The sequence below is a fragment of the Bombina bombina genome, chromosome 2 (assembly GCF_027579735.1).
Source record: "Bombina bombina isolate aBomBom1 chromosome 2, aBomBom1.pri, whole genome shotgun sequence".
In the NCBI taxonomy this organism is placed as follows: Eukaryota; Metazoa; Chordata; class Amphibia; order Anura; family Bombinatoridae; genus Bombina; species Bombina bombina.
The window spans coordinates 268,603,258-268,675,346 of NC_069500.1; positions in this window are offsets into that span (position 1 = coordinate 268,603,258).

A 72,089-nucleotide genomic window follows, 5' to 3' on the forward strand; every position below is an offset into this window, starting at 1 on the left:
AGAATAGTTTGCTGGCAAAGGTGATACTTATATCCTGCAATTCCAGGGTTTCCCAGACTGGATTGCTGAAGTTTAGTTTTCGGCGGCCTCCACGGAGGGAATCTCTCAGCACCGGGTATAAGGAGATATTTTCCTAATCTCCATTCTCCTTTACATCATCTACACAATTGAGCATGGAGGATTTACTCGAGGCTATACAAGGCTGGATGTCTGATTTTGACCACATAATACAAGCTAGATGTGACCGCCTTCAGTCACACATGGCCCTCACTCGCGCCGGGATGGACCCACTTGGAAAGGGGAGAGGGGCGAACACGGAGCTCTACAAGCCAGATGGAGATACATTAAACCCCATAGACACGCACATCGCTACAAATACTCAGGGGTGTGCGCAGTCGGGAGCTTGTGAGACCCCCCCCGCCTGACTTGGTTCCTAACCGGGGAGATGCGGCCGGCTCTCTGAGACGGGACCGAAGCGGGGTGCGAGCTGGGCGGATGGCTAGAGAAACTCTGTGCTCTGGAACCCAGCTATTAACATTGGGAATCTTCTGCCTGCCTGATACAGGACTACTACTGCCGATAGAAGGAGTCTGTGGGATTTTGGGGCCTCTGCCCGTTGCCTCATTGACATTTGAAGGAGCTGCCTTTTGGTGGAACATACAGAGTCCGTGTACCTATGTGAAGAGTGCCTTCCGGACCGGCATGGGGTAATGGACATGAGTGGACTTGCGGGGAGTGTGAGATCTTGACCCTGAACATAGTACCTACTTAAGATCACTCAGTTGGGTTTTATTATATTCATTCCCACTCGCTCCCCCAAGCTAAAATATTTGTGTGTGCGGGTACAAATCTGTTCCATCTGAATAGTGGATATCATGGCTCCGGAACTCTTTATATCAATGATGCAAGATTGGTTCAAGCTCAGGACATTTGGGTGCTCCGTGCCTGGACCGTTGGGTGCGCTGCTGTTAAAAGAATGTTTGACGCTTAATTTAACCCAGACTAATGTTTAGACAACTTGTTAGAAATAGTTTGTTTTTTATTTACCTAGAAAAGGCCTAATGGCTTGTTCAGCTACGCATATAAATATATAGAGGCAGATTGGTTCACATGTGAACAGTTTAAAGTCACTCCGGGTTTATTAGTGGGACGCCACATAATTCACCCTAAGTGGGTGTGATTGGAGCTGCTCATCTGGCAGTATTATTTATTTATGCAGACATTTGATGTATCGCTATACTATATTCCACTATCACAACTGGAATAGTATACAACACTCCTCTGATATGTTAGGTACTATGGGGGCCCTATGGCTATTACCTCCTGTATAATGGGATACTACATAATTCCATCTAAGTGTGTGAGATTAGAGCTGCCCATCTGGCAGTGTTATTCATATAGCCAGACATTTACTGTATTGATATAATATATTCTGTCACTGCAACTGGACCTGTGTATAACACACCACTGATATGTTTGGTGCTATGGGGCCCCCTATAGCTATTAACCCCTATATGTACCCCATTACTACTCTAAGCACACATTGTTTGAAAAGTGGCCGCTGCCCCCTAACTGAGGTAGGTCCTCATTGCACGGTAACTGTGTATAACAATTTTAGTAGTTTTCCAATAGGCTTACTAGGGTCCTTCCTGACTAATACTGATGTGTATACTGAACCTCATTAATAAGCTGGTCCCTAGAGGGCACCTACGAATGTAATCTTTTACATATGGATGTATGTTAAATATATGTTATTGTACATTTTAGGGGGATTCTTCCTCCCCTTCCCTATGTTACATTAAGGAGGTGTACGTTCAGTAAGATATATTATGGACAGCTTTAGGCCTATTAACCTCTGAACAGAAATGTATTTATTGCAACTAGGCCACATAGTTATAGTCGCTTTGTATGCTTGATGTCCACTTGAAAATAGTGCACCATTTTGTTTTATTTTTTGTGTAATGGGCCCGAGAGTGGCCATATTAATATTTCCCCCCATTTTGCACCCCTCATTCTTATATGACACCAGTGGCCTGAAAGTGGCTACTACTTTTTGAGCTGGGGTGTTTCTTGTTTAAACCTAGTATATTAAAACTCTGGGGAGTTATCTGCTATATTATGTAAATGGAAAAGGAGGTGTGTTAAGCTGTTCGCACCGCCAATTGTAGGTCTTTTACTGCTGAGTTATATAGGGCACTACATCTTATAGTCTTCTTGGACTAGTCCTGTTATGTCCAAGAGTATAGATTTATATATGGATCAAGGATTGCAATGCAGTCCGCGGACCGCATTTTTTGCTAAGGGATGTGTCACTTCAATGGTCCAGATGTGACTAATTGAAATTTAATGTGCAGACCTACATAGATATGACGATCAGACTCATGAGTTGATATACCAATGTGTATAGTTATGCTTAAGTCTTTTTGTTTTGACTTATTGGATTTAGCATTCCCCCTATTTTGCACCCCTCATTTATATCCGATTACATGTTGGTTGACTATTTGCAACTGTTTTTATATTGATGAGCTTGTTTAACTGTTACATATACTATGTGCATACCCTACATGTGCCATTTTATTTAACTATGAGTTATGATGAATGTATTATGGACAAGTATAAGCCTGAGTATACTAAGAAATGACTACCGAAATCTAGGCTTAAAACTGGTTATTTGTTATACTACATGTTCAATGTCCGATAGAAAATGTACTTTTGTAAAAAAAGGTAATATTCATGGCTAGATAATTTTCTTCCATAAATAGGACATATAGTCTTGAGGACATGTCTGTTTTATTAGCTGTATAAACTTTACTGTATGTCATATGGGCATGTTGCCATGCTGTTTTCTCAAGAATCTGTTTATGTATGTTGTCTTACCTCAATAAAAATTATTTGGAAAAAAAAAATATTTTCTTAGGCCTAGATTTGGAGTTTTGCGTTAGAAGGGGTGCGTTAGCTACGCGTGCTTTTTTCTGGCCGCACCTTTTAAATACCGCTGGTATTTAGAGTTCACAGAATGGCTGCGTTAGGCTCCAAAAAAGGAGCGTAGAGCATAATTTACTGCCACTTCAACTCTCGATACCAGCGGTGCTTACGGACCCGGCCAGCTTCAAAAACATGCTCGTGCACGATTCCCCCATAGGAAACAATGGGGCAGTTTGAGCTGAAAAAAACCTAACACCTGCAAAAAAGCAGCGTTCAGCTCCTAACGCGGCCCCATTGTTTCCTATGGGGAAACACTTCCTAAGTCTGCACCTAACACCCTAACATGTACCCCGAGTCTAAACACCCCTAGCCTTACACTTATTAACCCCTAATCTGCCGCCCCCGCTATCGCTGACCCCTGCATTACACAATTAACCCCTAATCTGCCGCTCCGGACACCGCCGCAACCTACATTATCCCTATGTACCCCTAATCTGCTGCCCCTAACACCGCTGACCCCCATATTATATTTAGTAACCCCTAATCTGCCCCCCACAACGTCGCCGCAAGCTATCTACAATAATTAACCCCTAATCTGCCGATCGCACCTCACCGCTATTATAATAAAGTTATTAACCCCTAATCCGCCTCACTCCCGCCTCAATAACCCTATAAGAAATAGTATTAACCCCTAATCTGCCCTCCCTAACATCGCAGACACCTAACTTCAATTATTAACCCCTAATCTGCCGATCACACCTCACCGCTACTATAATAAATGGATTAACCCCTAAAGCTAAGTCTAACCCTAACACTAACACCCCCCTAAGTTAAATATAATTTAAATCTAACAAAAAAAAATAACTCTTATTAAATAAATTATTCCTATTTAAAGCTAAATACTTACCTGTAAAATAAACCCTAATATAGCTACAATATAACGAATAATTATATTGTAGCTATTTTAGGATTTATATTTATTTTACAGGCAACTTTGTATTTATTTTAACCAGGTACAATAGCTATTAAATAGTTAATAACTATTTAATAGCTAAAATAGTTAAAATAATTACAAAATTACCTGTAAAATAAATCCTAACCTAAGTTACAATTAAACCTAACACTACACTATCAATAAATTAATTAAATAAAATACCTACAATTATCTACAATTAAACCTAACACTACACTATCAACTAATTAATTAAATACAATACCTACAAATAACTACAATTAAATAAACTAACTAAAGTACAAAAAATAAAAAAGAACTAAGTTACAAAAAATAAAAAAATATTTACAAACATTAGAAAAATATTACAACAATTTTAAACTAATTACACCTACTCTAAGCCCCCTAAAAAAATAACAAAGACCCCCAAAATAAAAAAATGCCCTACCCTATTCTAAATTTAAAAAGTTCAAAGCTCTTTTACCTTACCAGCCCTGAAAAGGGCCATTTGCGGGGCATGCCCCAAATAATTCAGCTCTTTTGCCTGTAAAAAAAGAAATACAACCCCCCCCCCCCAACATTACAACCCACCACCCACATACCCCTAATCTAACCCAAACCCCCCTTAAATAAACCTAACACTAAGCCCCTGAAGATCTTCCTACCTTATCTTCACCATACCAGGTATCAGCCAATCAGATTGAGCTCGCATTCTATTGGCTGTTCCGATCAGCCAATAGAATGCGAGCTTAATCTGATTGGCTGATCCAATCAGCCAATCGGATTGAACTTGAATCTGATTGGCTGATTCCATCAGCCAATCAGAATTTTCCTACCTTAATTCCGATTGGCTGATAGAATCCTATTAGCCAATCGGAATTCGAGGGACGCCATCTTGGATGACGTCCCTTAAAGGAACCTTCATTCTTCAGTTGGACGTCGGAAGAAGAGGAGGGATCCGCGTCGGAGGTCTTCAACATGGAGCTGTTCGTCATCGCATGAAGATAGAAGATGCCGCTTGGATCAAGATGGTTGCCGGTCCGGATCTACTCTTCTTCCCGGATAGTATGAAGACTTTGGAGCCTCTTCTGGACCTCTTCAGCCGCCGCTTGATAGAAGACTTCAGCCGGATTATGGATCGCCAGCCCCCGCTTGGGCTTGGATGAAGATTTCGGAGGCTTGGATGAAGACTTCAGAGGACGGATCGGTGAACGTGGTATGGTGAAGATAAGGTAGGAAGATCTTCAGGGGCTTAGTGTTAGGTTTATTTAAGGGGGGTTTGGGTTAGATTAGGGGTATGTGGGTGGTGGGTTGTAATGTTGGGAGGGGGTTGTATTTCTTTTTTTACAGGCAAAAGAGCTGAATTATTTGGGGCATGCCCCGCAAATGGCCCTTTTCAGGGCTGGTAAGGTAAAAGAGCTTTGAACTTTTTTAATTTAGAATAGGGTAGGGCATTTTTTTTATTTTGGGGGTCTTTGTTATTTTATTAGGGGGCTTAGAGTAGGTGTAATTAGTTTAAAATTGTTGTAATATTTTTCTAATGTTTGTAAATATTTTTTTTATTTTTTGTAACTTAGTTCTTTTTTATTTTTTGTACTTTAGTTAGTTTATTTAATTGTAGTTATTTGTAGGTATTGTATTTAATTAATTTGTTGATAGTATAGTGTTAGGTTTAATTGTAGATAATTTTAGGTATTTTATTTAATTAATTTATTGATAGTGTAGTGTTAGGTTTAATTGTAACTTAGGTTAGGATTTATTTTACAGGTAATTTTGTAATTATTTTAACTATTTTAGCTATTAAATAGTTAATAACTATTTAATAGCTATTGTACCTGGTTAAAATAAATACAAAGTGGCCTGTAAAATAAATATTAATCCTAAAATAGCTACAATATAATTATTCGTTATATTGTAGCTATATTAGGGTTTATTTTACAGGTAAGTATGTATCTTTAAATAGGAATAATTTATTTAATAAGAGTTAATTTTTTTGTTAGATTTAAATTATATTTAATTTAGGGGGTGTTAGTGTTAGGGTTAGACTTAGCTTTAGGGGTTAATCCATTTATTATAGTAGCGGTGAGGTGCGATCGGCAGATTAGGGGTTAATAATTGAAGTTAGGTGTCGGCGATGTTAGGGAGGGCAGATTAGGGGTTAATACTATTTCTTATAGGGTTAGTGAGCCGGGAGTGAGGCGGATTAGGGGTTAATAACTTTATTATAGTAGCGGTGAGGTGCGGTTGGCAGATTAGGGGTTAATAATTGTAGGTAGGTGGCGGCGACGTTGGGGGGGCAGATTAGGGGTTAATAAATATAATATAGGGGTCAGCGGTGTTAGGGGCAGCAGATTAGGGGTTCATAGGGATATCGTAGATGGCGGCGGTATACGGAGCGGCAGATTAGGGGTTAAAAATTTTAATTGAGTGGCGGCGATGTGGGGGGACCTCGGTTTAGGGGTGCATAGGTAGTTTATGGGTGTTAGTGTACTTTAGACCACAGTAGTTAAGAGCTTAATGAACCGGCGTTAGCCCAAAAAGCTCTTAACTCCTGTTTTTTTCTGCGGCTGGAGTTTTGTCGTTAGATTTCTAACGCTCACTTCAGCCAAGACTCTAAATACCGGCGTTAGAAAGATCCCATTGAAAAGATAGGATACGCAAATGGCGTAGGGGGATCTGCGGTATGGAAAAGTCGCGGCTGGAAAGTGAGCGTTAGACCCTTTCCTGACTGACTCCAAATACCAGCGGGCGGTAAAAACCAGCGTTAGGACCCCCTAACGCTGGTTTTGACGGCTACCGCTCAACTCTAAATCTAGGCGTTAGTTTTTTTGTTGTTCTTTGTGGAAAAGCAGAAATGTAAGCTCAAGAGTATGCACATGTCTGCAGCACTATATAGCAGCAGTTTTGCAATAATGTTACACATTAGCAGGGGCACTAAATGGCAGCACTATTTCCTGTCATGTATTGATTCAGGCATGTGCACACTACCTACCTAGGTATCTCTTCAACAAAGAATAACATGATAATGAAAATAAATTGATGATAGAAGTAAATTGGAAACTTTTTAAAAATTGTGTCCTCTATCTGAATCATGAAAGAAATTTTTGGGTTTAATGTCCCTTTAAACAAACTATCTGGCCTAAAGAAAAAGAGACTACATTTGGCTTTCTTGCGATGTGGGCTCATTGTATTCCAACATCGACCATTCGTTAGGATTAGAGGCTGTCAATGCATTTTTAGAGAATGATTTACCTTCTGCTCAACAAGATTTTATCCTACAATTGATATAATGTATTTTGTCCCATAACTACTTTAAATTTTGGATGAGTTCTTTTTACAAATCAAAGGAACGGCTACGGGCACCAGGTTCGCCCCCAGATTTGCCAACTTATTTATGGGCATATACGAAGAAAAATACATCTATAATTCTAACTGGAGGGAGAACCTGGTATTCTATGGCCATTACATAGATGATCTTATTTTCATATGGGAAGGTTCCCTCGAATCTGTGCCCCAGTTCGTTAATATTCTTAATTGTGACGAGATGGGTTTGACCTTTACACATAACATACAAATGGATAAAATTAAATTTCTTGATGTGATCTTGGAGTGGGATGCAGATGGTGGTTTGTTGTCTTCCACCTATTTCAAGAGTGTGGATAGTAACAACTTCTTACATTTTTCCAGTAACCACCTTAATAGCTGGAAGACAAACATACCATATAGCCAATTTAGGCATATTAGAAGAAACTGTGGTACTGTGGAACTATATGATATTCAATCAACAATCTTAATAGATAGATTCAAAGAGAAAGGATATCCCAGCCAACTTATTCAAGATAGTTATTCAAAAGCGCGAAACATAGATAAAACATTGATTTTGCAACAGACTCCAAAACCTGAGAGAAACAATTAGGGCAACAATATACAAAGTCCAGCTTTTATCACCCAATTTAATTTGAAACATAACAACATTAGAAAAATATTCAATAAACATTGGCTGATTGTACTTAAGGATCGCTACCTCAAGGGTAACTTAAAATATAATCCTAGATTGGTTTTTAGACGGGCACCCACTTTGAAGCAGAAAATTGCCCCAGTAGAGTGGTAGTCTCTAAAACGAGCATACATACTGTACCTTCGAACAATGTGGTAAGCAATAAAGGGAAAACTGGATCATTTAGATGCAACAAATCCAGATGCCATATGTGTAAATTTGTTACCCATAGCAATAAATCGATCAGAAGTCATACCACGGGAGAGACCTTTGAAATCAGAACACATTTAGATTGTGGTGCAGAATATGTAATATATGTACTCACATGTGAATGTGGAGTACAGTATTTGGATCACACCTCTAGAAAGGTGCGTACGAGATGAAGTGAACATCTCAGAAATCTGAAAAGATGTTCACTAAAACATAGTGTATCGAGGCATAGTACTTTACAGCATAATAAAAATCATAACATATTCTCGATCACTCCATTGGAGTGCATTCCACGTTCAAATAGGTACAACAGGTATACTCGTTTACGCCAGAGGGAGACATATTGGATATATCAATTCCAGTCCCTGGCCTAAACAGAGTTTTGGATTTGGCTGCGTTCTGATTAGACCACTGAGGTTTCACATACCCTTTTATGAACATTTCTGAGATACTATTAATTGGGATACACATATACATATTTTCTACATTATCCCTAAATAATATGCATTGAAAAGTGCTATTAGCTGTTATCAGCTATTTAGATATGGGTATGTTTAGCAGATTGCACTTGATAGATATTTTTCGGGGAAAGGGTTTGCAAATTGTGTCCTATTTGGTATATTAATATTATGAGCTGGCCCTATGATTTAACTGGGATCATATTTATATGGTATCTTATGTAATTAGCTGTTATCAGCTATTTAGATATGGGTATGTTTAGCAGATTGCACTTGATAGATATTTTTCGGGGAAAGGGTTTGCAAATTGTGTCCTATTTGGTATATTAATATTATGAGCTGGCCCTATGATTTAACTGGGATCATATTTATATGGTATCTTATGTAATTGTCTGTAATGACATTTTTTTATATATATTTGTTATACTTTTTATATATATATATTTTATATATTTATTTCATATTTTTTTATTTTTTCTCTTATATGCATATTTTCCCAGTTCTTTTGCAAACATTATGCCTTCATCTTAGTCACCAATCACAAGATTCTACTAATTCTGTCAGATGCGGACTATCTTAATCACTATACTAATTTTAATCCCATCTTAGTCTACTTATTAGGTTAGTTTATTTTTATGCACAGTTTCACTACGTTAGAACTTTCATGTCATTTCACTATTATTTATTTGTATATATTATTGTATCACATCTATATGATGAAAGATCACTATATTGATCCGTACTTTTTAATATTTTTATTACACAAATCTCTTTTTAGTATGTACTAGTATTACATCTATATGATAAGAGATTATTACATTGATCCATATTTTCCTATTATTATTTTTATGACATTTTATCCCTTCTAGCATTCACTAGTCTCGATACCTATTTGCTAGAGATCATTATACACACCCTTTAGATTATTAGTATTATATTTATTATAGTTCAAATACGCTGGTAACATCTCACATATTCATAGTAGTACCATACACACACCCCTTTGTTCACTAGTCACTTTTCATCGAAGGTATGACACACACTCTGGTACTAAATTCTCATTGGTCACCCCTAATCACGTGGGGATGTCGTGATCACGTCATTGACAAATGATCACGCACGGAACACATTTGATGTGAATGCAAAAATAATAGCTTGTTATCTGCAGCGAGAAGCCAGCGAAAGGTATTGTTAACAAAGATACTATTAATAGGAGTGTCCTTTATATCTAGATTTATTCACAAGAGATCACCATTATTTCGATCCTAGTATAAGTCACACATCACGAACATAATAAGCTTGTCGACCACATGTTTACATTAATAGAGCGGTTCGCAAATAAATTGGGGATATAAGGCATAATTCTAATAAGTGGGACAAAGCCACTTGAAATATGCATGCATATATATAATACCAAATAGGATAGAAGGACCATCATTGGTCGTATTGTCTCATTTGAAATTGTAACATTGTATGAAAATGTTTCTTATAGAGATGATGTTCAGGTGTTTACCACCAAGTTATAAATGTTGTACATAGGTTATAACTTTTGTTTTGAGACATGTTTAATGTGCAATTCATATAGTCAGTTGTTTCTATTCACTAATTAATTATGGACTCTGGTGTGTTTACACGCTCACGGTTTGCGTTATCAACTTGCTAATTGGTCACACTGTGTTTTAAAATGGTGTGTTTGTAGTAAGGTGCTTTATGCTTGAGAAAACGGCTGGTATCAAAGCCGAGAAACTTGTCGCATAGAAAGGGGGTATTTTGGATATGCCCTCAATACCCACTACTTGTATGTTTTTAAAGTCTTTTTAATAAACCAATTTTATAACTACGAGCATAGTGGAAGCACTTTTTTATGATTGACCTATTACTACATTGAACCAGAGCACCTGGAGTCACCCACTTCTGCAGTGGTTTGACTACCGATTTGGCTTGAATATCCATACGCTCATATTTGATATACACATGAGGCTCCCCTCTGTCTTATGCTTTCTTCATAGTTCTACCCGGATGCGAAGGAGAGCAGCTATTTACACTTGTTTTCCTGTAGAATATCATGAACATTACACAGTATTGGATTTGTGTTGGGACTTTTTACTAATTCTAACCACCTTTGTACTTTTCACATCTATATTTGTATGAAATTATATTTACTTATAGGTTACATCTCTTATAGTGTGCACCCCCTCATTATTCTGTTTCAGGATGACAAAACACATCCTTGCAATGCAGAGGTGTCCTAAAGAAAATACAAAAAATACTTAAAGGAACATGATACCCAAATGTTGAAACACTTGAAAGTGATGCAGCATAGCTGTAAAAAGCTGACTAGAAAATATCACCTGAACATCTCTATGTAAAAAAGGATATTTTACCTCAAAATGTCCTAAGTATTCACACCCCATTGTAAAGGACTTTAAGCAGCAAATCAGTATGCCTGTCCCGGGACCTACAAGGGAGTGAGCCTCATGCACACTCGTGTTATTTCCCTGTTCAGTTTAAGGAAGTATACTATGGCCGCGTTCGGCAAGCGCTCCAAGCGAACTGAGAACTCGCTTGAAGCGTTCTGTGAAGACTTCAAAGTGAGGCACTGGGCGTTCGCTCAGTGCTCTGATGACGTAAGTCTCAGCGTTTCCAGCGTGCTGGTAATGCTGGGACTTTTCAAAGCAAGCTGAGGAGCTGATAAACATGGCAGCCCCCACAAGTGACTCTGTAGTTATATGTGTGGATGATCTGTAATTGTTGTTGGACGATTCTAACAACCAAATTACCAGTGAAAATAATATGTATTTATTTAAACATGCTACAGGTGGTGTTTTATTTGCATGTTCCCTTGAATTTTGTATTTTTTACATTAAACTAAATACTATAATTTTTACATGTATATATATTTATATTAATATAGCAGTGTATTATTAGTTAATATAAATATTATTATTTTTAAATATAATTACAAGGCTGAAGTTGGCTTTTTATTCGGCCAGCTTCTTATTTGCTAAAATTGGCTTCTTATTCAGACAGCTTATTATTGGACAACTGATTACAATCATAAAAAAAAAGATTTTTAAACAAAATATCAACTATTAATTTTATTTTAAATAAAATAATAGACTTTCCAAAAACCTAAAAAATTTTTTTTTTATAAACATACATGTAATATTGTTATAAACAGATGGTAAACATGGCACAATATTGGTTATGTTTTGAATAAGTAACTTGTATATCACTCATTTATGTGTGGATAAATACAGGGTGTGAGTCCCTTCATACAATTCCCATGATTTCTGACTGGCCCAACGGTTTCTATGACAAACAAACTGGTGCCAACCTTGCTACTTCATATATTTTACCTTTTCTGAATAAGTAACTGGTATTTTAAAAGTGTTTAAATAATTTTGGCCACTGATTTCTGTGTGGATATATAGAGCGTGAGCCCCTTTATACAAACCATGTTTTTTCAGACTAACCCAAAGATTTAGGGCGCGATCCGATATAGATCGCAGTTTGCGGCGCAAGCGAGGGAACCGGCGTCGCCCGCAGTTTCAGCTCGCAACTCGAGCTATCCCATATAAGTCGCCGTCAGATGCTAACGTGCCGTAAGTCTGACAAACCAGCGATGTCCAGAAATCTGCGTAAGTACAAATTTCTGGCGTCGCCAGTGACTTGCGGCACGTTAGAAACTGCCGGCGCCTATAAAACCTGACTAAAGTCTAAAACACCCGCACTGTCTAACACGCCTCCCTAACATAGCCCGACAAGTCTAACACGCCTCCCTAACATAGCCCGCACTGTCTAACCCTCTATCCGCTATACCACCTCACTATCCTAACAATAAAAAAGCTATTAACCCCTAAACCGCCGCTCCCGTACCCCGCCGCAACCTAATAAAGTTATTAACCCCTAAACCGCCGCTCCCGTACCCCGCCGCCAGCTATATTATATCTATAACCCCCTAAAGTGAGCCCCTAACACCGCCGCCATCTATATTAAAATTATTAACCCCCAATGTAAGCCCCTTACACCGCCGCCATCTCTATTAAAATGATTAACCCCTAATTTAATCTACCTACCCCGCCGCCAGCTATATTATCTATGTTAACCCTAAGTATATTATAGTTAATATAGGTATTACATTATATATATTAACTATATTAACCCTAATTATATTAGGGTTAATATAGTTAATATAGTTACTATAGTATTTATATTAACTATATTAACTCTATCTAACCCTAACACCCCTAACTAAATTTATATTAAATTAATCTAATTCATTTATAAACTAAAATATTCCTATTTAAATCTAAATACTTACCTATAAAATAAACCCTAAGATAGCTACAATATAATTAATAATTACATTGTAGCTATGTTAGGGTTAATATTTATTTTACAGGTAAATTGTTAATTATTTTAACTAGGTATAATAGCTATTAAATAGTTATTAACTATTTAATATCTACCTAGTTAAAATAATTACCCAATTACCTGTAAAATAAATCCTAACCTAAGTTACAAATACACCTACACTATCAATAAATTAAATAAACTACAAACATCTATCTAAAAATACAATTAAATTAACTAAACTAAATTACAAAAAAAAAAAAACACTAAATTACAAAAAATAAAAAAAGATTACAAGATTTTTAAGCTAATTACACCTATTCTAAGCCCCCTAATAAAATAATAAACCCCCAAAATAAAAAAAATTCCCTGCCCTATTCTAAATTAAACAAATTTCAAAGCTCTTTACCTTACCAGCCCTTAAAAGGGCCTTTTGTGGGGCATGCCCCAAAGAATTCAGCTCTTTTGCATACAAATACAATACCCCCCCCCCATTACAACCCACCACCCACATACCCCTATTCTAAAACCACCCAAACCCCCCTTAAAAAAGCCTAACACTACCCCCCTGAAGATCTCCCTACCTTGTCTTCACCACACCGGGCCGAACTCCTGATCCGATCCGGGCGATGTCTTCCTCCAAGCGGCAAAGAAGAATTCTTCCTCCGGCGATGTCTTCCTCCAAGCGGCAAAGAAGAATTCTTCCTCCGGCGACGTCTTCCTCCAAGCGGCAGCAAAGTCTTCATTCTTCCGGCGGCATCTTCAATCTTCTTTCTTCGCTCCGCCGCTGCGGAGCATCCATCCCGGCCGACTACTGAACTTGGAATGAGGTACCTTTAAATGACGTCATCCAAGATGGCGTCCGCCGAATTCCGATTGGCTGATAGGATTCTATCAGCCAATCGGAATTAAGTTAAAAAAATCTGATTGGCTGATTGAATCAGCCAATCAGATTCAAGTTCAATCCGATTGGCTGATCCAATCAGCCAATCAGATTGAGCTTGCATTCTCCGCTTGGAGGAAGACGTCGCCGGAGGAAGAATTCTTCTTTGCCGCTTGGAGGAAGACATCGCCGGAGGAAGAATTCTTCTTTGCCGCTTGGAGGAAGACATCGCCCGGATCGGATCAGGAGTTCGGCCCGGTGTGGTGAAGACAAGGTAGGGAGATCTTCAGGGGGGTAGTGTTAGGCTTTTTTAAGGGGGGTTTGAGTGGTTTTAGAATAGGGGTATGTGGGTGGTGGGTTGTAATGGGGGTGGGGGGGTATTGTATTTGTATGCAAAAGAGCTGAATTCTTTGGGGCATGCCCCACAAAAGGCCCTTTTAAGGGCTGGTAAGGTAAAGAGCTTTGAAATTTGTTTAATTTAGAATAGGGCAGGGAATTTTTTTTATTTTGGGGGTTTATTATTTTATTAGGGGGCTTAGAATAGGTGTAATTAGCTTAAAAATCTTGTAATCTTTTTTTATTTTTTGTAATTTAGTGTTTGTTTTTTTTTGTAATTTAGTTTAGTTTAGTTAATTTAATTGTATTTTTAGATAGATGTTTGTAGTTTATTTAATTTATTGATAGTGTAGGTGTATTTGTAACTTAGGTTAGGATTTATTTTACAGGTAATTGGGTAATTATTTTAACTAGGTATATATTAAATAGTTAATAACTATTTAATAGCTATTATACCTAGTTAAAATAATTAACAATTTACCTGTAAAATAAATATTAACCCTAACATAGCTACAATGTAATTATTAATTATATTGTAGCTATCTTAGGGCTTATTTTATAGGTAAGTATTTAGATTTAAATAGGAATATTTTAGTTTATAAATGAATTAGATTAATTTAATATAAATTTAGTTAGGGGTGTTAGGGTTAGATAGAGTTAATATAGTTAATATAAATACTATAGTAACTATATTAACTATATTAACCCTAATATAATTAGGGTTAATATAGTTAATATATATATAATGTAATACCTATATTAACTATAATATACTTAGGGTTAACATAGATAATATAGCTGGCGGCGGGGTAGGTAGATTAAATAAGGGGTTAATCATTTTAATAGAGATGGCGGCGGTGTAAGGGGCTTACATTAGGGGTTAATAATATTAATATAGCTGGCGGCGGTATAGGGGGATTAGATTAGGGGTTAATCATTTTTATATAGGTGGCGGCGGTGTAAGGGGTCAGATTAGGGGATAGATAAGGTAGATGACAGCGGTGTAAGGGGTTCTAATTAGGGGATAGATAAGGTAGATGGCGGCGGTTTTAGGGGCTCACAGTAGGGGGTTAGTTTATGTAGATGGCGGCGGGGTCCGGGAGCGGCGGTTTAGGGGTTAATAACTTTATTAGGGATTTCGGGGGGGGGGGATCGCGGTTGACAGGTAGATAGACATTGCGCATGCGTTAGGTGTTAGGTTTATTTTAGCAGATCGCGGTTGACAGGTAGATAGACATTGCGCATGCGTTAGGTGTTAGGTTTATTTTAGCAGATCGCGGTTGACAGGGAGATAGACATTGCGCATGCGTTAGGTGTTAGGTTTATTTTAGCTGCCAGTTTAGGGAGTTACGGGGCTCCAATAGTCAGCGTAAGGCTTCTTACGGCTGCTTTTTGTGGCGAGGTGAAAATGGAGTAAGTTTTCTCCATTTTCGCCACGTAAGTCCTTACGCTGCATATTGGATACCAAACTGCGCGGGTTTGGTATACCTGCCTATAGCCCAAAAAACTACGGGCGACGGCAGAAATATACGCGCGTAACTTCTAGGTTACGCCGTATATAGGATACCAAACCCGCGCAAATATTGGCGTCGCCGGCTTTTGCGGGCGACGATTTTTATCGGATGGACCCCTTATATGGCAAAGATACCCTTTCTAAATAACAGTTACTTATTTAGAAAAGGTAAATTATGTGATTTGACAAGGTTTGCACTAATTTGTTGTTTGTCCAAAAAAGCGTTGGTCCAATCTGAGAACATGTTGTGATTCACGCCCTGTACATATCCATACAGCAATAGGTGTCACAAAGGACTTAACCCTTTTAAAATACCAGTTACTTTTTAAGAAAACGTTAAAATAAAAGATGTAGCAAAGTTGGCACAAGTTAGTTTGCCAAAGAAATCGAAGTCATTACAAAAAACAAAAACTATTTATACCCTATATATATATATATCACTATCGAAATCAGTGGCCCAAAGGATTTTAACCCTTTCAAAATACAATTTACTTATTCAGAGAAGTTAAAATATATGAGATGGCAAGCTTGGCGCCAGTTTGTTTATTATAAAAAGCGTTGGGTCATGCTGAGAACATGTTTATCCTATGAAAGTGTTTGTGTCCTATATATAGCCACACACAAAATGAGTAGGCCAAAGGATTTTAACCCTTTCAAAATACCAGTTACTTATTCAGAAAATATAAAATATATGAAGTGGCAAAGTTGGCACCAGTTTGCCATAGTGTTGTGCAATTCTGAAAATATGTGGATTCTGTGAAGGGGCTCACACCCTGTATATATCCTTACATAAATCAGTGGCCCAAAGGATTTCAACCCTTTCAATATATAAGTTACTGATTAAAACATAACCAAAATTGTGCCATGTTTAGCATCTATTTATTGCAATATAGCATGTGTTTGTATAACGTGTAAGATTTTTAGGTTTTAGGAAAGTTTATTATTTTATTTAAATTAAAAATAATTGTAGATATTTTGTTTAAACAGCTTTTTTTGTCTAATTTTAATCGGTTGCCCAATAAGAAGCTGGCTAAATAAGAAGCTAACTTCAGCAAATAAGAAGCTGGCCGAATAAGAAGCCAACATCAGCCTTGTATATAATTAATATATTTTAATATAACAGACTATACAGGGAGTGCAGAATTATTAGGCAAATGAGTATTTTGACCACATCATCCTCTTTATGCATGTTGTCTTACTCCAAGCTGTATAGGCTCGAAAGCCTACTACCAATTAAGCATATTAGGTGATGTGCATCTCTGTAATGAGAAGGGGTGTGGTCTAATGACATCAACACCCTATATCAGGTGTGCATAATTATTAGGCAACTTCCTTTCCTTTCGCAAAATGGGTCAAAAGAAGGACTTGACAGGCTCAGAAAAGTCAAAAATAGTGAGATATCTTGCAGAGGGATGCAGCACTCTTAAAATTGCAAAGCTTCTGAAGCGTGATCATCGAACAATCAAGCGTTTCATTCAAAATAGTCAACAGGGTCGCAAGAAGCGTGTGGAAAAACCAAGGCGCAAAATAACTGCCCATGAACTGAGAAAAGTCAAGCGTGCAGCTGCCAAGATGCCACTTGCCACCAGTTTGGCCATATTTCAGAGCTGCAACATCACTGGAGTGCCCAAAAGCACAAGGTGTGCAATACTCAGAGACATGGCCAAGGTAAGAAAGGCTGAAAGACGACCACCACTGAACAAGACACACAAGCTGAAACGTCAAGACTGGGCCAAGAAATATCTCAAGACTGATTTTTCTAAGGTTTTATGGACTGATGAAATGAGAGTGAGTCTTGATGGGCCAGATGGATGGGCCCGTGGCTGGATTGGTAAAGGGCAGAGAGCTCCAGTCCGACTCAGACGCCAGCAAGGTGGAGGTGGAGTACTGGTTTGGGCTGGTATCATCAAAGATGAGCTTGTGGGGCCTTTTCGGGTTGAGGATGGAGTCAAGCTCAACTCCCAGTCCTACTGCCAGTTTCTGGAAGACACCTTCTTCAAGCAGTGGTACAGGAAGAAGTCTGCATCCTTCAAGAAAAACATGATTTTCATGCAGGACAATGCTCCATCACACGCGTCCAAGTACTCCACAGCGTGGCTGGCAAGAAAGGGTATAAAAGAAGAAAATCTAATGACATGGCCTCCTTGTTCACCTGATCTGAACCCCATTGAGAACCTGTGGTCCATCATCAAATGTGAGATTTACAAGGAGGGAAAACAGTACACCTCTCTGAACAGTGTCTGGGAGGCTGTGGTTGCTGCTGCACGCAATGTTGATGGTGAACAGATCAAAACACTGACAGAATCCATGGATGGCAGGCTTTTGAGTGTCCTTGCAAAGAAAGGTGGCTATATTGGTCACTGATTTGTTTTTGTTTTGTTTTTGAATGTCAGAAATGTATATTTGTGAATGTTGAGATGTTATATTGGTTTCACTGGTAAAAATAAATAATTGAAATGGGTATATATTTGTTTTTTGTTAAGTTGCCTAATAATTATGCACAGTAATAGTCAACTGCACACACAGATATCCCCCTAAAATAGCTATAACTAAAAACAAACTAAAAACTACTTCCAAAACTATTCAGCTTTGATATTAATGAGTTTTTTGGGTTCATTGAGAACATGGTTGTTGTTCAATAATAAAATTAATCCTCAAAAATACAACTTGCCTAATAATTCTGCACTCCCTGTATAAAAACAAAAAAAATATTATTCCAAACAGAGCTTATGATAAAAAAAATGTATCTACAGATGGATACATCTATGAATTAGAGAGTTCTTCAAAAGTGGAGCATTTGTTCCCTAGAACAAGTGAAAATGTGGATGAAGGACAAGATGGTAAGTAACATACATTCAGATCTGAACACATTGCAGTATGTATATAATTATAATGTCTAATATGTTGTGTTAAAGGGATAGTAAACCCCAAAATTGTATTTTATAATTCAGATAGAACATACAATTTAAAAAAAATATGATCTATTATCAAATTTGCTTCATTCTCTTGTTATCCTTTTACATCTTTAATTACCTTGTATCTAAGCTAATGCTGACTGCACCCTTATTTCAGTTATTTTCTCAGACTTGCATTTTAGCCAATCAGTGCTGACTCCTAGGTCACTTCACGTTCATGTGCTCAATGTTATCTATATGAAACATATCAACTAATTCCCTATATTTGTCAAAATGCAATCAGATTAGAGGCAGTCTTCAAGGTATAACAAATTAGCATTTGAACCACCTAGGTTTAGCTTTCAATTAAGAATAACAAGAGAACAAAGCCAAATTGGGGATATAAGTACATTGAGAATTTGTTTAATTACATGCCATATAAATATTATTTTTTCAGTTAAAATGTGTGCCTATTATGGAAAGTATACACCATTATTAGATTATGAATGATATTTTAATTCATTAAGGTTTGGAGACTCATAACAGAGCGGCTGAAGGAAGATTATTTTCCTGTCCGTATAGAGCAGGTTGAAAGTAAATGGAGTGGCTTTAAGAAAACATATAAATCAGTCAAGGACCACAATAACAAGTCTGGAAATTATTCCCGTTTTTGGGAGTTTCTAGATGCCACAGAGGAGGCGATTGGCAAGATGCCAGAAATAGCACCTGTTGCAACATACCGAAGCAACAACGTCAATGAAGCATTACCATCGTCTACCACATCCAGTCTGATAACATCATCTTCAACAACCTCTCCACTTGTTGCACTTACTCCTCTTTCAACACTGAGAAAAACAAATAAAAGGAGTGTTGAACTCATTTCAGATGTCCTTTCCGAATTTAGGGAAGATATACGGCTCAGAAGGGAGGAAAGGAGAGAGGAAAGAAAACATTATTTCTCTTTGTTAGAAAAATTAATAGAGAAATAGGGGGAATATACCTGATTTAATTAAATCTTAAGTGTGAAATAGTTTGACAAACTTTAAAGAAGTTATATTTAGTTTAGTTTTTTCAAAGTGCATAACTGAATTACATTGATGTATTTGTTCTTCATTAATAAGTTGGATTTTCTGTGTACTTAATTTCAAAAGATAACATGATTTTCTAATTCCAATCATAATTAATTATCCATATATATCAGTGACGGAGAACCTTGGCACAACATTTTTTTAAACTATGGTTACATTGTTGTTACACTTATGACATAATGTATATAATATGTTTTATTTATAATTTAGCCATCTTAAGTATAATTACACTTCAAGGATCAATCAAATAAAAAAAAATGTATTGTTTAAAAATATGTATAATCCCTTTATTACCCATTCCCCAGTTTTGACCATAAAACATGGATATATTAATATAAAATTTGTACAAATATTAAATAAAATAATGTGTGAAGCTGGTGAACTATACAGTCAGATAACTGGCTCTGTACTAATAATAAATAGCCGGCATCGCCATGACTTTAGAGTGGGTTGATGGAAAATCAGGTTGATGTGATGCCTGCAATTTGTTATTAATACAGAAAAAATAAAGATTTTTATTATTGGTAATTACTTTTAAAAAAATATTGGTGCTTGGAATCTGTCCTAAATAAGTGGTTATGGTGCATCCCTAATTAACACTAATAATAATTTTAACTGTAGAAGATTTTTAGGTACTCTGCTGAACACCTGTTTTGACGTCTGTGTGCAAATATAGCATTGGCAATTTGAAGACTTTTATTTTGACCTAGTTTCTTGGCTGTTCCATGTCATCCATGATCAAGTTCTGGACCAGGTTCCTGTTCCTCTATTCCAGGGATGATTTCTAACTGAACATTTGTGTTATCATCATAAAGAATACAGATGTTGTGCATATATTCAGACCAGCATAGTTCCATCAATTCACCAATAGCCTATAAGACTATTCCTATTTTAGGGCTAGGTTAAGCTACGTAAGATGAGTGTTAGAGGTATGTTTCTGTATATAGGATTCCCACATAAGGAGCATTTGGGCATAAAGGTCCATATTTTTATTTTTCATGTAAGAGTATTCCTCCAAGGAGATTGTGCGATGACACTCTGAATGCCATTGGGTGAGGGAGGGGATCTTATCTGACTTCCAATTCCTAGCTATCATAATTTTAAAAAGCCACAAACAAGGGTCGAGGGGAGTAGGTGTTCCAAGAATTTTACAGAATTCCTGAGCTATTTCAGACCAAATAGGAGTTATTTTACTATACTGCCACCAAATGTGAGACATATGACATTCTGTGGAACCACATCTCCAGCAGTGTGCCGATTTAAGTTTATATATTTTTTTTACACCTCTCTGGAGTTAGATACCATCTCTGTAAGATTTTCAAGTTGAGTTCTACAAACCTGCATGAAACTGAAGTTTTTTTGATATTAGAAAAAATCTGTAAAGCATCCGCGTAAGTGATATCTGTACCTAGCTCGGTGTTCCATCTATCTATATAGTATGGAAGGAATCCATGTGGTTGTTGTGATAAGATTGAATGAGTGATGGATAAGGCATGTCTAGTTGGAGTGCATTTATGACAAAGAGATGCGAAAGGTGTAATTGATCTGATCATATTTTTAGATTGAGGGTGAGATGAGATGTAAGAGTGACACTGTCTATAGAAAAGCGATTCTTTAAATACAAAAAAAACCTGTGGAAATTAGTTTGTCTAGATTTGGGGAGTAATGTTTGTTACAAGGTGGTGGATTTGCAAGGATCTAAGAGGGGTACCTACGAGTTTAGGGGTTATCGAAAGACCAGGCCGGAATTCATTGTTGTATGTTAGGGGTGTCAATGGAGAAAATTTGGATGATATGTTGGGGTATTCTATCAGGATCTTATCCCAGATTTTAAATGTTTCCGATATAGTTTGTGAGGAGAATTTTAAAAATTTGTCTCTGTCTTTTGGTGACCAACATAATTGGCCTAAGTGCTGGTTTTGAGTCATGTCGTGCTCTAATTGGACCCATGTTTTGTCATGTAGGTTTGAGAACCAGTCTATAATTCGCTGAAGGAAGGTAGCTTGTCTATACCGATGAAAATCCGGAACTCCGAGGCCTCCCATATCAATAGGGAGAAGTATTATATTTTTGCTGATTCTCGCTCTATTATTGAACCAGATAAAGTCTAGAATGTTTGACTGTAGTGTGTTTAAATAGTTTGAGGGGAGAGGTATGGGTAAGGTTTGAAAAAGATAAAGGAGTTTAGGGAGAATGTTCATCTTAATAACGTTAATTCTCCCTAGCCAGGAGATATGTTTTCTTTTCCAAGAGGAAAGGTCTGCAATTATCCTTGTAAGAAGAGGTTTATAGTTTTGGGTAAAAAGCTGTTCTGGTGTTGGCGTCAATTGGATTCCCAAATATTTAAGTGATTTTTGTTGCCAACGGAATGGACATATTTGTTTGATTAGATCTATATCTGCTAGTGGAACATTAATAATCATAATTTCCGATTTGCTTTTGTTAATTAAAAAATTGGACGCAAGCCCGAATTCATCTAACTGACGAAGAATGTGGGGGATAGTGGTTAAGGGATTTGTTATACAAAATAAAACATCATCAGCATATAACATAAGCTTGTGGTGCGAGTTTTGAATTTGTATACCCGATATGTGGGGGTGATTACGAATTTTATGGGCTAGGGCTTCTATTACACAGGCAAAAAGGAGAGGGGAGAGGGGGCAGCCCTGTCTAGTGCCGTTTGTGATGTTAAATGGAGCTGAAAGGGAACCGTTAATGTGGACTCTGGCAGTTGGGGTAGAATACATAGCAAATATCCGGTTTATGAATTCTTGTCCGATACCCATTTTTTGAAGTACCGCTTTCAGAAACTGCCAACCGACGCGGTCAAACATTTCTCCGCATCGGCTGATAGCACCAAGAGCGGAATGTTTTTATGTGCAGCATATTCTATTAGTTGGGTAACCCTGACCGTATTGTCCCTAGCCTCTCTGGTAGTGACAAATCCAACCTGGTCTTTTCCAATCAGCTGTGGCAAAATAGTATTTAATCGTACTGCAAGTATTTTGGCGTAAATTTTTAGATCTGTGTTTAAGAGGGAGATTGGCCTATAATTTTCTACATAGTCGGGGCTTTTTCCAGGTTTCGGTATAATAGAAATGTATGCTTCTAATATCTGTGTGGAGAAAGGGTTATCGGGGGTTATTGAATTAAAAAGAGTTAGGAGGTGTGGGGAAAGGAGGTCGATATGTTTTTTATAGTAATAAGTTGTGTAACCGTCTGGTCCTGGAGCTTTATATGGTAGGGAGGTCTTTTATGGTTTTTCGGACCTCAAGAAGGGTAATGGAGCTTTTAAGAAAAGTTTGTTGTTCTTCTGTTATTTAAGGGAAATGTATGTCTGACAAGAAGTGATTAATATGAGATGTGTTGTCTTCTGAAGTGTGTAAGTTTGGTTTTGCAAAATTTGTGGGTAGATTGTACAGTTGCTCATAGTAAGAGTGGAAAGATTCAGCAATAGATGAGGCATTGTAATGTGTCTTGTTTGAGGATTTTATCGTGAGAATGTAGGCACGGTTGGATTTGCGCTTCAATTTGCGAGCAAAAAGCTTACTACATTGTTATCTCCCTCATAGTAGGATTGTTTGAGTTTAAAAGCTAGCTTTTTACATTCTTTATCCAGAAGGTGGGTTGTAATCTGTTTTACATTCTGCAGTTCTTCGATTATCTGTTTATCGGTAGGTTTTTTTTGAGTTGGGTTTCTAAGTTGTTTAATTTATATAAGGAATCATGTAAGAGTTGTCTCTGTTGTTTTTTAAAGTGGGATTACATGCTCATGAGTTCGCCTCATATTGTCCCTTTATGTGCTTCCCAAATATTCTGGAATGAGGGGACAGAGCCAATGTTTAAGTCAAAGTATTCCTTTATAGCCTTTTGGATTTTGTCGGAGTATTGTGGGAGGTCTAAGAGCTCCTCATTAAGTTTCCATATATAAGTTGATGGGGAAGCTGTAGGCCAAGCTATTGTGCATGAGACTATAGAGTGGTCTGACCAAGATGAGGAGATGATAGATGACTTTGTGATTAATGAAAGAGTGGTGACATTGGTTAGAATGTAGTCTATTTGGGAGTAGCATGAGTGTGGGTGGGAGAAAAAGGTGAAATCGTCAGTCTCAGGGTGAAGAATTCTCCACACGTCGTCGACGGCTAGGTCTTTCAACCGTTGCTTTATAACAGATATTGCCCTATGTGATGTAGATGAGGTGTGATTCGAATTATCTCGTTAGGGATCTAATGAAACATTGAGGTCTCTGCCCATTATTAGCATACCTTTGGTGACTTCTAAAAAAATTTCTGAAAGGGAGGATATAAATTTATCTTAACCTACTAATTTGGTCGTCGTGTTATAAAGTTTCCCCACTAAAATAAGATATCTGCCTTCAGCATCTTTATATGAATAAAACAGTTGGAAGGGTATTCCCTTTTTGATTAGAATTCCAACTCCGTTGGTTTTGACACTGTTTGAGGAGTAATATGAAGGACTGAATTTGTAAAAAAAGTTTTGGGCTCTTGGCCCTTAAGAAAGTGGGACTCTTGCAAGAATATTAGGTCGCCCCCTTTGCTTTTAATATCCCTTATAACAATGTTCCTTTTATGCGGGTTGTTTAAGCCCTTAGTGCTAATTGTTAGAAAGGACAACTTTCCTTTAATGGTTGTGGGCTTATTCAGTTTTTTTTATTGTTAAGGGTATACGTTATGTAGAATGTGTGGGGACAAAATATGGCCAAATCTTGGACCGAGATAGCATGCAACTAAAGTTTTATAAGTGTGGAAAAGAGAGCATGTGCAGTGTACATCAATAAACAAAAACTGTATTAGTATTACAATATAAGTCATTGCGGATGAATAGTAACCATTATGGAAAATAACTGGGGGTAGGGGATGGTAAAAAACCATACAGTGGATTGAAATTCCTTTTATTTCAATCAGAGGTCCTACAACAGTAAGGACACAGATATTATATGATAAATTAACAGTGTAAACAAGTGTAAGGAGAGCTATTAAAATAAACCTTCACACATTGCTATAGGAACCCTTATGGGGTTGAGGTATAGGTAACAAATTGGCCAAAGCTTCATTTTTATCTAGTGCAACAAGTAAAGCATTGACTAGTTAGTGAACAGTGTTCTGACTAACAATAAAAACAGAAAATATACTTCAAACAATAAAGAAATATAGGTACGACAGTCTTTTTAGTTTAATGGATAGATCTCACCAATTATGGATGGTATATAGTGATCCTTGTCATGGTCAGTCTCTAGGCGAAGAGGGAGAAATGTTCGATCTTTCTTTTCGTTTTTTAAGTGATTGGACCTTATTCCAAGCTGTTTTCTGCAGGCTGGAGAGTTCTGTGTGGAGGTTTGAGGCCTGGGGTCCTTCTGAAGAAGATGGAGGGCCTGGTGGTTTCAAAGGGATTCCCAATCCTTTAGAGAGCTTTTCAAGGTCTTGAATACCTTTATAAATTAATGTGTTTCCATCGTAGGGCACAATTAGGCTGAAAGGGAATCCCCAGCGGTACTTGATGTTTTTGTCCTGGAGCACTGATTGTGATGAAGCGGGCCTCTCTCCGTTTCTGGATAGTGCTTGGGTATAAATCCGGGTATATTTGTAAATCATGGTCCAGATAAGAAATTGTGTGAGAGGATCTTGCTTTCAGCCATATGACTTCTCTGTCATTAAATCTGAGGAATTTGAGGATAATGTCTCTGGGGGGAGCGTTTGGAGGTGGTGGGGGTCGAAGAGATCTATGTGCTCTTTCTATTTCTATCGGTGGGGCCTGATGGTCTCCAGTTATATGATGAAAGAGGCCTTGCAAATAGACCAACAAGTCGGCAGGTTTTATTGACTCTGGAATTCCTCTGATGCGAAGATTGCCCCTCCTGTGCTATTCTCTAGGTCTTTTTTCTTGTAAAGCATCTAATTTTGATTCGTGAGCATTAGATTGAGTGTATAGTGAGCTAACTGCTTCAGTAGTTGAGTCTTGTGTTTCTTCGATTTCTAATATTCTTTCCCCCATTTCTGACATATCTTTTTGTAGAGTAGTTAGTTCTCTAGTTATAAGAGATTTGAGTGATTCAAAATCTTCTTTAGACGGGAGCTTGACAATGTCCTGTTTTAGTTGGATTATGTAATCCGGAGATGACAAAGGATCATTAGCAACAGGGTGTACTGAGGTATTAGAATCCAGGGTGTCAGATGTGTTGGTTTGAAAAAAAGAACTGACCAAAGAGTTGGATTGAGGCTGACTTTTTGTGTTTTTATCCCCTTTATTTTTATTTTTTGACGCCATGTTAGATGCGTGTATTCAAGTAGTTTAAAAGTTCACTGTGCTTGTTTCCCTGTGCGGGCTTGACGCAAGCCTAAGACTTTTTTATGAAGCTTTTGCTGTAAATTTGTCTTTGTACCTTCCTTATATTGACTTGTCAGAGTCTTTCCTTTATTAAAGAATAAATAACAGGTTGCTGCATTTTAAATGTGAGTGTCGTGATTAGCAGTTTCGTTTCATACAGTTATTATGTCTCTGTTCCCCACTTTAAAGCATGATGTATAAGGGCTTATGTCCACACATGATGAGGGAAATTATGTTATGTTGTATGAGTATTACCTCGTCGTTGTTAGGCACATCCACAGCACTTTGTTTTCATCTCAATGCACTCCTGTTCACTACGGGGTATCAGCCCACATGGCACTGCAAATTCTCCTGTAGCCACATGAGATCCATGATGGCGGCAATGCGCTCCCCCGTTGCTGATTTAGTTAAAGTTGCGAGCGGATCCGCTCTCTCCAGGCTGTGATTTTACTCACATCTGTCACCTTGGGTAATGAGCCGTAGTATGCAGTGTTTGGTTGAAGCTAAGCACTGTTTTAGCAATGTCGGGTCCTGCTACTGTATCGGAGCGATGAGACTATGCGGCCATCTGCCTGCCTGGCCAAGCTCCGTCTCCTCGAAAATAGAATTTTTAAGAATATTCGTTCTTATCAACCTTCTATTATGTAAATCGAATTTTTACAATAACATTGTTCTAACATTGGAATTTGAATACAAACACATTCGCCCATCCATACACCTAATCAATCCCCATACAGGTATGAGGGTTGGTTAGTTGATTAAGGCCTAATAAATGGTAACCATTAATAATCACCTAATCAACCCCCATAAAGGTATGGGGGTGGTTATTTGATTAAGGCCTAATAAATATTAAGCATCAATAATCACCCAAACAACCCCAATACAGGTATGGGAGGTGGTTAGGAGATTAAAGCCTACAAAATACTAACTAACAATAATCACACATTCAACCTCCATACAGGTATGGGAGGTGGTTAGGAGATTAAAGCATACAAAATATTAACTAACAATAATCACCCAATCAACCCTCATAGAGGTATAGGAGGTGGTTAGGAGATTAAAGCCTACAAAATACTAAATAACAATAATCACCTAATCAACTCCCATACAGGTATAAAGGTGGTTAGGAGATTAAGGCCTAAACCGCCACCTACTAACACAAACTAGAACTACACTAACACCTTACCCCCTTAAAATAACCCCCCTCTAAATTAACCCCACTAAGTTACAGAAAAGTTACAAAAAATAAAAATAAACTAAGTTAAAAAAAATAATAAACTCCATCATCCAAAATAAAAAAATTATACCTAACACTAAACTACATGCCCCATAAAATAACACCCCCCCCCCCCGCAAAAAATAAAAAAACTCTAAAAAAAACTAAACCCTAACTCTAAAGTAAAGTACAATAGCCATTAAAATGGCCTTTTGTAGGACATTGCCCTAAAATGATCTCAGCTCTTTTGCAACAAAAAACAAAAAACAAAAAAAAAAACCCTCTACCTATATTAAAGTAACATCCCACCCCCCCAAATAAAAAAAATCTAACTGTAAATACCTAGCCTGTGGTTATCTATTAATTTAAAATATCTCTACTTTCTACTAAATATAATATACTAAATCTCTATGGTGGTACCACTAAAACCAACACAGATAAATTGTGAAATAAACTCTATGAGGGGTCCTCCATTATTTGTCAAACAGTTTATTTAGGAATCAATATATGTTAATAATAAGATAAATATTTACAGGTATATATATATAAATCTATTTTACAGATAAACAGTCCAAAATTTAATTAATACAGGACAACTCTTCTACACTAACCCCAATTGTGCAATACTACTACACAGAATATTATCCCAGAAATACTTAGCCAGATTCTCTGTGTCCAACATCATCCATCTTTTAGCAGGAGCAGGATAAAATAGAAGAGACAGAGGCTCTGGTGTTACAGTATTTTATAACCCAATTCAAAAGGGAGTGGCTTATCAAATGCCACTCAAAAAGACCAATGGGAGTGTCTATAGTTCAGAGAGAAAGGTGTACCTGGGGGAAGGGATCCCAATAACAGCTAAGTGAATATTCCAGTGATAAAATGTCACCACATAGCCTATGAAATAAAAGTCAAAATAACAATACCTATTCTTAAAAATAAAAAAACCACCCCAAAAAATCCTATCTATCCCCAAAAGTGTTACTCACAGTTGATGGGGACTCCAGCTCCTTTTGATCCAATGTTGGGCCCATCTTCATCCAAGGTCCAGGCACCGGGGGGCCATCTTCGCGATAGTTGAGGCGGACTTCTGTGGTCTCTTCCACTGCCTCCCCTTTGCATCTTCTTTTCTTCGGCTCTCTTTGGGGGAGCCATCCTTTTCATGTGATCTGCACTGCACACTGAAATCCCATAAATACAGAACCCTAATATATAGGGGTACCACTTAAATTCTGATTGGATGATTTCAAATCAGTTAATAGGAAGAACTTTATTAAATTTAAATTCAAAGAGGAGGGCTCCCAAAGAGACCCGAAAAAAAGAAGATATGGGAGTGGAGGAGGCATAAGAGGCCGCAGTAGTCCGCCTCCCTGAAGATGGGCCCTCGGTGCTTGGAGCCTGGATGAAGAGGGCCCCGTCGTTGAAGAAGTTTTTCAGAGCGGAGGGGGGCAGAAGAAGTCACAGAAGTCCGCCTCCTCTGCCACAAAGATGGGCCCTCAGCACCTGGATCTTGGATGAAGATGGGCCCAACTTCGGATCAAAAGGAGCCGGAGCCCCCATCAGATGTGAGTAACACTTTTGGGGTTAGATAGTGTTTTTTTGTGGTAGGTTTTTTTATTTTTAAGAATAGGTTTAGTTATGTTTACTTTTATTTCTTAGGCTAGGTTCTTACAGTTAGATTTTTTTTATTGGGGGTTGGGGTTAATTTAATGTAGGTGGGGGTTTTGTAACATTTTTATTTTTGTTGCAAAAGAGTTGAGATCAGTTTAGGGCAATGCCCTACAAAAGGCCATTTTAAGAGCTATTGTAATTTATTTTAGAGTTGGGGTTTAGAATTATTTTTATTTTGGATAATGGGGGGCCTTGTAGTTTAGTGTTAGGTATAATGTTTTTTTATTTTGAATAATGGAGTTTATTTTTTCGGAACTTAGTTTTTTTTGTTGTTTTTAACTTAGCCTTTTTTTGGCTCTTAGTGGGGTTAGTATAGATTGGGGTTTAGTGTAGAGGGGGAGTTAGGTGTTACGCAGAGTAGGGTTATTTTATTTTATTGCTTTTTTTCAGTTTATTTATTTTTATTTAAATGTTTTTTAGTTTGATTTTTTAAAATTATTTTGTAACTTAGGGGATTTAGTTTAGGGGAGGGTTAGGTATTAGTATGGTTAGATTTAAAAAAAAAAACATTTCGGTTTAGGTTTTTTTAAATTACATTTTATAACTTAGATTATTTTTAAATTAGGGTGTTTAGTTTAAAGGTGGGTTAAGTGTTAGGTTAGTTTGTTTTTGGGGGTTATGGCAGCATAGGAGGTTAATAGTTAAGACTTGTGCTGGGTATGTGGTGTCATAAGGAGCATATAGTTAGGACTTACAGTGGGTTTGTGGTGGCAATAAGGGGTTTATAGTCAGGACTTGCGGTCGGTATGTGGCAACATAAGGGGTCAATAGTTAGGACTGGCAGTGGGTATCTGGCGGCATAAGGGGTTAATAGTTAGGACTTGCGGTGGGTATGTGGCGACATAATGGGGTGAATAGTTAGGACTTGTGGTGTGTTTATGGCAGCATAGGGGGTTAATAGTTAGGACTTGCGGTGGGTATGTGATGTTTATTAGTGTAGTGTTAGTTTGCGATCATGGGGTACTTCAGTTTAGGGGTATTAGGATTAGCGGTTAGGCAAATGGCAGTTATTCCAAGGGATCATTTACTATACATTGACAATATGGTCGGCAATGCTGGGTGTTGTCTAAGCCAGCATCGCCTACCAATGGCATGTATAGTATACGCCTCTCGCCGATGTGGCTTTATCTGGAGCTTGGAATATTCCAACAAGCCCGCTCAACATAGCGGCGGATCCCTTAGAATATCTCGCTGCCTCGCAGCACTTTCGATCATCAGGGACTTTATCAGATGCAATCCCCAAGCCAGGAAAAAAAATCCATTAAAAAAATCTAATTGGTCCTCTTCTTTCTTCATCAGATGTAATCTACAATACAGCGGCGGCTCCTCTAGTCCTCAGCGATGGTGGCTCCACTGGTCCATGGTGGGCCTCCTCTTGTCCTCAAAGGGGGCTCCTCTAGTCCTCAGTGGTGGTGGCTCCTTCCCACCGGCAGTGGGTCCTTTTCTTCTGCCCTCCGGTCTTCATGCTGTCCGGCAGCAAACTAATTTTTTCCTCTCAGATTCCATCTTTTATAGTCCTGGCAGTTTTATCAGCTATTTTGTTTTTAAATTTTTAAATAAGCGAATAAAAGGATTTTTATTATTTTATAAATCAGCCCCCAAAAAATAAAATACTGTATATATTTTATTGGCTGGTTTGTTTTTAAAAAATTTTTTTATTCCTATTGGCTGATTTTAAAGTACAGTTAGCTAATAGAATAAGTTTTTTTTTTTGTTTTTTTTTAATCAGTCAATAAAACTACCAGGGCACCCCTAATAAAAAGGGGGGTGGGGGGATGAGTATGCTGCAGTACAGCATGAAGACTGGATAGAAGAAGAAGAGGAGTCACCAAGGACCAGAGGAGCCGCCACTGTTGAGGACCAGAGAAGCCACTGCTGCTTCCTTGTGAAATGCCTCTGATGAATAAATAAGACAACCCTTTAAAAAAAAAAAAATTAACTTAGATTTTTTTATGTTGTTTTTTTTTATCATTGTGGATTACATCTGATGAAGAAAAGAAGAGAAGACTTCAGATCGTATTTTTTTTAATGTTTACTGATATTAGGTTTTTGTATTGTTTACTTTGTTGCATTGTATTTGTTAGCTTTTGGTTTACTGTTTTGCTTGCTTTGTTGTATTTTATTGTTGTTGGCTATTGGTTTACAGTTTTATTTACTTTGTTGTATTTTATTGTTAGCATTTGGTTAACTGTTTTGTTTACATTGTTGAATTTATTGTTATTGGCTTTTGGTTTACAGTTTTGTTCACTTTGTTGCATTTTATTTTTGTTGGTTTTTGGTTGATGTTAAATTTACCTTTTTGTGTTTTATTGTTTTTTACTTTTGTTAATGTTTTGATTATTTTGTTGTTGTTTATTGTTTTTGGCTTTTGGTTAATGTTTGGTTTCCTTTGTTGAGGTTTATTGTTGTGTGATTTTGGTTGTTGTTTTTTTAAATATGTTGTTTTTATTTACTGTTGCGGTTTATGTCGCTTTAGGGATTAATAGTGTAGTGGGATTAGGTTGCGTTCGGGGTTATGTTGCTTAGGGGTTAATAATGTAGTGGGGTTAGATTGTGTTGTGGCTGACTTTTCTTTAGAGGTTAATAGTGTAGTGGGGTGAGGTTGAGGTGAGGGTTATGGCACTTTAGTTAATAGTAAATTTGGGCCATGCAAAATACACCTTTAGGAGCTGTAGGGATGTGGGTATATTATACTGTAAATGTTTATACAATAATTAATGTATATGTATTTTATTGTATAATGCGAAAATATGTATTTCAAGTATTGTCATGAGTTGAAAAAACTACAAGACAAAAGCACAGAAGCGCAACCTTGACTCAAGGTAGTAGTGAGAAAATGTATTAGAGCACAAACAACTCTATGCACTTACAAGAATAAAAATAAACAGATGCCTTATTAAAACATATATATTTATGGCTCCAGGCTGCTGGAATCACAGTCCACTCCAAAGGTCTTGTCCTTAACAATATGTACTTTGGCGATGTACTTTGGCAATACCGGTTTTTAAAGTCCCTGTAAGAGAACCCTCTCCAAACATAAACAATGGATGCGTACACCAGTCCTGTCTATGCTTTCATCTGTTCTACGCAGACTTCATCAAGACAAATCCTGACCAAATGTGTACTGTCGTGAGGATGCCCCTCCATTAATAGCACATATGAACTCCTCCTTTTCCTATGACGTATCTCATCCTGATTGCTCATCACGGAGCAAAACAATACCCGCCTCTAGCCATGTGTTTCTTGCGGCGTGCTCCGTATACAGATAACATCTGTTAATTACGTGCCTGATAACTAGCAGTCCCATATAGTAAATTCCAAACTTGAGCGGCATTGCATTTAACATGGAGCCGTAACTGCCTTCAATAGGGAAATAAGATACGTTACCCACACCAATACGAATTGGAGACTACAAGTTATCCTGTATAGGTCCACATATACAACAATAAAATTTCATAAGAAGCTACTCTGGCTTATCCTACGTAATCTCATCAAATATTGACTTAATTATACCATTAAAAACATTTAAAAACATAAATTATTGAAATGCATATACATATTTATTTAATAAATCGCACCAAAACATAATAAAAATATGCTACTAATAAACATAATAATGATATTATCACTAATGTTAAAATTATGACATATTTTTTATAAAAACAATTTATTATCAAAGGGGTTCTCTACCTTTTAAATCCTAAAAACCTATGTTATAATGCCTTATATAACAACTATCTACTGACAATGGGGGGTTTAATAACTAATTCAAAGCATAAATGCTTGCAGATCCAAATCTATGTTAAGCCCTTTTGGGGTCAGACTATCTAACTCCTGGATCCATCTAATTTCTTTTTTCCTAAGCGATAAGAGCCTCTGATGGGGATTTTCACCAAGGGGAACTACTTCTAGTATACTAATATGGGGTTTTGTCTGTGGTAGACCCTAAAATGGTCTGACACACTATGAGTTTTCAATCCTATTTCTATATTACTAATGTGTTAATAACACCGCCTCTTTATTTTCCTTTTCATTCTTCCTACATAGGTCAAACAACAGTCACAGGTAAGACCATAAACAACAAATGTGCTATGAGAATTCCCTCTACATTTGATGGTCAAAGTCTTAGAGTTATTCCAGTTGTTGATGGAATTACGATTTAGTAGATGTTCACACATGCAGCAATTGCTTCGTCCACACTTGTATGTCCCTGGTTTACCTGTGACCCATTTATCCAGAGAACCTAATAAATTAGATTTCTTGGGACCTTTTAATTTTGAGGGAGCCAGAATATTCTTAAGGTTTCTACTTTTTTTAAAAATTACCTGTGGTTTGTACTCAATGACTCCTCTGAGAATAGGGTCTGCTTTCAAGATACCCCAGTGCTTATTCAAAACTTTTTTGATGAACCCTGCTCCTTCACTATACGTGGTAGAAAACCACGAACCTAAAAGGCAAAGGGAAAAGAACTACTACTAATTAAAGCTAAGGACAATATATTCAACTTATCTAATACCGTACTAACAGATAATGATCTGATGTTACTCAATAATGGCCTAAAAATTGCACCTAAAAAATTGCCCAACAAGTTTGAGACTTATATAGATTTGCAGAAATTTGTCCTTAAATTGAATCTTAAGAGCTATTATGCTTAAAATTATAGAGCAGAAATTAATCAAGAATACTCTAAATGGGATAAGGATGATGAAGAGGCATTGAGGGTACTCAAACAATTAGAGTCCCCGGATAATTTGGGGGGACCCAAATTGTAGATATGAATGAATTAGCTAATATGAGTATCCACGAGATGGACGATCATATCAACCATAGTAGCTTTAAATGGCCATCCTCCTTTAATCCCACTCACACCCAGGGGGAATATATTCCGGTCTTTAACCGCATGTTAACTGAAGAATTCAATAAGTATTTTGATTCAGGTAACTATAATAGGAAATTTAAATATAGAGACAATTTGAGCCCGGAAGAGAGGTTATCTTTTAAGAAATTAAAGGTTGACCATCAGTTAGTCATCAGGCAGGCTGATAAGGGAGGGGGAATAGTCATCCAAAATAGAGGCAACTACCTAGGGGAAGCCCATCGACTGTTAAATGATGCCACTACGTATATAAAACTCAGTAAAGATCCCACTATGGAATATAATAAAGAGTTACTAACATTGATAACAGAGGCTAAAATTGATGGTATATTAAATAATGATGAATTCGGTTTTATATTTAACCCCAATCCAAAAATCCCTATTTTTTACCATATCCCAAAAATTCACAAAAATTAAACTAACCCTCCGGGCCGTCCCATTATATCTGGTATAGATTCTATAACTAACAACTTGTCCGTATATATTGACTCATACATGCAGCCCATGGTGAAACAAACCAAGTACTATATTAAGGACACCTTAGAAGTTATTAATAAACTTGAAGGACTGCAGCGGGATGAGGGATATGTATGGATGACCTGTAACATTGTGGCACTTTATACTAACATACCCCATGATAAGGGAGTAAAAGATTTTGGATACATGGGGAAAGCTAGCAATGTGTCCATTAAGCATATGGAGTTTTTGGAATCTGGTACCAAATATATTTTAAATCACAATTATTTTTGCTTTGATCATGTGTTTTATAAACAGATTCGGGGACAGCCATGGGCACTTCCATGGCACCGTCCTATGCCAATCTATATATTGCTAGATTCGAGGAAGAAATGATCTGGCAAAATAATCCCTTTACTGAAAATATTATCAAATATTTTAGGTATATTTTGATTATATTATTATAATGTGAAAGGGGGATAGTATAAGTGCTTCAGATTTTGTTAAATACATTAATAGGAATGAGTGCAATCTAACATTTACGGAGAACATTTCTAAAGATAAAATTGAATTTATGGACATCAAGCTCTTTATTGATGGTAGACTTAATTCGGTTATGGTGCGCAATTTTCACAAACCCATGGACAGTAACAGGTTCCTCAATGCCACTAGTGGGCATATGAGAAATTGGAAAAGGAATATACCGTTTGGCCAATTCCGCAGAATAAATTCCTTGAAAAGGAATATGATTCACAACTTGTGAGGGAGGCAAGAGATAAGAATGCCCTGTGCTAACGTAGCACGTTGTTGCAACATCATACTAAGAACGGTGGTGAGAATAATAATAACAATACGGTAAGGTTTTCTACAACGTATAGTGAAGGAGCAGGGTTCATCAAAAAGGTTTTGAATAAGCACTGGGGTATCTTGAAAAAAGACCCTATACTCAGAGGGGTCATTGAGGACAAACCATAGGTAGTTTAAAAAAAAAAGTAGAAACCTTAAGAATATTCTGGCTCCCTCAAAATTAAAAGGTCCCAAGAAACCTAATTTATCAGGTTCTCTGGATAAATGGGTCACAGGTAAACCAGGGACATACAAGTGTGGACACAGCAATTGCTGCATGTGTGACCATCTACTAAATCGTAATTCCATCAACAACTGGAATAACTCTAAGACTTTGCCCATCAAATGTAGAGGGAATTGTCGTAGCACATTTGTTGTTTATGGTCTTACCTGTGACTGTGGTTTGACCAATGTAGGACGAAAAGGAAAATAAAAATGCGGTGTTATGAATACATTAGTAATATAGAAATAGGTTTGAAAACTCATGCGGCTAGATTTAGAGTTCTGCGGCCAAAGGGGTGCGTTAGCTACGCGTGCTTTTTTTTCCCCCGCACCTTTTAAATACCGCTGGTATTTAGAGTTCACAGAAGGGCTGCGTTAGGCTCCAAAAAGGGAGCGTAGAGCATAATTTACCGACACTGCAACTCTAAATACCAGCGGTGCTTACAGACGCGGCCAGCTTCAAAAACGTGCTCGTGCACGATTCCCCCATAGGAAACAATGGGGCCGTTTGAGCTGAAAAAAACCTAACACCTGCAAAAAAGCAGCGTTCAGCTCCTAACGCGGCCCCAACACTTCCTATGTCTGCACCTAACACCCTAACATGTACCCTGAGTCTAAACACCCCTAACCTTACACTTATTAACCCCTAATCTGCCGCCCCCGCTATCGCTGACACCTGCATTATACTATTAACCCCTAATCTGCCGCTCCGTACACCGCCGCAACCTACATTATCCCTATGTACCCCTAATCTGCTGCCCCTAACACCGCCGACCCCTATATTATATTTATTAACCCCTAATCTGCCGCCCCCAACGTCGCCTCCACCTACCTACAATTATTAACCCCTAATCTGCCGACCGGACCTCACCGCTACTCGAATAAAGTTATTAACCCCTAATCCGCCTCAATAACCCTATAATAAATAGTATTAACCCCTAATCTGCCCTCCCTAACATCACCGACACCTAACTTCAAGTATTAACCCCTAATCTGCCGACCGGACCTCGCCGCTACTCTATTAAATGTATTAACCCCTAAAGCTAAGTCTAACCCTAACACTAACACCCCCCTAAGTTAAATATAATTTAAATCTAACTAAATAAATTAACTCTTATTAAATAAATTATTCCTATTTAAAGCTAAATACTTACCTGTAAAATAAATCCTAATATAGCTACAATATAAATTATAATTATATTGTAGCTATTTTAGGATTAATATTTATTTTACAGGCAACTTTGTATTTATTTTAACCAGGTACAATAGCTATTAAATAGTTAATAACTATTTAATAGTTACCTAGTTAAAATAATTACAAAATTACCTGTAAAATAAATCCTAACCTAAGTTACAATTAAACCTAACACTACACTATCAATAAATTAATTAAATAAAATACCTACAAATAAATACAATTAAATAAACTAACTAAAGTACAAAAAATAAAAAAGAACTAAGTTACAAAAAATAAAAAAATATTTACAAACATTAGAAAAATATTACAACAATTTTAAGCTAATTACACCTATTCTAAGCCCCCTAATAAAATAACAAAGCCCCCCAAAATAAAAAAATGCCCTACCCTATTCTAAAATAAAATTAGAAAAGCTCTTTTTCCTTACCAGCCCTTAAAAGGGCCTTTTGCGGGGCATGCCCCAAAGAAAACAGCTCTTTTGCCTGGAAAAAAAAACATACAATACCCCCCCCCCAACATTACAACCCACCACCCACATACCCCTAATCTAACCCAAACCCCCCTTAAATAAACCTAACACAAAGCCCCTGAAGATCTTCCTACCTTATCTTCACCACGCCGGATATCACTGATCGGTCCAGGCTCCGATGTCTTGATCCAAGCCCAAGCGGGGGCTGAAGACGTCCATCCTCCGGCTGAAGTCTTGATCCAAGCGGCAGCTGAAGAAGTTCATAATCGGGCAGAAGTCTTCATCCTATCCGGGCAGAAGAGGAGATCCGGACCAGTAGACATCTTCATCCAAGCGGCATCTTCTATGTTCTTCCATCCGACGACGAGCGGCTCCATCTTCAAGACCTCCGGCGCGGATCCATCCTCTTCTTCCGACGACTAGACGACGAATGAAGGTTCCTTTAAGGGACGTCATCCAAGATGGCATCCCTCGAATTCGGATTGGCTGATAGGATTCTATCAGCCAATCGGAATTAAAGTAGAAAAAAATCTGATTGGCTGATTGAATCAGCCAATCAGATTCAAGTTCAATCTGATTGGCTGATTGGATCAGCCAATCGGATTGAACTTCAATCTGATTGGCTGATTCCATCAGCCAATCAGAATTTTCCTACCTTAATTCCGATTGGCTGATAGAATCCTATCATCCATCTTGAATGGATGAAGACTTCTGCCAGATTATGGACTTCTTCAGCCGCCGCTTGGATCAAGACTTCAGCCGGAGGATGGACGTCTTCAGCCCCCACTTGGGCTTGGATCAAGACATTGGAGCCTGGACCGATCGGTGATACCCAGCGTGGTGAAGATAAGGTAGGAAGATCTTCAGGGGCTTAGTGTTAGGTTTATTTAAGGGGGGTTTGGGTTAAATTAGGGGTATGTGGGTGGTGGGTTGTAATGTTGGGGGGGGTATTGTATGTTTTTTTTTCCAGGCAAAAGAGCTGTTTTCTTTGGGGCATGCCCCGCAAAAGGCCCTTTTAAGGGCTGGTAAGGTAAAAGAGCTTTTCTAATTTTATTTTAGAATAGGGTAGGGCATTTTTTTATTTTGGGGGGCTTTGTTATTTTATTAGGGGGCTTAGAGTAGGTGTAATTAGCTTAAAATTGTTGTAATATTTTTCTAATGTTTGTAAATATTTTTTTATTTTTTGTAACTTAGTTCTTTTTTATTTGTTGTACTTTAATTAGTTTATTTAATTGTATTTATTTGTAGGTATTGTATTTAATTAATTTATTGATAGTGTAGTGTTAGGTTTAATTGTAACTTAGGTTAGGATTTATTTTACAGGTAATTTTGTAATTATTTTAACTAGGTAACTATTAAATAGTTATTAACTATTTAATAGCTATTGTACCTGGTTAAAATAAATACAAAGTTGCCTGTAAAATAAATATTAATCCTAAAATAGCTACAATATAATTATAATTTATATTGTAGCTATATTAGGATTTATTTTACAGGTAAGTATTTAGCTTTAAATAGGAATAATTTATTTAATAAGAGTTAATTTATTTAGTTAGATTTAAATTATATTTAACTTAGGGGGTGTTAGTGTTAGGGTTAGACTTAGCTTTAGGGGTTAATACATTTAATAGAGTAGCGGCAAGGTCCGGTCGGCAGATTAGGGGTTAATACTTGAAGTTAGGTGTCGGTGATGTTAGGGAGGGCAGATTAGGGGTTAATACTATTTATTATAGGGTTATTGAGGCGGATTAGGGGTTAATAACTTTATTAGAGTAGCGGTGAGGTCCGGTCAGCAGATTAGGGGTTAATTATTGTAGGTAGGTGGCGGCGACGTTTTGGGGGGCAGATTAGCGGTTAATAAATATAATATAGGGGTCGGCAGTGTTAGGGGCAGCAGATTAGGGGTACATAGGGATAACGTAGGTGGCGGCGGTGTGCGGTCGGCAGATTAGGGGTTAAAATTTTTTATTTGAGTGCCGGCGATGTGGGGGGGCCTCGGTTTTGGGGTACATAGGTAGTTTATGGGTGTTAGTGTACTTTAGAGCACAGTAGTTAAGAGCTTTATGAACCGGCGTTAGCCCAGAAAGCTCTTAACTCCTGACTTTTTGCTGCTGCTCGAGTTTTGTCGTTAGATTTCTAACGCTCACTTCAGCCAAGACTCTAAATACCGGCGTTAGAAAGATCCCATTGAAAAGATAGGATACGCAAATAGCGTAAGGGGATCTGCGGTATGGAAAAGTTGCGGCTGCAAAGTGAGCGTTAGACCTTTACCTACACGACTCTAAATACCAGCGGTAGCCCAAAACCAGCGTTAGGAGCCTCTAACGCTGGTTTTGACGGTTAACACAGAACTCTAAATCTAGGCGATAGTGTGTCAGACCATTTTAGGGTCTACCACAGACAAGACCCCAGAAGTCTTCGTATTAGTATACTAGAAGTAGTTCCCCTTGGTGAAAATCCCCATCAGAGGCTCTTATCACTTAGGAAAAAAGAAACTAGATGGATCCAGGAGTTAGATAGTCTGACCCCAAAAGAGCTTAACATAGATTTGGATCTGCAAGCATTTATGCTTTGAATTAGTTATTAAACCCCCATTATGTCATCATTTTAACATTAGTGATATTATCATTATTATGTTTATTAGTAGCATATTTTTATTATGTTTTGGTGTGATTTATTGAATAAATATGTATATGCATTTCAATAATTTATGTTTTTAAATGTTTTTAATGGTATAATTAAGTCAATATTTGGTGAGATTACGTAGGATAAGCCAAAGTAGCTTCTTATAAAATGTTATTGTTGTATATGTGGACCTATACAGGATAACTTGTAGTCTCCAATTCGTATTGGTTTGGGTAATGTATCTTATTTCCCTATTGAAGGCAGTTACGGCTCCATGTTAAATGCAATGCCGCTCAAGTTTGAAAATTACTATATGGGACTGCTAGTTATCAGGCACGTAATTAACAGATGTTGTCTGTATACGGAGCACGCCGCAAGAAGCACATGGCTAGAGGCGGGTATTGTTTGCAATCAGGATGAGATAAGTCATAGGAAGAGGAGGAGTTCATATGTGCTATTTATGGAGGGGGATCCTCATGACAGTACACATTTTGGTCCGGATTTGTCTTGAAGAAGTCTACGTAGGACAGATGAAACGCGTAGACAGGACTGGTGTACGCATCCATCGTTTATGTTTGGAGAGGGTTCTCTTACAGGGACTTTAAAAAGTACATTGCCAAAGTACATTGCCGAAGTACATATTGTTAAGGACAAGACCTTTGGAGTGGACTGTGATTTCAGCAGCCTGGAGCCATTAATATACATGTTTTAATAAGGCATCTGTTTATTTTTAATCTTGTAAGTGCATAGAGTTGTGTGTGCTCTAATACATTTTCTGACTACTACCTTGAGTTGAGGTTGTGCTTCTGTGCTTTTGTCTTGTAGTTATCTATTTCCATTGCACTCCCTGTTGCCTGGAGACGTGTGGAAGCTGCACCTGTGACTCATCAAAGGGAGAGTTACCCTTTTTTTAAAGGAATTCAGCATCAGTAAAGATTTTTGAAAGTTTACTACATATACTCCCTGAGGCACGTTGTTGGATAAGTGTAAGAAGTTTGCTTAATCTATTTATTTACTTATTTCTATTGTTATTATCATTTTCATTCAGGACTTCTATTCTGACTGATGTAAACTATGTATTATGATTAGCAACATCTAAAAACTGAAGTTTGTAATTATCACTTTTATTGGTAGTTTGTGTGCACATATATTACTGGCTTAGTTCAGTTGTGACACAATTTTAATTATATTTAACATTGCATTTGAACCTGTGCGCAGCTTATTGTTAGGTGTTTTTGTATTATGAGTTGAAAAAAGTTTTAGTTATTTTTTGCCTACAGTGAAACTGTAGGGGTGATAGAAACTTTGTCATAGAAGACAATATCTGCGACTATTTAGTTTTACATAACTGCATTTCTTTAACTTTGCAATGTTAAAAAGAATGCAGTTATTTAAAACTGTAAAGTTGTGGCTACTATCTTCTATGACATATTAACATCACAAGGAAGAAATCTTCCTAAAACAAAAACCCGCAAAAAAAACCCTGCATCATACAGTTAAATACATATAAATAAATAATTGTGTATACATGTATCCCCACAGCTCTTATAGGTTTAATCATGTTCTTTTTTGTTTGTTTGTTCTTTATTAGCAAGGTAGATCACAGATATAACAAATATATGGGGAAATATCATAGGGTGTGTGTACCTTTAAATATATTATGTTTGAGTCCACATAGGTACCAAATAACGAAGTGAACGTCCAGTAAAGCTTACTGTGGGAGAAATCTCCTATCCCCCCTCAGTGCTTAAGAATTAATAAAACTGATATAAATAGCTGGCAACACACATAAAGAAGAAAAGTTACCATGTAACTCACCTCCTATCAGATGTGTGATAAGGATCTCAAAGCGCTCCGCTCCTGTAGTCATTTGAAGCTATTCACAAGTGCAGCTTGTACACAGAGTGCTCTCTCAAATTGATTAAATTGATTTGTGAGTTCAAGTTAAAAGGACTGGAGGACTTAGCAATCAAAATACAGGAGATACAGGATGAACTCAACAAGCGGAGCAATGAACCTAATTACCTGAAATTTGATACAACCCTGCAACAGGTGTTGGCAGAAGCTAAGGCCCTGCTATTGGAGGCTAAACGTACCAAATACCAGAGGGATCAGCAGGATTAGGATCTGAACAGAGTATACGTCTGGAATAGAAAAGATAGATTTGCCTTGAGGAAAGAACAAAATAAGAATGTTCCTTACCCATACAAGCAAATGGGAGGTAATAGACACAGATGGAACAGGGTCAGAAGGGTCAATTTCTATGAGAGTGAGGGAGAATCATGGGATGAGGGGTCAGCATCGGGGGGGGGGGGAGAAAAAGTACCCCAAGACCAATCAGTGAGACCTAAGGAGGGACCAAACAGATTACCCATACTAAAGAATTAAACAGTGGACCCCCTTCCCTCAACCTCCCACTACCGAGAAGATCCCATACCAGTAGGAGCAGGACAAAAAAGTACTGGAGAAGCCAAGACCAACAGGAGCAGGTTTTTCAGGTCCCCCCAGGTGCACTTGAGAGGGGGGGAGAGGAAATCCAGAACTACAACACCGACAGAGGGAACCGAGATGCTATCCCCAGAGGAGAGGCCAAAGGAGGGGAAATTACAGAGAATGAATGTGATGAATCTGTCGGAATGCACACTGACTAAACACAAACTGGATGTTCTTAGTTTGGGACTAACATTTGTACCAACAGCAGATTTCAACCTGTTTAGGACTCTCTTGGACTTGAACAAGCTGATCTGCAATCTGACACTAAAAAAGTTTTTAGTGGTCAGAATCAACATGGATTTAATGAGAGCCAGGGTTCCATTGATGCAACTGATAGTGAGGATAGAAATCATACTCCCATTACGGGTTTAGACTTTCAGGAAATGTGTGATGTTAGAGCTTTGGAGTCTCTCCAAGAAGAGGGGCATTTCAAAAGGAATTTGCAACCTAAAACTCCTGCTCTAAGTTGTAAATCCACTTTTTACCCTATACAAAGCAGGGGGCCTCTCTTGGAGAAATTCCAAAACAGAGTGGAAGAAGATCTCACTACGCTCCAATATGTTGTTTAAAGAGGGAAAACCTCAAATATAAATAAAAAAAAAGGGCCCTAGCAAGCTTAAGTAAAAACAAAGAAATTGCCATAAGAGCAGCCGATAAGGGCAGGGCAATTGTGGTCCTCGACAGGAGAGATTTTGTGCTGGAGGCGCATAGACAACTGAGAAATGAACAAGACTATGAAAAAATGCCATGTGACCCAACTAAGGCATACCAGCGACAATTGGTCTCCCTTGTGGACGATGGAGTAGAGTTGGGATTTATTAACCAGGAAACAAAAAAACTATTTGTTAGTACAAAATCCAATAATTCCGGTGTTTAACCATCTACCCAAAGTCCACAAGTCAGTTTTAAACATACAGGGTAGACCAATTGTGAGCGGTATAGGATGTTTACGCGAGCACCTTTCAGAGTGGCTTGATGGCATACTCCAGCCTCTGGAGAGTGCTCTTTGGAGCTTTGTATCTGATACCAAGCATGTTCTCAACCTCCTCTCTGATGTGGTTTGTCAGAGCAATGTCAGATGGCTCATGGTGTATGTGAGATCCCTATACTCCACCATACCTCATGAGAGAGGCCTAGAGGCAATTCACTATTTTCTGGAAAGAAAGTTTTAGGCAGATGACACATTTATTGAATACGTTACTAGGGTAACCAAATTCTTGCTTACCAACAACTATTTCGAGTTTGAGGGGGAGTTCTTTCTCCAGAGAAATGGGATAGCTATGGGGGCCAAGTTTGCCCCCTCCTATGCCAACCTTTTTATGGGTTGTTGGGAGCTGTCCCACATCTATGGGGAGAGGAATCCCCACACACAAGAAATAGTGTGGTACACATGCTTCATTGATGACCTCCTCTTTATCTGGGGAGGACCGGTGAAAGATTTGAAAGGTTTTGTGGAAGGTCTGGATCACAATAGTGTGGGGATTAGCTTTACATCAGAAATCCAGGTATCTGCAAATAACTTTCTAGATATTACATTGAAGGGTAGTTCAGGACAGAAGATATCCTCTGAAACCTATCGAAAACCCATCTCAGGGAACTCGCTCCTGCATGCCTCAAGTTGCCACCCGTTGAGAGTCTTCAAGGGTGTAGCAAGAGGTCAATTCATCCTTCATCCGCCTCAAAAGAAATTGTACCAGCTAAGAAATGTATGAGAAACAAGCGGATGATTTGTCTAGTAGACTGAGAGAAAGGGGTTATAAAACCTTTATTATTGCTAAGGCTAGAAAATCGGTGGCCAGAGTGAATAGAGAGAGCCTCTTAAGCAAAGACAAAAGGAAACCTGAAAAGAACACAGGCAGTAAGGTTACATTTGCAACAGAATACTCTCAACAGTACACGCAAATTTGCCAGATAATAAGGAATCACTTTAGTTTATTGTCAGCAGATGATGGCTTACGTGAGACAGTGACAAGGGAAGTTCGTTTTGCCTATAAGAGAAATAGGACAATAGGGAATAGAGTAGCCCCCACAAGATTACGCAGTGAACAGGCTTCAAATTCCTCCTGGCTGAGATTTAATGGGACAAATCGGTGCCATTATCAAGCATGTAAAGCTTGTGAGAGGGCGACCACAGGGGAAACTTTCACCTCTACAGTCACAGGGGAAAATTTTCATAAACATCTGTGCCTAAATTGCTGTTCAACGTATGTGGTGTACCTCATTTCCTGTACACAATGTGCCCTACAATATGTGGGGCTCACAACGAGGGTAGCCAGGGTGAGAATAAAAGAACACCTTTCAGACATTAGAGCAGGAATTTTGACTACTCCCCTAATCAATCATTTCTCTATTGTCCATCAAAAAGACATGAGGTTCTTCACAAGGACCATCATAGAAAGAGTACCCCCACAAAAGAGGGGAGAGGATAGGACCCGAAAGCTAGGTGAAAGAGAGGCCTTATGGATCTTTAGGTTGAAAACAAGAGTTCCAGAAGGTCTCAATTCTGAATTTGACCTTATAAATATTTTGTGAAAATACAATAAGAAGTTTGATGTTATATTACATTATGTTATAACTACATCTTTAATTGGTGCATTTGTCTCCACAATGGTTATCCAAGTTCATTTAGATAATATACCCCATATGTATCTATATTAGGGTACAAGCCAGGGACCACTCCTAAATTATAAATGAACACTAATCATAAGGTTTACACAGGTCACAAAATACCCCTTTGTTACAAAAGAAAGGGATGAGATTGAACACCTCAGCATACAGTTAAGTAAGGAATGTGCCATTACAACGTATCATTCTGTTAAGCCACCTGTATACTGGTATCTTTGGCAGACATAACACATCTTATTGTTGGTGCTGAAGTTTATGTAGGCAAAACTTTGAAAGAATAACAAAGTTAATTTGCACAAACACATATTTTTTGTTAAAAGTGTAACCCTTTAAATCACAGTTTAAGTCGGAAGGATGTGAGCAATAGTAAAGGATTGCCACAATAGCTAACTAGTAGCAGCAGTTCGTAGATCAGGACGGTTACGCTATAATAGGAGCCTGATTGGATAAGAAAGGGAGGTGTGTGAATCCCGCCATCCAATAGGCAGTCAGACATTACGTTTTAAGAATGCAAGCTAGTAAAACTTTTTAAGCAGGCTAGGAATAAGGCAGTAGCCGAAACCGATCAGCCAAACATTTGTCTGATGTTCTAATTTCAATTCTGTTTTTACCCTCGGGGAATGGAAAACCCCTTGCTAATTGTTTCCAAATATTTTTGAATAAAGTTTATACATTTTAACCTACACCACTGTGATCCTTGAATACTTTTAATTTTTGCAAATAACAAATATATAGTTATGCTATGGGTCTTCCATGGGAGTAATTAGCAAGCATTGCCGTGAGTTTCTAATATTCAGAGTACTGCCATCCATATTAGATAAACATTTTCATCCATATCAGTCTTGCCAGCTTTTCAGTGGTGAGGATTTTCAGTGTGTCAAATCTACTGCATGCACATTGAAACTTTGTTTACATAGGCATTATTTGAAGCATTACTACACATAAAACATTTTTTGTTTAAGTGAACGGCAGACTATATTGTGTAAACACACTTCAAATACAGCCCTCAAAAAAACCCTGCCGAGATAACAGATAAGTGTCGATGTTGTTGGACTTTTGTTGAAACTGTGATCCCTATTATTTCCTATGGGAGACACATCACCACTTGTTGGAACAGAGAGGGTCAGTCCACTTTCTGCGAGACTGGCGAGATCAAAAAAGTAAATATCTTTTGAGTCTAATAATGTACTGATCGCCAGGGCCTGAGAGGAAGCCCTCCTGGCTGTCAGCTGGGGTGTTCCCATCCAGTTTTATTAAAGTGCCTTCTCATGAAATAAGCACTAAGGTGGACTTCCTAAACACCCTTTAAGCACTTCAGCTAGAAGGAAGCTAAAGTACTTTAGGGGCATTGGTGAGTCTTTAATGGAATTAAGTGCTTTCTCTCTGTTTGATACTATGTTTTGTTATGTTGATGGTTTCTTTGGTTCCGTTCTACATCATTTTTAGGAGGGTTGCCTGTTCTCATGTACTGGTAAAAGAGGGTCTTTATAGTTCACATCTTCCTAACCTATCTATTCCTTGTAGTTCCATTTCTAACAAAAAATAGTTTTAAATAGCAAATTTAGTTCATTATTTATTGACTACGCTGTACTTTTATTTCAAGCATAAAACATTTCTACACACTGCATTTTATGGGTGCGATTACATATGCGTCATCGCCCGCAAAAGCTGGCGTCGCTGCTTTTTAGTCGATTACTGCTATCACTTATACGGCGCCGCATATAAATGCGGTGCTTATATTTTCCCCTTCACCTACAAATTTTACTCCCATTAGCTAACATAGAACCACGTTGCAAATTGGTATCACAGATAAGATTGGGTGGGTTTTAGAGTAGGGTTGGTTGTGTGGGTGGTGGGTTTTAATGTTGGGGGGGGGGGATTTGTACTTTTTTTTACAGGTAAAAGAGCTGATTACTTTGGGGCAATGCCCCGCAAAAGGCCCTTTTAAGGGCTATTTGTAATTTAGTATAGGGTAGGGCTTTTTATTATTATTATTATTATTATTTTATATTTTATTAGGGGGATTAGATTAGGTGTAATTAGTTTAAAAATCTTGTAATTATTTTATTATTTTCTGTAATTTAGTGTTGTTTTTTTTCGTACTTTAGATAATTTTATTTAATTGTAATTAATTGTATTTCATTTAGGTAATTAATTTAATTGTAGTGTAGTGTTAGGTGTAATTGTAACTTATCTTAGGTTTTATTTTACAGGTAAATGTGTCTTTATTTTAACTAGGTAGTTATTAAATAGTTAATAACTATTTAATAACTATTCTACCTAGTTAAAATAAATACAAAGTTGCCTCTAAAATAAAAATAAACCCTAAGCTAGCTACAATGTAACTATTAGTTATATTGTAGCTAGCTTAGGGTTTATTTTATAGGTAAGTATTTAGTTTTAAATATGAATAATTTAGTTAATTGTAGTAATTTTATTTAGATTTATTTAAATTATATTTAAGTTAGGGGGTGTTAGGGTTAGACTTAGGTTTAGGGGTTAATAACTTTATTATAGTGGCAGCGACGTTGGGGGTGGCAGATTAGGGGTTAATAAATGTAGGTAGGTGGCGGCGATGTTAGGGACGGCAGATTAGGGGTTAATAATATTAAAAACATAATTTATGCTTACCTGATAAATTTATTTCTCTTGTAGTGTATCCAGTCCACGGATCATCCATTACTTATGGAATATATTCTCCTTCCCAACAGGAAGTTGCAAGAGTCCACCCACAGCAAAGCTGCTATATAGCTCCTCCCCTAACTGCCATATTCAGTCATTCGACCGAAAACATGCAGAGAAAGGAAAAACCATAGGGTGCAGTGGTGACTGTAGTTCAAATGAAAAAATTACCTGCCTTAAAGTGACAGGGCGGGCCGTGGACTGGATACACTACAAGAGAAATAAATTTATCAGGTAAGCATAAATTATGTTTTCTCTTGTTAAGTGTATCCAGTCCACGGATCATCCATTACTTATGGAATACCAATACCAAAGCTAAAGTACACGGATGATGGGAGGGACAAGGCAGGTACTTAAACGGAAGTTACCACTGCCTGTAAAAAAAACCTTTCTCCCAAAAATAGCCTCCGAAGAAGCAAGGTATCAAATTTGTTAAATTTGAAAAAGTATGAAGCGCAGACCAAGACTCCGTCTTGTAAATCTGTTCAACAGAAGCCACATTTAAAAAAGGCCCAAGTGAAAACCACAGCTCTAGTAGAATGAGCTGCAATCCCTTCAGGAGGCTGCTGTCCAGCAGTCTCATAAGCTAAATGAATTATGCTTTTTAACCAAAAAGACAGAGAGGCTGCTGAAGTCTTTTGACCTCTCCTCTGTCCAGAATAGACAACAAACAAGGTGAACATTTGATGAAAACTGTAGTAGCTTGTAAGTAAAACTTTAAAGCACAAACCACGTCCAATATTGTGTAATAGACGTTCCTTCTTTGAGGATTAGGATACAAGCATGGAACAACTATCTCTTGAGTGATGTTCTTGTTAGATACCACCTTAGGAAAAAACCCAGGTTGGTACGCAGGACTACCTTATCCGTACGAAGGACCAGATAAGGAGAATCACATTGTAACACAGATAACTTGGAGACTCTACGAGTCGAGGAAATAGCTACCCAAAAAGAACTTTCCAAGATAAAGATTGATATCTATGGAACAAAAAAGGTTCAAACAGAACTTCTTGAAGAGCCTTAAGAACCAGGTTTAAGCTCCATGGTGGAGCAACAGTTTTAAACACAGGCTTGGATCTAACCAAAGCCTGACCAAATGCCTGAACGTCTAGAATACCTGCCAGACGCTGGTGCAAAAAAATAGACAGAGTAAAAATCTGTCCCTTTTAAGGAATTAGCTGACAACCCTTTTCTCAAAAACATCTTGGAGAAAAGATAATATCCTGGGAATCCAGGCTTTACTCCATGAGTAACCCTTGGATTCATAACAATCAGATATTTACACCATATCTATGTTCAATTTTCCTAGAGACAGGCTTTCATGTCTGTATTAAGGTATCAATGACTGACTCGGAGAAGCCATGCTTTGATAACATCAAGCGTTCAGTCTCCAGGCAGTCCATCTCAGATTGATTCTATTTAGATGGTTGAAAGGACCCTGAGGTAGAGGGACCTGTCTCAGAAGCAGAGACCGTGATGGAAAGGATGACATGTCCACCAGATCTGCATACCAGGTCCTGCGTTGCTACGCAGGCGCTGTCAAAAACACCAAAGCCCTCTCCTGCTTGGTCTTGACCTCCGAAGGAAATCCCACTCCCCCGGAAGAAAAGTCTGACGACTTAGAAAATCCACCTCCCAGTTCTCAACACCTGGGATATGGATAGCTGATAGACAAGAGTGAGTCTCTGTCCAGTGAATTATTGTAAGACTTCTAACATCACTAGGGAACTTCTGTTCCCCCTTGATGGCTGATGTAAGCCACAGTCGTGTATATTGTCCGACTGAGTGTGATGTACCTCAGAGTTGCTAACTGAGGCCAAGTCTGAAGAGCATGGAATATCACTCCCAGAATATTTATTAGAAGGAGGGTCTCCTCCTAAGTCCACTATCCCTGAGCCTTCAGGGAGTTCCAGACTGCATCCCAACCTAAAAGGCTGGCATACATTGTAACAATTGTCCCATCTGACCTGCGGAAGGTCATACCCTTGGACAGATGGACCCGACATAGTCACCATAGAAGAGAATCTCTGGTCTCTTGGTCCAGGTTCAACAGGGGGACAAATCTGTGTAATCCCCGTTCCTCTGACTGAGCATGCATAGTTGCAGCGGTCTGAAATGTAGACGTGCAAACAGTACTATGTCCCTTGCCGCTACCTATTAAGCCGATTTCATTCATGTACTGAGCCACCGAAGGGCACGGATGGGATGAAAAACACGGCAGAAATTTAGAAACTTTGACAACCTGGACTCCGTCAGGTAAATTTTCATTTCTACAGAATCTATCAGAGTCCCTAGGAGGGAAACCCTTGAGATTGGGGATAGAGAACTCTTTCCTTGTTCACTTTCCACCCATGTGATCTCAGAAATGCCAGTACTACGTCCGTATGAGACTTGGCAATTTGGATGTTTGACGCCTGTATCAGGATGTCGTCTAACTAAGGGGCCACTTCTATGCCCCGCGGCCTAAGGACCGCCAAAGCGACCCCAGAACCTCCATAAAGATTCTTGGGGCTGTAGATATCCCAAAGGAAAGAGCTACAAACTGGTAATGCCTGTCTAGAAAGGCAAACCTGAAAAGCGAAGGTGATCTTTATGCATCACAATGTGAGGATAAGCATCCTTCAAATCCATTGTAGTCCTCTATTGACTCTCCTGGATCATAGTTAAGATGGTACGAATAGTTTCCATCTTAAATGACGGAATTCTGAGGAATTTGTTTAAGATCTTTAGATCCAAAATAGGTCTGAAGGTTCCCTCACCTTGGGAACCACAAACAGATTTGAGTAAAAACTCTGTCCCTGTTCCTCTCTTGGAACTGGATGGATCTCGTACACAATGTAAGAATGCCTCCTTCTTTATCTGGTTTGCAGATCATTGTGAAAGGCAAAATCTCCCCTTTTTTGGGGGGGGGAATCTTTGAAATCCAGAAGATATCTCTGGGATATAAATTCCAATGCCTAGGGATCCTGGGCATCTCTTGCCCACGCCCGGGCGAAGAATGAAAGTCTGCCCCCTATAGGATCCGTTACCGGATAGGGGTCCATTCCTTCATGCTGCCTTAGAGGCAGCAGCAGGCTCCTTGGCCTGCTTATCTTTGTTCCAGGTCCAATTGTCTCCAGACCGCCTTGGACTGAGCAAAAATTCCCTCTTGTTTTGCCTTAGAGGAAGTGGATGCCACACCTGCCCTGAAGTTTTAAAAGGCACGAAAATTAGACCTTTTTTGGCCCTTGATTCCTATCCTGAGGAAGGGCATGACTTTTTCCTCCAGTGATATAAGCAATAATCTCCTTCAAACCAGGCCCGAATAGGGTCTGCCCCTTGAAGGGAAGTTAAGTAGCTTATTTATTAAAGTCACGACAGCTGACCATGATATAAGCCATAGCGCTCTGCGCGCCAGTATAGTAAAAAACAGAATTCTTAGCCGTTAGTCTAGTCAAATGAACAAAGGCATCAGAAAACAAAGGAATTGGCTAGCATAAGCTTGTCAAATATATTCATCCAATGGAGTCGCTAACTGTAAAGCCTCATCAAGAGACTCAACCCAGAACGCCGCAGCAGCAGTGACAGAAGCAATGTATGCAAGGGGCTGCAGGATAAAACCCTGTTGAATAAACATTTTTTATCCATTGGATCTAAAAAAGCACAACTGTCCTCGCCAGAGGTAGTGGTACGCTTAGCTAGAGTAGAAACTCTTCTCTCCACCTTAGGAACTGTCTGCCAGAAGTCCCGTGTGGTGGTAACTATTAGAAAACATTCTTCTAAAAAATAGGAGGGGAAGAGAACGGCACACCTGGTCTATCCCATTCCTTATTAAAAAAATTTTTTTTTAGTAAACCTCTTTAGGTATTGGAAAAACATCAGTACACACCGGCACTGCATATTATTTATCCAGTCTACACAATTTCTCTGGCCCTGCAATTGTACACATTCATTCAGAGCAGCCAAAGCCTCCCTGAGCAACAAGTGGAGGTTCTCAAGCATAAATTTTAAATGTAGAAATATCAGAATCAGGTTAAATCATCTTCCCTGAGTCAAAAAAAAAAAAAAAATCACCCACAGACTAAGCATATTGTGAGGTAGTATCATACATGGTTCTTAAAGCGTCTGTATGCTCGGTATCTACCCCCAGAGCTATCTGCTTTCCTTTAATTTCAGGTAGTCTGACTAATACTGCTGCCAGAGTATTATTCACCACCTTTGCCATGTCTTGTAAAATAAAAGCTATGGACGCCCTTGATGTACTTGGCGCCATTTGAGCGTGAGTCCCTGAAGCGGGAGTCGAAGGGTCTGACACGTGGGGAGAGTTAATCGGCATATCTTTCCCCTCGACAGAATCCCCTGGTAAAATAAACGCTATGGGTGCCCTTGATGTACTTGGCGCCATTTGAGCGTGAGTCCCTAAAGCGGGAGTCAAAAGGTCTGACACGTGGGGAGAGTTAGTCGGCATAACTACCCCCACGACAGAATCCTCTGGTGATAATGTTTTTAAAGACAAAAAATGATCTTTATTGTTTAACATGAAATCAGTACATCTGGTACACATTCTAAGATGGGGTTCCACCATGGCTTTAAAACATAATGAACACAGAGCTTCCTCTATGTCAGACATGTTAGAACAGACTAATAATGAGACTAATAAGCTTGGAAAACACTTTAAATCAAGTTAACAAGCAAATATATAAAACGTTACTGTGCCTTTAAGAGAAACAAATTTTGTCAAAATTTGAAAAACAGTGAAAAAAGGCAGTAAAACAAACGAAATTTTTACAGTACATGTAATAAGGTAACAGAGCATTGCACCCACTTGCAAATGGATGATTAACCCCTTAATGCAAAAAACAGATAAAAAAAAACGACATAGACGTTTTTAAAAACAGACACAACAAAACTGCCACAGCAGAGCTGTGGATTACCTTCCCTATAAACGATTTTGGAAGTCTTTTTAGCCCTTTAGAAATGTCCTGTAGTATTCATGGGACTGCTGAGGGAATCTGGATAATTCATTTTGTAATTTTAACTGCGCAAAAAAGCGCTAAATTAGGCCCCTCCCACTCATATTACAACAGTGGGAAGCTTCAGTTAACTGTTTCTATGCAAAATTTAAGCCAGCCATGTGGAAAAAACTTAGGCCCCAATAAGTTTTATCACCAAACATATGTTAAAAACGATTAAACATGCCAGCAAACGTTTTAAAACACATTTTTACAAGAGTATGTATCTCTATTAATAAGCCTGATACCAGTCGCTTTTACTGCATTTAAGGCTATACCAACATTACAGTGTTATCACCAATGTACGTTAAAAAACGATTAAACATGCCAGCAAACGTTTTAAAACACATTTTTATAAGAGTATGTATCTCTATTAATAAGCCTGATACCAGTCGCTATCGCTGCATTTAAGGCTTTACTTACATTACTTCGGTATCAGCAGTATTTTCTTAGTCAATTCCATTCCTAGAAAAATATTTTACTGCACATACCTTATCTGCAGGAAAACCTGCATGCCATTCCCCCTCTGAAGTACCTCACTCCTCAGAATGTGTGAGAACAGCAAATGGATCTCAGTTACGTCTGCTAAGATCATAGAAAAACGCAGGCAGATTCTTCTTCCAAATACTGCCTGAAAAAAACAGCACACTCCGGTGCCATTTAAAAATAACAAACTTTTGATTGAAGAATAAACTAAGTATAAATCACCACAGACTCTCACGACCTCCTATCTATGTTGAGGCTTGCAAGAGAATGACTGAATATGGCAGTTAGGGGAGGAGCTATATAGCAGCTTTGCTGTGGGTGGACTCTTGCAACTTCCTGTTGGGAAGGAGAATATATTCCATAAGTAATGGATGATCCGTGGACTGGATACACTTAACAAGAGAAATAGTGTTTGCGATGTGGGAGTGTGGCGGTTTAGGGGTTAATATATTTGTTATAGTGGCAGCGATGTCCGGTTCGGCAGATTAGGAGTTAACATTTTTATTATAGTGTTTGCAATGTTGGAGGGCCTCGGTTTAGGGGTTAATAGGTAGTTTATGGGTGTTAGTGTACTTTTTAGCACTTTAGTTAAGAGTTTTATGCTATGGCGTTGTAGTGTAGCGGGCGTTAAAAAGCAGCGTTAGGATTTCTTAACGCTGCTTTTAAGGCTAACGCAAGACTCGTAATCTAGGTGTATGTTTATCGCATGATGAAACTACTAAACTGCTAATCCACTCCCTGGTAATTTCCCGACTTGACTACTGTAATAACTTGCTAACTGGCCTCCCTCTCTCCCCCCTTTCTCCCCTTCAATCCATCCTCAATGCATCTGCAAGGCTAATCCACCACTCTTGACGCTCCGTTTCTGCTGCAACTCTCTGTGAGTCCCTTCACTGGCTCCCCATTCACAGCAGAATTAAATTCAAAATTCTCACCCTGACCAACAAAGCCCTCACCAATGCTGCCCCACCCTACCTGTCCTCACTCATCAACAAATATACTCCAGCCCGCCCCCTAAGATCCAACAATGACCTGCTCCTTGCGTCCTCTACCATCACCTCCTCTCATGCTAGAATACAGGACTTCTGTCGTGCGGCACCAACTCTCTGGAACGCACTTCCTCAAACTGTCAGACTCTCCACTAACCTCTCCTCCTTTAAACGTTCCCTAAAGACCTTTTTGTTCAGGGAAGCTTATCACCCGACTAATTAACAAATGAACTTCACTAACCTAACAGCTGCCCTCATCTATCTCCTCACTAATATCATTCTCACCTTTGCAGTCCCCACCTCCTGTTTCCCATCCTCCTACCCATCTAGATTGTAAGTTCCCATGGGAATAGGGCCCTCAATTCCCCCTGTATTTGTCTGTAAAATGTTGTCTTTTATTTTATTGTTTCTCCGTTGTACTTTTATCCTTGTACCCATGGGCAGCTCTGCGGAATCTGTTGGCGCTTTATAAATAAAGAATAATAATAATAATAAAATAGTAGACTTGATAGGTTAAATCTAGTAATGGCCAAGACATTCTGTTCGAAACCAGAACCACTAAAACCATAACACAGTCATATCATTGACAAAAAGTTAAGAGGACAAAAGTGGCAGGGTTTCAAAACACTGAAAACTAAAAACTTAAAACTTAATGACCTCATTAGCGTGCAAGTGAAAACTGTTTACTTTCAACTTGTAATATGCGTGTTAACTAACGCGCGCAAGAACCCATAGTTGAGAGCAGTTAGTGTGCGAGCAGGAGCAATAAATAGCCCTCCACTCTTAATCTAGTCCTATATTTGTTCTCTAAAAGCATAGTTTTAATTTGAACTACTAAAACATTAAGGGCCAGATTACATTACAGCGATAGTTGCACTCAACTTAGTAATACCAGTACAAGCAAACGTGAGCTGGTAGTAAAAATTAGGTGCAATGTGAACACAACCTCGTGGAAGCCTCGTTCTCATGCCGTCAGACACGGCATGAGAACTAGCGCAGCGAAGGGGGTAAGTTGCACAGTGATGGACAGCAAATATAAATACAGTATATATGTATATGAATATATACATATATATTTATGTGTTAATATGTGTATATACACATATTAAACACATAAATATATATGTATATAAGCATAGAAATTTCTATTTACTGGGAACACACAGTCCTCATAGACCACAATGTAAAGGAACTTTTCAGTGCCGTTTTTCTCTTGTTAAGTGTATTCAGTCCACGGGTCATCCATTACTTATGGGATTATATCTCCTTCCCTACAGGAAGTTGCAAGAGGATCACCCAAGCAGAGCTGCTATATAGCTCCTCCCCTCACATGTCATATCCAGTCATTCTCTTGCAACTCAACTAGATAGGTCGTTGTGAGAGGTCTGTGGTGTTTTTTATACTTATTTTATTTCTTCAATCAAAAGTTTGTTATTTTAAATGGCCCCGGAGTGTGCTGTTTGTTCTCAGGCAGTATTTAGAAGAAGAATCTGCCTGCGTGAAGTTGCAAGAGGATCACCCAAGCAGAGCTGCTATATAGCTCCTCCCCTCACATGTCATATCCAGTCATTCTCTTGCAACTCAACTAGATAGGTCGTTGTGAGAGGTCTGTGGTGTTTTTATACTTAGTTTATTTCTTCAATCAAAAGTTTATTTTAAATGGCACCGGAGTGTGCTGTTTGTTCTCAGGCAGTATTTAGAAGAAGAATCTGCCTGCATGTTCTATGATCTTAGCAGAAGTAACTAAGATCCACTGGCTGTTCTCGCACATTCTGAGGAGTGGGGTAACTTTCAGAAAGGGAATAGCATGTGGGGAATCCTGCAAACAAGGTATGTGCAGTAAATTATTTTTCTAAGGAATGGAATTGACTAAGAAAATACTGCTGATACCGATGTAATGTAAGTACAGCCTTAAATGCAGCAGCGACTGGTATCAGGCTGATGAATGTATGTACAATAAGTAATTTTCTAAGGAATGACTAAGAAATTACTGTTAATAATGAAGTATTGTATAAGCCTTAACTGCAGTAGAAGCGACTGGTAGCAGGCTTATTAATAACACTACCTAACTTTTAAAGTGTATGTTTAAAACGTTTACTGGCATGTTATTCATTTTTTGTGAGGTACTTTGGTGATAAATCTTTTGGGGCATGATTTTCCACATGGCTGTTGTTTATTTCTATATAGAAACGGTTAACTGAGGTTTCCCACTGTTGTAATAGGAGTGGGAGGAGCCTATTTTATCGCTTTTTTGCGCAGTAAAAATTCAGTTTCAGTCTTCCTGCTTCTTCCTCTTTGATCCAGGATGTCTCTAGAGAGCTCAGGGGTCTTCAAAAGTCATTTTGAGGGAGGTAATCAGTCACAGCAGACCTGTGACAGTGTGTTTGACTGTGATAAAAACGTTAATTGTTAAATTGATTATCCGTTTTTGGGTATTAAGGGGTTAATCATCCATTTGCTAGTGGGTGCAATACTTTGCTAACTTAATACATTTACTGTGAAAATTTGGTTGCTATAACTGATTTGGTTCATTGTTATTTCAACTGTGACGTTTTTTTGTGCTTCTTAAAGGCGCAGTAGCGTCTTTTATATTGCTTGTAAATTTATTTGAAAGGATTTTCCAAGCTTGCTAGTCTCATTGCGAGTCTGTTTAAACATGTCTGACACAGATGAATCTGTTTGTTCACTATGTTTGAAGGCCAATGTGGAGCCCCACAGAAATATGTGTACTAAATGTATTGATGTCATTTTGAATAAAAGTCAATCTATATCTGTAAAGAAATTATCACCAGACAACGAGGGGGAAGTTATGCCGACTAACTCTCCTCACGTGTCAGTACCTTCGCCTCCCGCTCAGGAGGCGCGTGATATTGTGGCGCCAAGTGCATCAGAGAGGCCCATACAAATCACTTTGCAAGACATGGCTGCTGTTATGACAGAGGTATTATCTAAATTGCCTGAATTAAGAGGCAAGCGCGATAGCTCTGGATTAAGGACAGAGCGCGCTGATGATGTGAGAGCCATGTCTGATACTGCGTCACAATTTGCAGAACATGAGGACGGAGAGCTTCATTCTGTGGTTGACGGATCTGATCCAGGGAGACCGGATTCAGAGATTTCTAATTTTAAATTTAAGCTTGAGAACCTCCGCGTATTGCTAGGGGAGGTATTAGCGGCTCTGAATGATTGTAACACGGTTGCAATTCCAGAGAAAGTATGTAGGTTGGATAGATACTTTGCGGTACCGGTGTGTACTGACGTTTTTCCTATACCTAAAAGGCTTACAGAAATTATTAGCAAGGATTGGGATAGACCCGGTGTGCCCTTTTCCCCACCTCCGATATTTAGAAAAATGTTCCCAATAGACGCCACCACACGAGACTTATGGCAGACGGTCCCTAAGGTGGAGGGAGCAGTTTCTACTTTAGCTAAACGTACCACTATCCCGGTGGAGGATAGTTGTGCTTTTTCGGATCCAATGGATAAAAAAATAGAAGGTTACCTTAAGAAAATGTTTGTTCAACAAGGTTTTATCTTACAGCCCCTTGCATGCATTGCGCCTGTCACTGCTGCTGCGGCATTCTGGTTTGAGTCTCTGGAAGAGGCCATTCGCACAGCTCCATTGGATGAGATTATGGCCAAGCTTAAAGCACTTAAGCTAGCTAATGCATTTGTTTCTGATGCCGTTGTACATTTAACCAAACTGCTAAGAACTCCGGATTCGCCATCCAGGCGCGCAGAGCGCTATGGCTTAAATCCTGGTCAGCTGACGTGACTTCTAAATCTAAATTGCTTAATATTCCTTTCAAAGGGCAGACCTTATTCGGGCCCGGCTTGAAAGAAATTATTGCTGATATTACTGGGGGTAAAGGTCATACTCTTCCTCAGGACAGGGCCAAATCAAAGGCCAAACAGTCTAATTTTCGTGCCTTTCATAACTTCAAGGCAGGAGCAGCATCAACTTCCTCCGCTCCAAAACAGGAAGGACCTGTTGCTCGTTACAGACAGGGCTGGAAAACTAACCAGCCCTGGAACAAGGGCAAGCAGGCCAGAAAGCCTACTTCTGCCCCTAAGACAGCATGAAGAGAGGGCCCCCTATCCGGAAATGGATCTAGTGGGGGGCAGACTATCTCTCTTCGCCCAGGCTTGGGCAAGAGATGTCCAGGATCCCTGGGCGTTGGAGATCATATCTCAGGGATATCTTCTGGACTTCAAAGCATCTCCTCCACAAGGGAGATTTCATCTTTCAAGGTTATCAGCAAACCAAATAAAGAAAGAGGCATTTCTATGCTGTGTGCAAGACCTCTTAGTAATGGGGGTGATCCACCCAGTTCCGCGGACGGAACAAGGGCAAGGGTTTTACTCAAATCTGTTTGTGGTTCCCAAGAAAGAGGGAACCTTCAGGCCAATCTTGGACCTAAAAATCTTAAACAAATTCCTAAGAGTTCCATCATTCAAAATGGAAACTATTCGAACCATCCTACCCATGATCGAAGAGGGTCAATACATGACCACGGTAGACTTAAAGGATGCCTACCTTCATATACCGATTCACAAAGATCATTATCGGTACCTAAGATTTGCCTTTCTAGACAGGCATTACCAGTTTGTAGCTCTTCCCTTCGGGTTGGCTACGGCCCAGAGAATCTTTACAAAGGTTCTGGGCTCACTTCTGGCGGTGGCTCCGTATCTAGACGACATCCTGATACAGGCGTCAAGCTTTCAAATGGCCAAGTCTCATACAGAGATAGTTCTGGCATTTCTGAGGTCGCATGGGTGGAAAGTGAACGTGGAAAAGAGTTCTCTATCACCACTCACAAGAGTCTCCTTTCTAGGGACTCTTATAGATTCTGTAGAGATGAAAATTTACCTGACGGAGTCCAGGTTATCAAAGCTTCTAAATGCTTGCCGTGTCCTTCATTCCATTCCACGCCCGTCAGTGGCTCAGTGCATGGAAGTAATCGGCTTAATGGTAGCGGCAATGGACATAGTGCCATTTGCGCGCCTGCATCTCAGACCGCTGCAATTATGCATGCTAAGTCAGTGGAATGGGGATTATTCAGATTTGTCCCCTCTGCTAAGTCTGGACCAAGAGACCAGAGATTCTCTTCTCTGGTGGCTTTCTCGGGTCCATCTGTCCAAGGGTATGACCTTTCGCAGGCCAGATTGGACGATTGTAACAACAGATGCCAGCCTTCTAGGTTGGGGCGCAGTCTGGAACTCCCTGAAGGCTCAGGGATTATGGACTCAGGAGGAGAAACTCCTCCCAATAAATATTCTGGAGTTGAGAGCAATACTCAATGCTCTTCTAGCTTGGCCTCAGTTAGCAACACTGAGGTTCATCAGATTTCAGTCGGACAACATCACGAGTGTGGCTTACATCAACCATCAAGGGGGAACCAGGAGTTCCCTAGCAATGTTGGAAGTCTCAAAGATAATTCGCTGGGCAGAGTCTCACTCTTGCCATCTGTCAGCGATCTACATCCCAGGCGTGGAGAACTTGGAGGCGGATTTTCTAAGTCGCCAGGCTTTTCATCCGGGGGAGTGGGAACTTCACCCGGAGGTCTTCACTCAACTGATTCATCGTTGGGGCAAACCAGATCTGGATCTCATGGTGTCTTGCCAGAACGCCAAGCTTCCTTGTTACGGATCCAGGTCCAGGGATCCGGGAGTGGTGCTGATAGATGCTCTGACAGCACCTTGGGTCTTCAACATGGCTTATGTGTTTCCACCATTTCCGATGCTTCCTCGACTGATTGCCAAGATCAAACAGGAGAGAGCATCGGTGATTCTGATAGCGCCTGCGTGGCCACGCAGGACCTGGTATGCAGACCTAGTGGACATGTCGTCCTGTCCACCATGGTCTCTGCCTCTGAGGCAGGACCTTCTAATTCAGGGTCCTTTCAATCATCCAAATCTAATTTCTCTGAGGCTGACTGCATGGAGATTGAACGCTTGATTCTATCAAAGCGTGGCTTCTCGGAGTCGGTTATTGATACCTTAATACAGGCTCGGAAACCTGTTACCAGACAAATTTACCATAAGATATTGCGTAAATATTTATATTGGTGCGAATCCAAGAGTTACTCATGGAGAAAGGTTAGGATTCCTAGGATATTGTCTTTTCTACAAGAGGGTTTAGAAAAGGGCTTATCTGCTAGTTCGTTAAAGGGACAGATTTCTGCTCTGTCTATTCTTCTACACAAACGTCTGGCAGAAGTTCCAGACGTTCAGGCTTTTTGTCAGGCTTTGGCTAGGATTAAGCCTGTGTTTAAGACTGTTGCTCCGCCGTGGAGCTTAAACTTAGTTCTTAAAGTTCTTCAAGGTGTTCCGTTTGAACCCCTTCATTCCATTGATATTAAGCTGTTATCTTGGAAAGTTCTGTTTTTGATGGCTATTTCCTCGGCTCGAAGAGTCTCTGAGTTATCTGCCTTACATTGTGATTCTCCTTATCTGATTTTCCATTCAGACAAGGTAGTTCTGCGTACTAAACCTGGGTTCTTACCTAAGGTAGTTTCTAACAGGAATATCAATCAGGAGATTGTTGTTCCATCATTGTGTCCTAACCCTTCTTCAAAGAAGGAACGACTATTGCATAATCTGGACGTAGTCCATGCCCTGAAGTTCTATTTGCAGGCAACTAAAGATTTTCGTCAAACTTCTTCCCTGTTTGTCGTTTACTCTGGACAGAGGAGAGGTCAAAAAGCTTTGGCTACCTCTCTCTCCTTTTGGCTTCGTAGCATAATACGTTTAGCCTATGAGACTGCTGGACAGCAGCCTCCTGAAAGAATTACAGCTCATTCCACTAGAGCTGTGGCTTCCACCTGGGCCTTTAAGAATGAGGCCTCTGTTGAACAGATTTGCAAGGCTGAAACTTGGTCTTCACTTCATACTTTTTCAAAATTTTACAAATTTGACACTTTTGCTTCTTCGGAGGCTGTTTTTGGGAGAAAGGTTCTACAGGCTGTGGTTCCTTCCGTTTAAAGTTCCTGCCTTGTCCCTCCCATCTTCCGTGTACTTTAGCTTTGGTATTGGTATCCCATAAGTAATGGAGGACCCGTGGACTGAATACACTTAACAAGTGAAAACATAATTTATGCTTACCTGATAAATTTATTTCTCATGTAGTGTATTCAGTCCACGGCCCGCCCTGTCTTTTAAGGCAGATCTAAATTTTAATTCAAACTCCAGTCACCACTGCACCCTATGGTTTCTCCTTTCTTGTCTTGTTTCGGTCGAATGACTGGATATGACATGTGAGGGGAGGAGCTATATTGCAGCTCTGCTTGGGTGATCCTCTTGTAACTTCCTGTTGGGAAGGAGATATAATCCCATAAGTAATGGATGATCCGTGGACTGAATACACTACAAGAGAAATAAATTTATCAGGTAAGCATAAATTATTTTTTTTTCGAACACCCCACACCTGCCAACTTTAGCCCCCAAAAACGTCTCAGTGCAGTTTTAAAAAAATAATTTTAAAAGATGCTACTATTCTTTATTTTATTAAATCCACTACACACATTTTTTTTTTGGGAGGGGGGGGGCAATTGGGTCACATTTTAAAAATTAAAAAGAGGTCTGACCTCTGGTTCATTTTTTGAGTGCTAATTGCTACCGCAAGCTCGTAGTAGCAATAACCAGCCACTTGTAATGCCAAGTTATTTATTGTGCGCCCGTGCGAATTTGCCCATTTGCAGGCGCGAGATAAATTAGCACTCCACTTGTTATCTAGCCCTAACTATTTGATTCACTATAGTAGATAATAACTTTGCCCTAAACAAAGATGGTGGCCACATTGGCCAGTCCAGTCTGTTTCTCCAATGAATGCAGACAGAGCAGCCAGGGCAGCCTAAGAGTAAGTGTGTAGGGGTTAGTTCTTTTATGGGGAGGGATAGTAAGTGACTATTTGTATGCTATTACAGAGTGCACGGTGGGCATGTATCAGCTGCAGCAGAAGCGGCGGCTGTCAAAATCAAAATGACATATTGTACAGTCAGAGGGCAGTCTTTCATATAGAATACCATAGATATGAATATTATTGCTAAAATGCAAAATGCCAGGACTGTTGCACAAGATAAACACACTTTAAAAAAACAACTGACCCTTGGTTGATTGTGCGCATTGCAGGCTTGGTCAGCAAAGTTTCTAAATGAAGCCCCAGTCTAAACAACCTGCACTTTTCTTGTATAAATTATATTTAAAAAACAAATACTGTTCTGACTGGAATCTCATCATACTGGACAAATAATGGCCCCTATTTATCAAGCCGTCAACCGCAAATACGCTGGAATTCCGCAGCGCAATTGTGGAGAGCCTGATTCCCCTTACTTATCAAACCCTACAGACCGGCAAAAGTAGAATTTTGTGACGTAACATACGATCCACCGGTCTCAGTCCGACACAGATCAATGCTTACGTCACTACAGATGTTCCGAATGCAAATTTGGCACTATCTGACTACTTTTGCTAGTTATCAAATAACTAGCAGGTACGCTCTGCACTATTCCGGCCCAGCGTACCTGGTTTTCAATCCGCCACCCTAGAGGTGGCGGATGCCATAGGAATCAATGGGAGTCTGAAAGCAGCGAAAGCTTATGTTCTCTGCTGCCCGATATCCCATTGATTCCTATGGGAAAATAAAGTTATGTTTACACCTAACACCCTAACATGCACCCCGAGTCTAAACAACCCTAATCGTCCGCCCCCTACACCGCTGCCACCTAAATTACACTTATTAACCCCTAATCTGCCGACCCATACACCGCCGCCACCTACATAATACTTATTAACCCCTAATCTGCCGTCCCCAACGTCGCCACCACTATATTAAATTTATTAACCCCTAAACCTAAGTCTAACCCTAACCCCCCCAAACTTAAATCTAATTTAAGTAAATCTAAATAAAATTACTATCATTAACTAAATTATTCCTATTTAAAACTAAATACTTACCTGTAAAATAAACCCTCAGCTAGCTACAATATAACTAATAGTTACATTGTAGCTAGCTTAGGGTTTATTTTTATTTTACAGGCAAGTTTGTATTTATTTTAACTAGGTAGAATAGTTACTAAATAGTTATTAACTATTTAATAACTACCTAGCTAAAATAAATACAAATTTACCTGTAAAATAAAACCTAACCTAAGTTACACTAACACTGTAAAATAAAACCTAACCTAAGTTACACTAACACCTAACACTACACTATAATTAAATTAATTCCCTAAATTAAATACAATTAAATAAAATGAGCTAAAGTACAAAAAAACAAACACTAAATTACAGAAAATAATAAACAAATTACAGAAATTTAAACTAATTACACCTAATCTAATAGCCCTATCAAAATAAAAAAAGCCCACCCAAAATAAAAAAAAACCTAGCCTAAACTAAACTACCAATAGCCCTTAAAAGGGCCTTTTGCGGGGCATTGCCCCAAAGTAATCAGCTCTTTTACCTGTAAAAAAAAATACAAACAACCCCCCCAACAGTAAAACCCACCACCCACACAACCAACCCCCCCCAAAAAAAACTAACTAAAAATACCTAAGCTCCCCATTGCCCTGAAAAGGGCATTTGGATGGGCATTGCCCTTAAAAGGGCAGTTAGCTCTTTTGCGGCCCAAAGCTCTAACCTAAAAATAAAACCCACCCAATACACCCTTAAAAAAACCTAATACTAACCCTCTGAATATCGACTTACCAGGAGACGTCTTCATCCAAGCCGGGCGAAGTGGTCCTCCAGACGGGCAGAAGTCTTAATCCAAGCCGGGCAGAAGTGGTCCTCCAGACGGCAGAAGTCTTCATCCAGACGGCATCTTCTATCTTCATCCATCCGGCGCGGAGCGGGTCCATCTTCAAGACATCCGACGCGGAGCATCCTCTTCGGCCGATGACTACCAGACGAATGAAGGTTCCTTTAAGTGACGTCATCCAAGATGGCTTCAATCCTATTGGCTGATTGGAACAGCCAATAGAATGCGAGCTCAATCCTATTGGCTGTTCCAATCAGCCAATAGGATTGAACTTCAATCCTATTGGCTGATTGCATCAGCCAATAGGATTTTTCTACCTTAATTCTGATTGGCTGATAGAATTCTATCAGCCAATCGGAATCTAAGGGACGCCATCTTGGATGACGTCACTTAAAGGAACCTTCATTCGTCAGGTAGTCGTCGGCCGAAGAGGATGCTCCGTGTCGGATGTCTTGAAGATGGACCCGCTCCGCGCCGGATGGATGAAGATAGAAGATGCCGTCTGGATGAAGACTTCTGCCGTCTGGAGGACCACTTCTGCCCAGCTTGGATGAAGACTTCTGCCCGTCTGGAGGACCACTTCGCCCGGCTTGGATGAAGACGTCTCCTGGTAAGTCGATCTTCAGGGGGTTAGTGTTAGGTTTTTTTAAGGGTGTATTGGGTGGGTTTTATTTTTAGGTTAGGGCTTTGGGCCGAAAAAAATCTAACTGCCCTTTAAGGGCAATGCCCATCCAAATGGCATTTTCAGGGCAATGGGGAGCTTAGGTTTTTTTAGTTAGTTTTTTTGGGGGGGGAGTTGGTTGTGTGGGTGGTGGGTTTTACTGTTTGGGAGGTTGTTTGTATTTTTTTTACAGGTAAAAGAGCTGATTACTTTGGGGCAATGCCCCGCAAAAGGCCCTTTTAAGGGCTATTGGTAGTTTAGTTTAGGCTAGGTTTTTTTTATTTTGGGTGGGCTTTTTTTATTTTGTAAGGGGGGTTAGATTAGGTGTAATTAGTTTAAAAATCTGTAATTTGTTTATTATTTTCTGTAATTTTGTGGGGGGGTTTTGTACTTTAGCTAATTTTATTTAATTGTATTTAATTGTATTTCATTTAGGGAATTAATTTAATTCTAGTGTAGTGTTAGGTGTTAGTGTAACTTAGGTTAGGTTTTATTTTACAGGTAAATTTGTATTTATTTTAGCTAGGTAGTTATTACATAGTTAATAGCTATTTAGTAACTATTCTACCTAGTTTAAATAAATACAAACTTGCCTGTAAAATAAAAATAAACCCTAAGCTAGCTACAAAGTAACTATTAGTTATATTGTAGCTAGCTTACGGCTAGATTTGGAGTTTTGTCGGTAACGACCCGAAAAACTAACGCCGGCTTTTTTCTGGCCGCACCATAAAAATAACTCTGGTATTGAGAGTCCACATAAAGGCTTGATACCAGAGTTGCTTACGCAAGCGGCCAGCCTCAAAAACGTGCTCGTGCACGATTCTCCCATAGGAAACAATGGGGCTGTTTGAGCTGAAAAAAAACCTAACACCTGCAAAAAAGCCGCGTTCAGCTCCTAACGCAGCACCATTGTTTCCTATGGGGAAACACTTCCTACGTCTGCACCTAACACTCTAACATGTACCCCGAGTCTAAACACCCCTAACCTTACACTTATTAACCCCTAATCTGCCGCCCCCGCTATCGCTGACCCCTGCATATTATTATTAACCCCTAATCTGCCGCTCCGTAAACCGCCGCTACTTACATTATCCTTATGTACCCCTAATCTGCTGCCCTAACATCGCCGACCCCTATATTATATTTATTAACCCCTAATCTGCCCCCCACAACGTCGCCTCCACCTGCCTACACTTATTAACCCCTAATCTGCCGACCGGACATGAGCGCTACTATAATAAAGTTATTAACCCCTAATCCGCCTCACTAACCCTATAATAAATAGTATTAACCCCTAATCTGCCCTCCCTAATATCGCCGACACCTAACTTAAATTATTAACCCCTAATCTGCCGACCGGAGCTCACCGCTATTCTAATAAATGTATTAACCCCTAAAGCTAAGTCTAACCCTAACACTAACACCCCCCCTAAGTTAAATATAATTTACATCTAACGAAATTAATTAACTCTTATTAAATAAATTATTCCTATTTAAAGATAAATACTTACCTGTAAAATAAATCCTAATATAGCTACAATATAAATTATAATTATATTATAGCTATTTTAGGATTTATATTTATTTTACAGGTAACTTTGTATTTATTTTAACCAGGTACAATAGCTATTAAATAGTTAAGAACTATTTAATAGCTAAAATAGTTAAAATAATTACAAATTTACCTGTAAAATAAATCCTAACCTAAGTTACAATTAAACCTAACACTACACTATCAATAAATTAATTAAATAAACTACCTACAATTACCTACAATTAACCTAACACTACACTATCAATAAATTAATTAAATACAATTCCTACAAATAAATACAATTAAATAAACTAGCTAAAGTACAAAAAATAAAAAAGAACTAAGTTACAAAAAATAAAAAAATATTTACAAACATAAGAAAAATATTACAACAATTTTAAACTAATTACACCTACTCTAAGCCCCCTAATAAAATAACAAAGCCCCCCAAAATAAAAAAATGCCCTACCCTATTCTAAATTACAAAAGTTCAAAGCTCTTTTACCTTACCAGCCCTGAACAGGGCCCTTTGCGGGGCATGCCCCAAAGAATTCAGCTCTTTTGCCTGTAAAAAAAAACATACAATCCCCCCCAACATTACAACCCACCACCCACATACCCCTAATCTAACCCAAACCCCCCTTAAATAAACCTAACACTAAGCCCCTGAAGATCCTCCTACCTTATCTTCACCCTGCCAGGTTCACTGATCCGTCCTGAAGAGCTCCTCCGATGTCCTGATCCAAGCCCAAGCGGGGGGCTGAAGAGGTCCATGATCCGGCTGAAGTCTTCATCCAAGCGGGAGCTGAATAGGTCCATGATCCGGATGAAGTCTTCATCCAAGCGGGAGCTGAAGAGGTCCATGATCCGGATGAAGTCTTCTATCAACGGCATCTTCAATCTTCTTTCTTCCGGATCCATCTTGCTGACCTCCGACGCGGAACATCCTCTTCTCCCGACGCCTACTAGCCGAATGACGGTTCCTTTAAGGGACGTCATCCAAGATGGCGTCCCTCGAATTCCGATTGGCTGATAGGATTCTATCAGCCAATCGGAATTAAGGTAGAAATATTCTGATTGGCTGATGGAATCAGCCAATCAGAATCAAGTTCAATCCGATTGGCTGATACAATCAGCCAATCAGATTGAGCTCGCATTCTATTGGCTGATCGGAACAGGAATAGGAATTGTATTTAATTAATTTATTGATAGTGTAGTGTTAGGTTAATTGTAGGTAATTGTAGGTAGTTTATTTAATTAATTTATTGATAGTGTAGTGTTAGGTTTAATTGTAACTTAGGTTAGGATTTATTTTACAGGTAAATTTGTAATTATTTTAACTATTTTAGCTATTAAATAGTTCTTAACTATTTAATAGCTATTGTACCTGGTTAAAATAAATACAAAGTTACCTGTAAAATAAATATAAATCCTAAAATAGCTATAATATAATTATAATTTATATTGTAGCTATATTAGGATTTATTTTACAGGTAAGTATTTATCTTTAAATAGGAATAATTTATTTAATAAGAGTTAATTAATTTCGTTAGATGTAAATTATATTTAACTTAGGGGGGTGTTAGTGTTAGAGTTAGACTTAGCTTTAGGGGTTAATACATTTATTAGAATAGCGGTGAGCTCCGGTCGGCAGATTAGGGGTTAATAAGTGTAGGCAGGTGGAGGCGACGTTGTGGGGGGCAGATTAGGGGTTAATAAATATAATATAGGGGTCGGCGCTGTTAGGGGCAGCAGATTAGGGGTACATAAGGATAACGTAGGTGGCGGCGCTTTGCGGTCGGCAGATTAGGGGTTAATAAGTGTAGGTAGGTGGAGGCGACGTTGTGGGGGGCAGGTTAGGGGTTAATAAATATAATATAGGGGTCGGCGGTGTTAGGGGCAGCAGATTAGGGGTACATAAGGATAACGTAGGTGGCGGTCGGCAGATTAGGGGTTAAAAAAATTTATTCGAGTGTCGGCGATGTGGGGGGACCTCGGTTTAGGGGTACATAGGTAGTTTATGGGTGTTAGTGTACTTTAGAGTACAGTAGTTAAGAGCTTTATAAACTGGCGTTAGCCCAGAAAGCTCTTAACTACTGACTTTTTTCCTGCGGCTGGAGTTTTGTCGTTAGATGTCTAACGCTCACTTCAGAAACGACTCTAAATACCGGAGTTAGAAAGATCCCATTGAAAAGATAGGATACGCAATTGACGTAAGGGGATCTGCGGTATGGAAAAGTCGTGGCTGAAAAGTGAGCGTTAGACCCTATTTTGAGTGACTCCAAATACCGGCGGTAGCCTAAAACCAGCGTTAGGAGCCTCTAACGCTGGTTTTCACGGCTAACGCCAAACTCCAAATCTAGGCCTTAGGGTTTATTTTACAGGTAAATATTTAGTTTTAAATAGGAATAATTTATTTAAATATAGTAATGTTATTTAGATTTATTTAAATTATATTTGTTTGGGGGTGTTAGGGTTAGGGTTAGACTTAGGTTTAGGGGTTAATAAATTTAATATAGTGGCGGCGACGTTGGGGAAGGCAGATTAGGGGTTAATAACATAATGTAGGTGGCGGTGGGCTCCGGGAGCGGCAGGATAGGGGTTAATAATTATAATGTAGGTTGCGTGGGCTCCGGGAGCGGCGGTTTAGGGGTTAATAACTTTATTTAGTTGCCGCGGAGTCCAGGAGCGGCGGTTTAGGGGTTAAACAGTTTAGTATAGTGGTGGTGTTTAGTGACAGTATACCAATAAAGCTGGGAAAAAGCAGAAGAGCAGCGAGATCGATGACTGTTAGTTAACAACAGTCCGCTGCTCATCGCCCCGTACTTGGTGCGCAGCTTTTTGACAGCTTTTTTGGTAACTTTGGAGAGCGTATTCAGGTCCGCGGCAGCGATGTTAGGCGATCTTAGGTGAGCGTATTGGTGCCTGCAAATGCAAGTAAGTTGCCGGCTTGATAAATAGGGGTCAATGACTGGAGTGTTTAGTTAAAGATCATGGAGTGCCTTTTATGTGGCAAAATTAGCAGCTGCTTTAAAAAAAAAAAAACAACATAATTCTATAAAGTTTTAGGCTGTATCTATAGGTTCATACATGTGAACCGGGAGCACTTAAGATTTTGGTGCCTACAGGCACCTGGGCTTTCAATCCGGCTCTGGTATGGCTCAGAGATATGAGATCTTAGGCAGGAAAAGGGCTTTAACAAAGAAAACATACATATACATTTCTAAAAATGTATATGTATGTATATATATACTGTATATATATATATATATACATGATTATATATAGGTATATATATATACATATATATATATCGTAATATCTATATATAAATACTTAGAACATATTCTGATATGAGCAGAACATTGGAATGTGACATATTTACAGTAAATACATAGTTAAAACCATTATTAAATATGAATATTGCATAAATATGCTATTACATGTTTTCATCTACTTAACTGCAAAGGGCTGCAATGTATATATATATATATATATATATATATATTACACAAAAAAAGAGTACTAAGCGCTTAAAGAGTATGAGTGGTCTGTTAGTCTAAATATATATTCCCATCCACTACCCAGAACATATATATATAAGACCAATACAAGTTATGTAGCAAACAGTCTCATATATTAGAAGGTGGTCAGTCTATGGTTATATAAAGTTCCTTATATTCCACAGTACTAGTTCCCGTGTGCTATAAGTGTTTGGCAGCCCGTCTGGAAAGAAAGGTGATCCCCCGCAGGGCGAGGTTCCTCTTGGGTATCTGAAAAGTATGGAACAAGACAGGCGCACAAAGGCACACTTCGTGTAATACGTTCAGGCTGTATAAACAAGTAACAAGGTGAAAAATCCACGCTCACCTGATATACCCTCACAGTATGAGGTATTTGAAGTGCCCTTGTGTTAGTATGGTCTTCCTCCTCTCGATCCTCTGTTTATCCACGACTCCTCAGATCGTAAAACCTGGGCCGGCTGCTGCACAATTGACTTGAGTGTAGCAGTCTAGAGAATATCCTTTGGTGCTCCTTAGCTGGATTACTACTGAACAGAGCGATTTAGCCGGTCCAGGTTTTACGATCTGCATACTGGATCTAACAACCGGTCTGACTACGGCTCTATAGTCTTTTATATATTTGTCTATTTCTATGTCGTTATATTGCCTGTTTATACACCTAAGTGGGTAATTTATGTGAACTTTTTAGTATACTATTAAACTTATGGTTATACTTTGACCTCCCTGTGTTAGTGGTGTTTATACGGTTATATTGTATACAAGCACATAGGTCTTTTCACTCCCCTATCCCCCTATCCACTTGCATTTATCTATACTTCAGCAAAGATTCCTGCTATCTGAAGCAGCTTTGGGACATCTGAGGAGTCGTGGATAAACAGAGGATCGAGAGGAGAAAGACCATACTAACACAAGGGCACTTCAAATACCTCATACTGTGAGGGTATATCAGGTGAGCGTGGATTTTTCACCTTGTTACTTGTTTATACAGCCTGAACGTATTACACAAAGTGTGCCTTTGTGCGCCCGTCTTGTTCCATACTTTTTATATATATATATATATATATATATATATATATATATATATATATATACATATTTATTTATGTGTTTATATGAGTATATTTGTCTGTAAAGACACATATAAATACATCTATACACATATTTCTCATACGATTGGGTTGATTGACACCCCCTGCTAGCGGCCGATTGTCCACATATCTGCAGGAGGTGACATTGCACAAGCAGTTCACCAGAACTGCTTGTGCAATGATAAATGTCTGGGGTTTTGCTGTTTCCCTCGTTCAGAGAGGGATTGCCTGGTATTTTGGGGCTGGACTGTACTGGGAAGTCAGGATCAGACTGATATGCTTCAGGAAAGTTCTTCTCTGTGAAAGGCACATGTTGAGCAAAAAGAGGCTGCTTCTAGGGTGGTAACTAGCCATAGAACAAGCTATTATGCTATTGTTCGTTCCCAGGTTGAGCGCTTCTCTCTTTTTATTTATGCAATTATGACACTTAGGGAAGTCTCCCTAAGTGTGATGCGGAAATCCAGACGTGGACCCGTTGCTCAGTGTGCCTAGAGGGATATGGCTGCACCTCACTGACGAGTATATGTATGCTATTACATGTTTTCATCTACTTAACTGCAAAGGGCTGCAATGCACAAATATAAATATATATATATATATATATATATATATATACACATGTATTGTTTTAGTGTTAGCATTTTTCTATGCATGTTAAGCATAGCTAGATATTCTCAGTGCACCAGTATTTTAAATACTGCAGTTGCTCTGGAGCTTATAATATTATAGCAATTAACAAATTTGGGTCATTACCAGATGGTACAAGCTCTTTAGGCTGTCAGAGCAAGTGCTGTGTTTAAAATGCTGGTGCACGGTGCATACTTAAATACACTTTTGAAACAGCTATAGCTTTTATTAGAAGCAGTTTTGCTATTTCAAGTATATTGCAAAAATGCTTATATACAAAACTCAATTGCATCAATGTGGATTCTAATTTTGTCTGAAATACCCCTTTAAGGAGCGTTATTGAAATATTAAATATAAAATATGAATTATTTAAAATTATTATACATACTGTAACATATTCTAAATAATCCATATAATATTGATTTTTTTTTCAAGGTGTACAATAATTTTTAATAATATATATATTTTTGTTTAATATTTAATATTTCAATAACGCACCTTAAGATTAGTACGTTTTCATGTGTGGTAACCAGACACTGTGTTAGACCTAAATTGGAAACCCCCGAAGCACACTACGCATATTTTGCATTCCTATGTTCTTCACATAGAAAACAATGTAATTTTTATTATAAAATATATATATATGCAGTATATATATATATATATATATATATATATATATATATATACTGTATATATATATATATATATATAATATATATATTTACAGTTGTAATCAAAATTATTCAACCCCTATTGCAAACCAGGTTCATTGTCAAAAGACTTTCAGCTGTTTGCAATGAACAAATCAAACAAAAGAAATTGAAATAGCTCAACACAATGAATGCTTCAAGTGGTTCCCCAATTTTAACTGAAAATGCAACTTTTAATAAATTTTGCAGTCTCAAAATTATTCACATACCGTTACAGAATGGCGTTTTGAGACGCAGAGCAATGCTCTAAACTAATAAATTTGTCTTGAAAAAGGCTAATGTTTCTAGCAGAAACGTTGACTGACTAATAGATGTTAAAATAAGGAAATAAAAAGTTTTTTTCTAAATTCAAGCCCTGTGAGTGTCCTCATTTATGGAAT